Source organism: Pongo abelii, chromosome 9, assembly GCF_028885655.2.
Source record: "Pongo abelii isolate AG06213 chromosome 9, NHGRI_mPonAbe1-v2.0_pri, whole genome shotgun sequence".
In the NCBI taxonomy this organism is placed as follows: Eukaryota; Metazoa; Chordata; class Mammalia; order Primates; family Hominidae; genus Pongo; species Pongo abelii.
The window spans coordinates 137,967,894-138,039,982 of NC_071994.2; the positions used below are offsets into that span (position 1 = coordinate 137,967,894).

Genomic DNA, 72,089 nt, shown 5'->3' on the forward strand with positions numbered 1-72,089 from the left:
TCCCTTCCCTAGGACAACTCACCTCCCATGACCTGGGTGTGGGCACGAAGATCTCCCTTGGGCCTCAGAGAGTGGACGCTGTCGTGTGTGTGTGTGTGTGTGTGTGTGCAGCTATCTCACCCAAGTGTGTGTGCATGTGTGTGTGTGCGGCTACCCCACCCAGGGCCAACTTCCTCCCACAAATAGAGGTTATTTGTAACTCTCTCTCTCTCTTTTTTGAGACGGAGTCTCATTCCTTGGCTGTAATGCAGAGGTGCTATCTCTGCTCACTGCCTCCCAGGTTCAAGTGATTCTCCTGCCTCAGCCTACTGAGGAGCTGGGATTACAGGCACCCGCCATCACATCCGGCTAATTTTTGTATTTTTAGTAGAGACTGGGTTTCACCATGTTGGCCAGGCTTGTCTTGAACTCCTGACCCTCAGGTGATCTGCTCCCCTCGGCTTTCCAAAGTGCTGGGATTACAGGTGTGAGCTACCTGGCCCAGCCAGTTATTTGTAACTCTCTAAAACATGGTAAGCCTTGGTCACATCTATTGCAGTCATTACTGACACCTCTCATCTGCCGTATACTGTTTGGCATTGAGGGCAGGAACACCACAGACCTGTGCCCATCCTCAGGGAATTTTTACTGTAATAGAGGAGAAAGACGAAAAGAAACTTATGATGAAAAATGTGGTGCCTGCCTTGAAGAAAGCAGCAGGGCGCTGTAAGAGAGGATCCCAGCCCACTCCGTGTGTCACCAAGCACCACTGTGATGTGGGCAGGTGCAGGAACGGGGCCCCTCCGAGCATGGATTCTGGCTGTGTGTTTCCAGGGCCTCTCTGGCTGCCTTGTGGGGGACACACTGCAGGCTCCAGGCTGGAAGCAGGGAGCCCACTGAGGTGAGGCTGAGATTCACAGGGCTTGGCCAGGAAATTGTGAGGGGAGGGTGTGCACTTTCTCATCTCCACACCCTTCCCACCTCCCGTCTTGTACCCCAGGCTTTGAGTGGAGGATGGGGACTCCCTTGTGGTCCTCCATTGTGAGATGGAAGGACTAGAAGCAGGAGCTGAGCTCAGGGCCTTGAATTCACAGAGGAGGACAGTGTAGGGTGGAGAAGGGACCTGGCTTCATGGCAGAATATGCCTGGGACATTGGCCAATGGGTTAGCCTCTCTTTATTCCAGATTTCTCTGCAGTGAAGAAAAAAAAAAGGCAGGATCCTAACATCTGCTTTCTTCAACAGGTTTTTTGTAGAGCAAATAATATAAATGCAAAGTGCTTCAGACATTTTAAGAGCAGTACAAATCTAAATGTAAATGTAAATTTAAGTTTTTCTTCTTATTTTAGTCCTAGCTCTCTCCATCTTCCAGCTTTGATAAGATTGGAAACTTTCTTCTTAGATATTTCTGAAGCAAAGGAAAACATTTCCCCCTTAAAATCTGACTTTTTTTTTTAATTTGGGAGAGTAATTTTAGATGTACAGAAAAGTTGCAAAGACAGTGCGGGGATGCCCACATGCCCTTTGCCCGATTTCCCCTGATGCGACTATTTTGTGAACCTTAGTACATTTGTCAAAACCAAGAGATTGACGTTGGTACATTACTATACACTAAACTCTAGACTTTATTTGGGTCTCATCAGTTTTCCCCCTGGTGTCTCTTTCTGGTTTACAGGTTGAATCTAGGACGGCACTGCCTGTACAACCTGCAGGTGGGGCTGGGAGAGGTGGGGCTACAGAGTGCTATAGGGCCAGGCAGAAGCTGATGCCCAGCTCCTGTTTTCAGACTGCAGTGGGGAGGAAACTTAAGGAAAAAAAACCTCAAGTTTTAATTTCAGTAAGATATATTTAGGTTAAATAATTTTAAAATGCGTCTAAATAAGGGCTGACCAAGGCTTTGGGGAGATGATCCAGGCAGCTTGTGAAGAAGTGTCTCCCTTGGAGCACATCCATAGGAGACAGAAAGGAGTTTCTGTAGAGGCTGGAGGACAGATGGCCACCTGCTGCCCACATCTGGACTGTGGATTCCAAAAGCTGTGGAGCAGGTGAAGAGGATACACAGAGTAATTTGGTGGATTGCAAAGCTTCCTTCAAGTGGTTTTATGTAAGGGAGGCTGCGTGCTGCCTGTTTGACATGGTTTGGAGGTCTGTCTCCTCCAAGTCTCATGTTGAAATGTGCTTGTCAATGTTGGAGGTGAGGCGTGGTGGGGGTGATTGGATCATTGGGGTGGATCCGTCATGAATGGCTTAGTGTCATCCCCTTGGTGATGTGAGTTCTTGCCCCAATTCTGGTTGTTTAAGAGAGCATGGCACTGCCCCCTACTCTCTCTGGCTCCCTCTCTTGCAGTGTGATGCACCTGCTCCTGCTTGGCCTTCTGCCATGAGTGGAAGCTTCCTGAGGCCTCACCAGAAGCAGATGCTGCTCTCTTTTCTATACAGCCTGCACAACCATGAGCCAATTAAACCTCTTTTCTTTATAAATTACCCAAGCTCAAGTATACCTTTGTAGTAATGCAAATGGACTAATGCACTGTTCAAAAGAAATCTGGTTGAAACTGGGTTTTGCATAACTAGATCTCTGACCTCTTGTTCTTTTGAGACTGGGGAGGGCCAGCCTGCTCACTTGGAGGCCTCCTCCTGACAAACTAGGTCTCAACACAGTGGAGATTTCCAGCCCAAACCTGTGTTAATCCTCTCCCTCCTGTTGAATGTTTCTTTCATGGGAGCTGAGCTGCAGGATTAGAGCTCATAAGCCATTCCAAAGTGTTTTATGGAAACCACGAGCTCTCTGGCAGATTCCCTGCAGGCTTAGGAATGAAGGATCCTCCTCACAATTGTTGTATGTCTATACCTCAGATCCCTGTCACAAGACCCAAGAGAGTCCCAGTGAATGGATGAAAGGCTTCCCAAGGTGATTTCCTTACTATAAGGCAGACCCTGCACCAGGCTGGATTCTTTCATTTTTTTTGCCACACCATGATGTCGGGAGAGGAGCTGAAGGTCATACCCTCAAACAGGTAGGAGGGTCAAAGTCAAGCCTATTTTGGAAGGCAATGTGCTCACAGAAACATCATCCAACTTTGAAGTCAAGGCTGGAGGCTGGGAGAAGGTGCCAAGAATGACAGATTCTGGCTCCCATGTCAAGGACAGAAGCTGCAGATTCCACTGTGGAGGCCACAGCTTTTTCATAAGAAAAGTGCAATTTACTGATGATCAAATAGTTCATTTAAGAGATTCCAGTGAAGAGCGGAAGATGAATTGAAGGAGATATTAGAGATGACATTCATGAATTGAACAGAGAGGAGTTGCCCAGGTGATCCCTGAGATATCTTATAAACCCCAGGTTCTATGACTATATGACTTTTATCTGAAATGACACGAGCTGAAGTAGGCAATTCACACTTTAGATGTTTCAGGTTCAACTCTGCTTCAGAGAATACTGGGTATGAATAAGAAAAATCTGTATTATTAAACAACTCCAGGTGCCACCCAGTTCATCCCTTTGTTCCCAGGAAACAACAGAAATATAACTAATTGACCCATCTTGTTAGGAACAATTCATGGTCCTCATGGTCCCATGTCCTCATGTCCAGTGGTGTTCATTCTCTGCTCTGCAGTGGAATCGCTTATGAGCTTTTTAAAAATACAGACACTTTTTCCCACCCCTAGAGCTACTGGGTCAGAATCTCTCAGGATGGGGTCAAGGATGTAATTTTGTAAAACTCCTACAGGAGATCCCAGTGCACCAAGACTGGGAACCACGTCTGTCATCTGGATCCTTCGGGCTGCAGGGCCATGCTGTGAGGCCCCAAGGCTGCCGCCATAATTTTCTGCAGATGGCCCTGTGTCTGCCTTCTGCAGTAGCTCCCTTCAAATGCCATAGAGCTAGCAAATAAAGGCCAATGGCCTGTACCCAAAAGCGATTTAGTGGAACAAGAGGTAGTTAGTGGGGCTAAATACGTGTCAGAGACAAAAGAGGCATAGCAGAGTGAGGTAAGGACAGGGAGAGTCCAGGGTCTGGGTCCGCCTTGGGCCTCTGCCTTGTTTGATCGGACATATATCTGGAGAAAATGCAGGCACCAGCTCAAAGCAGGCTTGCATGGAACTGCACTCTGCAAACCTGGATCATTTGATGCTGTTATTTTTTTAAATATACAGACAAGTGTGGCCCCTGTTTCGAGAAGGAAACTCCTTCCTGAGTTCAGAGACCATGGCCCAGGAGGGCCTGTGTTCTGTCTGTGGAGTTCGGAGGTGGCTGGAGGCAAATGTTTTATTTTTTGCTCAAAACCTCATGGAGCAGCATGCCAGTTTTTACTCATGAAAATGGAAATAAAAACAGAGAGAGATGGAAGGGTTAATTAAAGAAGCTGAGAAAACTGCCTGATACATTAATTCTGTTGAGTTGTAGGCCACAATTAAAGGCTTCGTTGAAAAGACCAGAGAAAAACTGCTTATGAAGCTTGCCTGGGTGTCAGATTATTAGAATATCAATTTTAGATATGTTCTCAGAGGCTTCTGACTCTAAGAAGGGGTTGTGTGTGAATTATGCACTTTACTGTAGCAGGGAAACTACATTCTGATTTTAAGAGTTCATCAGATGGGAAATTGTCCTACTCAACCTAGGGTTTTGTATTTCTTTCCAGTTTGTGGTGTCTCACATTCCTCCAAATCTTTCTAGAGAAGAAATGTTATTCCGTGTGTTATTAATAGTCATTGTGGAAAGGCCGTGCTTCACACTGTTATGTTCTATTTCTGCATCCTGAAACTGTTCCTGTTCACCTCCTGGCCTCCATGCAGGCTGCAGGCTTGTCACCTGTGAGGACGTTCAAAGCCCTGGGTGCTTCTTCCCCATCCCCAGCACAGTGGGGGACGGCAGGCTCCAGCATCCTGGTGTAGAGGTGCAGGGGTTTTCAGTGCCCAACTGTGATGCCTTCCCTGCACACCACGATGAGGCCACATCCCAGGGGCTGAGCCTGCACAACGCTCACAGCTGTGGGCCTGTGCAAGGGGGCTGGGACCTTGCAGAGGCTGGCAGAAAGCAAGGAGGACCGGGGCCCACTCAGGAGACAGAGCATTGACTGAGGAGAGAGTTCCGAGGAGGCGGCTTTAGATCCTGCGGATCAAGGTGTCTGGAAAGAGAGATCTGGGAACAGAAGTTTTGATAAAACCTCCCAAGACAGGTCTCCATTCCAGAGAGTAAAAGCTGCACCCTGGGCAGCTTCTTCTGGCCACCCATCTTCAGGTCAGAGGCCAGGGCAGGCTTTGCAGTAGGGAGGTGGGTGCAGGGTGGTCCTCGGCAGGCTGCTGGATCTAGGTCCAGGGCAGCTTTTGAGCTGTCCCTGCAGGGCCTGAGAGGTGGGGAGGAGAGGAAGGGCCAGGCCAGCAGCCCAGGACAAGGAAATGGGGCCAGGCCTTGCCTTAGTAAGTCTGTGCTGCTATAACAAAGTACTACAAACTGGGAGGCCTAAAGTACTACAGACTGGGAGGCCTAAACAGCAGACACATTTCTCACGTTCCAGAAGCTGGGAGTCCAAGGTGACGCTGCCGGCAGAGTCGGTGTCTGGAGAGGGCCTCTCTCTGGTGCACAGACAGCCCTCTTCTCCCTGTAACCTCACATAGGGGAGGGCAATGAGAGAGCTCTGAGGTCTTCTTTAAAAAGCACAAACCTATTCATGGGGGCTCCATCCTCATGACTCCATCACCTCCCAAAGGCTACACCTTTTTAATACTACCACATCCCGGGGAGGATTTCAGCAAATGAATTTTGGGGCGACACACATTCAGGCCATAGCAGGATTCATTGCACAGTTTGGAAACCAAAGCCTAGAGAGACGTGGGTTTTCTCTGGCTATGGATGGGCCTGGAGTCCAGTCAGGTGCCTGAACCTCTCCACGACTCTGCTCCTACACAGCCTGCAGCCCTTGCAGGGCAAGCACCACACCCTTCCTCTTATCTAGCTGGAGACCACCCATGTTCTAAGTGGGTGAATAAGTCCTGGGAACCTTTTATGTCCCTCTTCCATAGAGGCAGAGGCCAGAAAGCCACATGAGTCAGGACGGGGTTCTGCTGCCCACTTCACACTGTCATTGTTGTTACCAGGGGCAGCTTGTAGGTGCGGTAGACACAGGAACACTGAGCTAGGAACCAGGATTCCTAGTCTGAGGGCAGCTTGTAGGTGCGTTAGACATAGGAACACTGAGCTAGGAACCAGGATTCCTAGTCTTAGGGCCAGCTCTGCCACTTACAAAGCTCTTTGGGCCTCAGTGTGCTCATCTGTAAAATGGGTATCCTACCTATGCCACTGCACTGCCCGTTCATCCATTCCGTTCTTCATTCCCCGCATTGGTTAACTCCTCCTGTGTCTTAGACGCCAAAGTTACAGCTTTGAGTGGGAGAGTAAGAGACTCTTGTCTTATGCCACATACATTCTGCTCACACTGCCACACACCCTCACACATGTACTCACTCCTCCTTCCTCCTCCCTGTGCCCAGAGTCTTGGGGGGTAGCTGTGGAGAGAGTGGCAGAGGGATGCACACAGAATATGTGTCTCTGGAGTGTTTACCCAGCCCCCGTGACTGCAGGACACTGCACACGAGAACCTCGAGGACAGGCAAGGACTCAGCCAGAGCGGGGGAGCACAGGGCCTGCTTCTGCAGGTCACCCACACGCCGTCCACCAAGGGCAGGTCACCCACACACCGTCCACAAAGGGCAGGGCCTGCTTCTGCAGGTCACCCACTCACCATCCACCAAGGGCAGGTCACCCACACACCGTCCACCAAGGGCAGGGCCTACTTCTGCAGGTCACCCACTCACCATCCACCAAGGGTAGGTCACCCACATGCCGTCCACCAAGGGCAGGACCTGCTTCTGCAGGTCACCCACACGCCGTCCACCAAGGGCAGGTCACCCACTCTCCGTCCACCAAGGGCAGGTCACCCACTCTGCGTCCACCAAGGGCAGGTCACCCACTCTCCGTCCACCAAGGGCAGGTCACCCACTCTCCGTCCACCGGGGCTGTGGAGGTCGCCAGCAGAGGCTCCATGCAGGGGCCTTGTGTTTACCTCTATGGGGTTGTGGTTTGTTTTCTGGTCACAGACACATTCAGACATGTGCACACCCCACCAGACAGTGGTGGTTTGAAAGGGAGAAAGACTTTTCTTATTTATTGACTGATTTCTACCCCAATGGCATCGGATGAGAAAAGAGCCCTGGCTGGATGGGGAGGATGAGGGCAGCAGGGGCTCTCACTGGAGCAGAGGGGTGGTCTTCCCATCCTTCAGGCCTTCTCCTTGGCGGGCAGGGCTCAGCCCTTGGGGCCACACAGGGAAAGGGTTGGAGTAGGGGAGCAGCTCTAGGCGCCAGGTCTGTGCTCCCAAAGGACAAGGATGCAGTGCTCTGAGAGCTGGCTGAGACTTCCCACAGCTGCCTGAGCTGTGCCAAGTGCCACAGGCTGGGCTCTGAGGTTGGGAGCTAACTGGAGCTGGGCCAGGGCAGCTCAGCTTCCCATGCGTAGGGGCACTATGAGCAGCAATGACAGCCGGGGCTAGGGAAGTCTGGGGATATCAGGGGACAGAGGCTGCCCTGCCGGAAGTGTGGAAAGGGGCTGGGGCACCAGGAAGGTGGTGGCTGGTCATCCCGAGCTACAGAATGCAGTTGAGCGTCCTGAAGAGAGACGGCAGGAAGCCAGGGCTGGAGATGAACCCCTGACACCAGGGTACCTGTGTGTGTTCGGGTCTCCCAGCCGGGAACCGCAGGAGCAGCAGCCAGGTACTGCCTGTACCCTGTTCAGTGCTGCTGGAGTGCACGGCCCTGGTCCGGGTTTGAGGGTCAGATGGTGAGCCCTCCTTCTCTCCATGGGCACTCACAGGATCTCCAGGAAACCTGGAATCAATGTCTCCTCCCCATCATCACAGCCACCTCCACCTTCGCCGCCACCTCCTCCTCCCTAAGCCCAGACAGAGGCCAGAGGTGTAAGGGGGAAAAAACAAACCTTATTGATGCCTTCTATGCAGCAGGCATTATACAAACCAGTTACTGTCTTTAACCTCCACCAAAACCATCCTACCCACTTCACAGAGGAGAAAGCTGTGGTCTGGTGCCTTGCCCATGTCACACAGCTAGTGAAGAGCCTCGCCGGAGCCCAGGTTCATGTCCTCACCTCATCAGCGACCTCTCCTCTTTGCACTGCCATGTGACCGATGACTAATAATGCCAAGAAAGAGGACGGGGAGAGATGCCCAGTTCCAACCACCTTCCAGTCCTCTGTTCTCTATCCCCACACCCAGCTGGACGTGCTTACATAGAAATCCCATCTTGCTCTGGAGAGAAGGATGATAATCTTAACACCTGTTTCTGAGGAGTATCCATTATGTGCCAGACACATTTGAGATGTTGGAATGCATTACCTCATTGTGGCATCACAGCGATTCTTTAACTAGGAGCCATTACCTTCCCTTCACGGCAGAGGAATGCGAGCCTCACTGAGCCGGGTGTCTTATGTTGTATGAGGCATCTGCTAAGTGACCGAGGCGAGAATTTAACCCAGGACTGCTGCATTCTGAAGCCCACTCTTGACCTCTGTGCTATGTTGTTCTCGCCTGCCATTGTATTCCCTGAAGCCCACTCTTGACCTCTGTGCTATGTTGTTCCTGCCATTGTATTCCCTGAAGCCTGCTCTTGACCTCTGTGCTATGTTGTTCCTGCCATTGTATTCCCTGTCCCCGACCAACCAGAGGGCAGAGAAAAGTGCTGCAGTGTTCAGTGACTGCCTGGGTTGCAGGCTGGCCTGGGAGGATGGGCAGTGTTGAGGGCCATTGCTTTAGGGGTTGTTGGGTCAGCACTATTGCTCAGCTCTGCACACACTCGGACAGCTGTCTGCAGAGTAGACAAGAGCCTCCATCCCTGGCAGTGAGGCTAAAACTGCATGTACCCATCTCCATCAAATGCAGGTGGTGAGTAAGGGCAGGAATGGATTGGAGCTGAGCATTCCAAACTAGCCTGCAAGGCTGCTTGGGGACCTCATTAACTGTGTTTCCAGAACATGTTGAATTCTGTGAACAGCAGGTGCTCACAGCTAGCCATGGGGAGACAACACGGCCACCTCCTCCTGTGGGGTAAGGAAAGCTTGTCTTTTATCTTGTGCAGATGGACCCACAGCTTCTGCTAATGCCAAATGAGAAGTGGGCGGGGGTTGATCATCTGCCTTTGGCGCTCATTTCTTGATAACAGGCAGCCACAGCCACACTTTGCAGGGCATCAAGGGTCTTACAGGTTACATTTCAGGCTGAGATAACAGGGAACTGAGGGAGGGGCAGTGCTGGCTTTCCCAAATCCCACTTGGGCCTAGCACTCTGGAGATAGCAGTCCAGATGACTTGGGAAGGAATGCAGCAACTGGGGGCTAAGCATAGTGGCACATGCACTTCAATCCTTCAGTACTCTCCTCTTGTCTGTGGACGCTGTGGCCTGGATGCTCGTGTCTCCCCAAATTCCTGTGTTGAAACGTTGACTTGGAATGTGATGGTGCTGGGGGGTGTCACCTCTGGGAGGTGGTAAGGCTCAGATGGGATGGTGAAGGTGGGGCCCACACAATGGGATTAGTGCCCTCGTAAGAAGAGGAGGAGACCGGGCTCCCTCTCTGCCATGTGAAGACACAGTGAGAAGGGAGCTGTCTACGGGGCCAGAAGAAAGCCCACAGCAGACACTGACTCTGCTGGCTCGTTGATCTCGTGCTTCCTGCCCTTCAGAACTGTGAGAAAGAAATGTCTCAGGCATAAGCCACCCAGTCTATGGTATTTTTTGATAGCAGTCTGAGCTGACTGAAGCAGTTGGCAAGGATGTGAACCCTGAGAAGGGAGGGGCTTGCCCAAGGTCACACAGCAGGCTGGCGCAGGCTGGAGCAGGCTGGCAGGTGCTGGGCTGAGTCTGGGCCTCTTGTCTTGTGCTTCCTTCCCTTCTTTCTCTTTATTTGACTTGTGCTTCTCAGTCAGCATATGCTGGGCTGGGCATTCAACAGGTTTTCAGAAAGGAATATTCAATGGATGGAGTGACAAGGAGTTAAAATGAGATCCCATGACGTTGGAGGTATAGGAACTCACTTTGCAAAGGTGCAGGCTTTGCAGTCTCTTGGTATGGTGGACAGTGCCCAGGGGTGCTCGCCGGGCTCCCTACTGCTTGGGGACTCTGAGGCTGCTGTCCAGCAAGTCCCTCACTTCCACCCCAGCCCTTCCTCGCTGGCACCGCAGGGCTGCCTGGTGTCCCCAGGCCCTCTCCCTGCACTTTTGCTGTCCACGTTGTCTCAGGCAGGGCAGGTGCCCTGGGCCCACGTGCGGGACCAGGAGTGAACAGGGTCAGGGAGAAGCACAGGCCCAGGATGGTAGGGACAGCGTTTCCCTGAGGCTTTCTGACACTCCTCTGCTGTTATTTTTTTCTTTTCACTCCTTTCCTCCTATGAATGCTGGGGGTACTAAAGCATTAGAAGCCCCAGAGAGGCTGCGCTTGCTTCTTAAGCAGGAAGGAAGAAGAGAGTGTGAGGGTGCTTCCCAGGGGTCTGAGAGAGAAGCCACTGGAGGTGGAGGTCTGCTGGAAGCACGTGGGAAGCTGGCCGTGTCGGAGCACCCAGGCCTGGGGGCGCACAGAACGGGGTGGCAGGCAGGTGCACCAGCCAGAGCCCGAGCTCCATGGCTCCAGAGAGGTTCGCACTCACTCCTGGCCCGACCTCCTATGGCTGCGTGGAGGGGTGACCATCTGTCTGGGAAGAGTACGGGCCTCCCAGGAGCCCGCGGAAACACGGTGTGGGCAATGCTGACCCAAGGCCTTGGGCTGGCCGGCCTGCTCCACCCCAATGGCAGCCTTCTTTTCCATAAAACAGGTATTATAATCTCCACCATTCCTTCAACTAGAAGAGCACCCCAGATATCACCGTGTATGCAAATATCACCGATTCGTCATGATCACTGCTATTCCCAATAGCACGAAGGAAGGAGGAATAGGGTGAGAGACTGACATGCTCTAATTTGACCAGGGTAGACATAAACACTGCTCTGTTGTTTTTTCCCCTTGAGTTTTGTTTCTCTTGAAGGAGGAAAAAGAAAAATCTATTGTGCTCGGTGGAGCATTTCCAAAGATGCCGTGGGATGGTCGGATTTGTTTCCATTTACAGGGAGTGAGGATACACTTCAGTGCTTGCTTGTAAAATAACCCACACGTGAGATTTCCTCATAGATGTCTGAACAGGACCTAAGTCATTCCTTCTGTGGCATCACATGGCCTTGGCTCCACCAGCAGACTAAGGAGCTTGGAGTCTGGGGCCAGGGGAAGTCCTGGGCCACTTCACGGTGGTTGTCAGTAAGTCCTTCCGTCAGGGGGACCTGTCGTGCTGCCTGGGGCTGGCCTGGGTAGGGGAGTGGAGGCATGGCTTGGCTGTCCGCAATATGTCCTCATCTTCACCCTGGGACACCTTGAGATCCAGGGCTCGGGGTGGGCAGGGCAGGAGTGCAGCCCATGAGGGCAAGGGAGACAGTCACAGCAGCAGTCACAGCAGTCCCTGATGGTCCGGAGTTTGTGTGACCTGTAGATGCTGGCATTCCATGCTCAGAGCCCATTGTAGTGAGCCTCACATCCCCGCGAGAATGTGCCCTGAGACACAGCCTTATTGGCCAAGACCCTCTCAACACCAGCCCTTTCTGTGGGCCCCTACCCCCCACAATGCTGGTCGTGGGAGAAGGGGATGTGTCAACTCTGACCTGGTGAAGAGCAAGTCAGAGCTGGGTCTATAGAAGTGCTCCAAGTCCCACATAATTTAGACTCTTACGTATCTAACATGTGGTTTGGATTATAGGATGAGTAGGTATATCCTGCTCTTCCATTTTTTTAAATTGGAAATTGCTTCTCTACCCTGATCCTCCTGGGAGGGGAAGACCACAGGAGACAGGAGAGGAGAAGAGGAATTTTGAGCCCAACATTGGTGACTAAGATGCTAACTGTGGGTAGGGTGAGGGATGGTTCTAGAGTAAATTGCAGAACCCAGTTCTAGAGTTTTGGAGCTATTTGTCTCTGCAGGTGAAAGCCACCCCAGGTAACTGTACCTGCCCTTCCATCCCTCTGGTTTGTCCAGCCACACAGTCACCTACCCACTTTGTGGAACAGGGCCCACCCCCTTTCTGGGACTCCCCCTTTTTCCTGTACCTCACTTGTCCCCATCTACCAGCAGATGAGTCCACAGTGGGTAGTTGTCCAGGAAGTAGGACTTCAGATGCTGAAATGGGAAGTTGCTCTGACAGAGTGAAGAAGCAGAGGGGGAGAAATCTACTGCATCCCTCGTGGACATCACCCCTGTGTGTGCACAGGGAGGACGGACAAGGAGCAGCATCCCCCATGGACGTCACCCCTGTGTGTGCACAGGGAGGAGGCAGGAGGAGCAGCATCCCCCATGGACGTCACCCCTGTGTGTGCACAGGGAGGAGGAGGAGGGAGGAGGAGCAGCATCCCCCATGGACGTCACCCCTGTGTGTGCACAGGGAGGAGGGAGGGAGGAGGAGGAGCATCCCCCATGGACGTCACCCCTGTGTGTGCACAGGGAGGAGGAGGAGGAGGAGCATCCCCCATGGACGTCACCCCTGTGTGTGCACAGGGAGGAGGGAGGGAGGAGGAGCAGCATCCCCCATGGACGTCACCCCTGTGTGTGCACAAGGAGGAGGAGGAGGAGGAGCATCCCCCATGGACGTCACCCCTGTGTGTGCACAGGGAGGAGGAGGAGGAGGAGCATCCCCCATGGACGTCACCCCTGTGTGTGCACAGGGAGGAGGAGGAGGAGCAGCATCCCCCATGGACGTCACCCCTGTGTGTGCACAGGGAGGAGGAGGAGGAGGAGCAGCATCCCTCGTGGACGTCACCCCTGTGTGTGCACAGGGAGGAGGAGGAGAAGGAGCAGCATCCCCCATGGACGTCACCCCTGTGTGTGCACAGGGAGGAGGAGGAGGAGGAGCAGCATCCCTCGTGGACGTCACCCCTGTGTGTGCACAGGGAGGAGGAGGAGGAGCAGCATCCCCCATGGACGTCACCCCTGTGTGTGCACAGGGAGGAGGAGGAGGAGGAGCAGCATCCCCCATGGACGTCACCCCTGTGTGTGCACAGGGAGGAGGAGGAGGAGGAGCATCCTCCATGGACGTCACCCCTGTGTGTGCACAGGGAGGAGGAGGAGGAGCAGCATCCCCCATGGACGTCACCCCTGTGTGTGCACAGGGAGGAGGAGGAGGAGGAGGAGCATCCCCCATGGACGTCACCCCTGTGTGTGCACAGGGAGGAGGAGGAGAAGGAGCAGCATCCCCCATGGACGTCACCCCTGTGTGTGCACAGAGAGGAGGAGGAGGGAGGAGGAGCAGCATCCCCCATGGACGTCACCCCTGTGTGTGCACAGGGAGGAGGAGGAGGAGGAGCGTCCCCCATGGACGTCACCCCTGTGTGTGCACAGGGAGGAGGAGGAGGAGGAGGAGCGTCCCCCATGGACGTCACCCCTGTGTGCACAGGGAGGAGGGAGGAGAAGGGGCAGCGGAGTTTGAGATTCATCAGGCTTGGGCTTCTGATGAAGGTGGAAGGAGCCCTCAGGGTACATTCAAGGAGTGTCCTGTGAACACGCTCCTGGGGACAGTGCCCAGATAAGCAGCGTAGCAACCTGCATGACGGTGGACTCCTGGGACCGAGGCGTTGGACTCAGTGGCCACAGGGCTTGGAGTGCAGGTATGAGCCTCCCCGCTTCCCCTCAGTGGTTAACTCAAGTATGGTTTTGGTTTGATACTTCTTCGCAGTGGGAAGTAGGGATTTAGTCCTGGGATGACTATGAACTGAAGACCCGTGCAAATCTTACCTGTAGATTTTTTTCTCTAAGAATGTTTATCCCTGGATGGCTTCACAAGAAGTGAAAAAGTAACCAACTGTCAAAAGAAAGCTACAGAGTGTTGACGCAGGAAAGCGGCCTGGGGAGTTTTCAGCTCTGGGAACTTTCCACACCATGCCCTCCCTGGACTGGCTTAGGGACTGCTCTGAGCTGTGCCTTCCACCACGGGATTCCACTGCACACGCTACCCAGGCACTGTGCCTGACCCAGCACCTCCCTCCAAGGTGCAGGGCAATTTTTCTCCTGTGAGGTGCTCAGGTCTGTCTGCCAGCACTCCCGCAGGAGCTCACAGGTCTTCCTAGGCTGACAACATGGTGAGAGATATATGCAAGGAGCTGAAAGAATTGTGTTACCCTGGAGAGATGAATAGATCCCCTTCACGAAGAGCTTGCTGGAGGTGTACTCCTGGCAGTTCCTTCACTAGCCAATTTTCCTAGAGAATATCCTGGCTTTGAGATATCAGCACACCACAGGGGGGGAATCGCATGGGATGAAGGAGAGGCTGAGGGTGACCTCTGTTTGCCCGGGGCTCCCTGAAAACCAGCTTGGTGGAAAGCCCAGGCACCCGAGTTCTCTGTCTGGCGAAACCTGACCTACGCTCTTGATGGAGGGGAGGGAATGGATGTGTCCTCCTCAGTCTGAGACGAGGGTGGGTGGGCGCAATGGTTTTGGAAGGTCTTCTTTCCCAGGACTGTTGCCTCTCATCCCTCTGGGACTAAAAATTCCTTTAATGGAAAGAAACCTTCATTAAGAGCTAAAGTTCAAAGTGTGAGTCTTTTTAGATCCGAAATTCAGTCAGTGGCCTTTGCAGTGACCTGAGGGGGGAGTACCGAGCCCAGGAAGGAAGCGGAGCAGAGAAAGGAGGGCAGGACACCTGGGATGCACTCCTCTTGAGGCTGAGAAACAGCCTGAGACACATCCATTCGGAAGGGCTCTTTTCTCCTCCCCTGGACCAGCAGTTGGGGAGCCAGTGCGTTGCTTAGGATGAGCATTAGTGCCTTGAGGGGCTCAGCGGGTCAGGGATTTCCCTTGGCCCTTCTAGGCCAGCACACATTCTGGTTCTGTGGGGATGGAGATGTGCTCTATCTTCCTGTCTACCGCAGCACCCACGGCTGCCTGACGATGCAGAGCACTCCAGAAGTGGCCAGGGCACTGAGGAACTAGAGCTTAAACTGTATCTAATTTTAATTATTTTGAATGTAAATAGCAACATGTAGGTAGCAGTTACCCACTGGACAGTGCAGCTCTTGCGTCTTCCCTGAGAAGTGTGAAGATGGAGAATCTGGAGCTCTCAGCCAGAGTCCTCTGTCTTCGTCCATTTGCTTTGCTATAAAGGAAGGCCTGAGGCAGGTCATTTATACCAAAAAGAGGCTTATTTTTGCCTCACAGTTCTGCAGGCTGTACAAGAAGCATGGAACCAGTATCTGCTTCTTGTGAGGCCCTCAGGGAGCTTCCAGTCTTGGCAGAAGGTGAAGGGGAGCAGGCTCCACACAGCTAGAGAGGGAGGGAGAGAGAGTGGAGGGAGCTGCTGGGCTCTTTTCAACAGCCAGCTCTCAGGGGAAACTCTTGGGGGAACTAAGAGCAAGAACTAAGTCCTTACCATGAGGACAGCACCAGGGCATTCATGAAGGACCCTTCCCCAGGCCCCACACATTTCCCCTTAGGACCCGCCTACACATGAGGGGGCATATTGGCCCTTCCTACCTTGATAAATGTTCATGAGAGTTTAAACATCTGTGTTGCCAGCAGCCAGCTGAAGAAACAGAACATGATCAGGACCTGAAAGCTCTGCTCTCACTCACTATGACAGCATCTGCCCAAGGATAAACCCAGCTTGGCTCCCAAAAGGAACAACCAGTTTTGCCAGTGTTTGAACTTAACATAAGTGGATCATACCATATGGACCCTCTTGGATCTGGCTTGCTTTGTTTAACATTATTTTGTGAGGTTTATCTACAGTGTTAGGTGTAGTTGTCGTTTACTTGTTCTCATTGGTGTTTAGTAGCCAATTCTGTGATTATATTATACGTTATTTATTCATTTTTCTGTTGACGGGCATTTGGAAGTTCCTAGTTGGGGAGTATTAAGGATGATGTTTCCGTAACCTTTTATTTCTTGTCTTTGGGGAATATAAGTTGGTTGTATACCTGGAAGGGGAATTGCTCTCAGGACAATAAGTATTTTTGAGAAGGGAGGCACTGGGAGGAAATGCATATTTTCTTGTCCTCTCATAACTGATTTCAGAAGCAGTTGCTCAAGAGAATATGTATACATATAAAGGTAGGTCTATAACATAGAAGTGTACTATAGTGTAATATACTTGCCAATAATAGCACAAAGAAGGTGAGTGGGAGAAAAGTTATATTGGATTCAGAAAACAACTGCAGGTAATAAACTAGTGCTTTTAACAATGTATCATATGGTTTGTAACATTCGTGTATATAGTATTTATAATAGTAATACCAGAGAAAGGGAGAAAAGTTGATAGAGTCACATACAATTAACATTTCTGCAGATTACTGTAATAAAACTAATGCAAATATAACACTGATTCCAATAAAATGTTACTTTAAACTTTAGAGCAACCACTAAAATTTCTCAAAATATAGTAAAAAATTATTTAGAAAATATAAATGCTACATTAGAAAGTAGTTACTTCAAAGAAAGAAGAAAAGGATAAATATAGGTAAAAGGGGTGAGATAGATAGTAAACAAAAAGTGAAATACCAGATACAAATTCACTTTTATCAACGATAATGTTAAATTTTAATTGATTAAATAGTCCAGTCAAAAGGAGAGATTGTAAGACAGAATTTAAAAAATGATCCAACTAGACTTTTTCTGCAGGAGACATTTTAGATGCAAAGGTACAAATAAATTGAAAGTAAAAGGACAAAAAAGATATATTACAAACACAAGTAAGCTGGGATGCCTACACTTATATCAGAAAAATAAACTTTAAAACAAAAATGGTCTTTAGCGTTAAAGAGGAACATTTACAAATAATAAAAGGATTAATACATTCAGGACAATATAACAATTATATGTACCTGATAACGGAGCACTAAAATGTGTGAACATTTTGGTTGATGATAGATGCATAGATAAATAAACAATTCAATAGTGACAACTGAAGACTTCAATAACCTGCTTTCAATAACGGTTAGTTATCATTAGATAGATGTCAACAAGGAAATAAAAAAAAACTTGAACAACACTGTAACTCCACTTAGACCTAAGAGACATACAGAACACACTCCACTCAACAATAAAAACATTTACATTCTTCTCCAGTGAACATGGAGCACTCTCCAGGGCAGACACTATGCTAAACCATAAAAACCTCAATAAATTATAAAGAAAATGTATAATGTAAAGTATACTCTCCAACTAAAATTGAGTGAATCTAGGCATCAATGGAAGAAAATAGTTGTGAATCTCACAAATATCAGCAAACTAAACAACGCATTCCCAAATAATGAATGGGCAAAAGAAGAATTCCAAGGGAAATTAGAGGGCAATTTAAAATTTTGAGATAAAGGAAATGAACACAAAATATACCAAAACTTCTGGGATGTGAAAGCAGTGCTTAGAATGGAAGTTGCAGCTGCCAATGTCATTAAGAAATAAAAAAGATCTCAAGTCAATAATCTTCTACATTAAAAATATTGGGAAAAAAGGAAACTAAACCCAAAGCATCCATAATGAAGAAAATAACAAAGGTCAGAGTAGAAATCAATGAACTAAAAAATAGGAAAATAATAGGAAAAAAACAATGAGACTAAAAGCTGCATCTTTGAAAAGATCAGCAAAATTGATAAATATTTATCCAGATTGACCAAAGAAGAGAGAAGACTCAAATTGCTAGAATCAGAAGTGAAAGAGGAAACTACTATTGACTCTACAGATATAAAAAGAGTGCTATGAATAATTGTACACTAATTAGATAACTTAGGTGAAATGAACAAAGTCCTGGAAAGACACAGATACTGAAGCTGACAGCAGAAGAAATAGACAGTCTAGAGAGACCTACAACAAGTGAAAAGATTGAAGTAGTCATTAAAAAATACTCACAAAGAACACTCCATTCCCAGATGACTTCACCGCTGAATTCTGCCAAGCATTTAAATAAGAAGTATTACCGATTTCTCAGAATCTCTTCCAGAAAAGGGAACAGACTACTTCCCAACTCATTTATGAGGGCAGTATTATCCTGATATAGAAACCACAAAAGATATCACAAAAAAGGAAAGACACAGACCGATTCTCTAATAAACAGAAACATAAAAATACTCAAGAAAATAGTGGCAAATTGAATTTAGTAATACATTAAAAAAAGTACATCATAGCCAAGAGAAATTTATCTGAAGAATGCAAGGTTAATTTAAAACCCCCAAATCAATATAATACATTAAATCAGTGGAATAACAAAAATTAAAATTAAATGATTATCTCAATAGATTTGCAAAAATAATATTTAAAAATTCAACACCCATTCATCATAAAAATAGGAATAGGAGAAAACGTCCTTAATCTGATAAAAGGCATGCACAAATTAAAACAAAACAAAACCCTGCAGCTAACATCATACTTAATAGAGTAAGACAGGATAGATAAAGGTAATACACAGGGTTTCTTTTTGAGATAATAAAATATATTCTTAACTCGATAGTGGTTATCACTGCACATCTTTCTGGGCATACTGAAAAAACACTTTAAATTGTGCTCTTTAAATGGGTGAATCGTATGGCATATGAAAGCTGTTAAAGAAATAAATAACACTTTATCTCTAATAATCCTGGCTTTCTGGGTACTATTTTATCTCTTCCTTTTCGTCTGTGTTTTCATGTTTCTGTCTGCCATCTACCTCCTACTTTTGGTGTCTTTTCCTTGCAGTTGGCATGTGTTTCTCATAAATATCACATGATTGGGTCTTGTCTTTTTAAAAACTAGTCTGACATTGTGTATTAGCTGGAGAGATTATTCCAATTACCATGAATGTAATTACTAGTATACTTGGGTCTTGTCTTTTTAAAAACTAGTCTGACATTGTGTATTAGCTGGAGAGATTATTCCAATTACCATGAATGTAATTACTAGTATACTTGGGTTTAATTCTATCACCTTCATATTTTTTTATTTGTCTCCATAATTTTTATTTCCTTTGTTCCTCCTTTTCTACCTTTTTTTGAACTAAGATTATTATTTCAATTTGGTTCTCTTATTTTAGTTATGTTTTATATCATTTTTAGTGACTACCTTTATATATTCTAATGAAACTTAGTACCTTACTCTTTTATGAACAACTCAAGAATTTTCAAGTTGTTTCTTATTACTACATTTATCATTTCATCTCCTCTGTTTACAATTTTGTCATATTTGTTAATTGTTCATATGTCATGGAGTTGCTTTAAACAGTCACTATTATTTCACATTTACTCACATGTTTACCTTTCATAGAACTTTTTATTTCTTCCTGCAGTCATATGCTGCTTTATTTTCTATAGTGAGGGTAGCTGGTGAGAAATTCTCCCTGCTTCTGTTTGTCTGAGAATATCTTAATTTTACTTTCTTTTTTTAAGACTATCATTTTAGAGGGGCATTTCTATTTTCAGCTCTTTACTCCATAATCCTCTTATCTTTTGGCTTCCATAGTTTCTTTGGAAACTGTCATTCTTTCTTCAGCTGTCATTCTTACGACTTCTGAAAGTAACAGTTCTTCTGCTGGTTGCCTTTGAGATTTCATCTTTTATTTATCTTCTACCCATTTGCCAATTATTTGTGTTGATATGTTTCCTTCAAGTTTCTCCTGCTCATGTTTTGCAGAGCTTTTTGACTGTGCAGGTTTTGCAATGTGCCTGACCATTGACGCTGCGAGGGTCCTGGTGAGGGTCGTGGAGGGTCCGTGTGGGGGGTCATATATGGGTCACGTGAGGGTCATATGAGGGTCACGTGAGGGTCATGTGAGGGTCACGTGAGGGTCCTGTGAGGGTCGTGTGAGGGTCACGTGAGGGTCACGTGAGGGTCGCGTGAGGGTCGCGTGAGGTCACGTGAGGGTCACGTGAGGTCGCGTGAGGGTCGTGTGAAGATTGTGTGAGGGTCACGTGAGGGTTGCGTGAGGGTCGCGTGAGGGTTGCGTGAGGGTCACGTGAGGTCGCGTGAAGATTGTGTGAGGGTCACGTGAGGGTTGCGTGAGGGTCGTGTGAGGGTCGCGTGAGGGTCGTGTGAGGGTCGCGTGAGGGTCGCGTGAGGGTCGCGTGAGGGTCATGTGAGGGTCACGTGAGGGTCGTGTGAGGGTCGTGTGAGGGTATGAGGGTCTTGGAGAGTCGTGTGAGATTGTGCGTGAGGGTCTCTAGAGGGTTCTGTGACTGTCATATAAGGGTCCATGCAGGGCGGGTGTGAGGCTCTTTGTGAGCATCTGGGCCCCTGGGCAGACTCAGCCAGCCCTGCCCTCAGGAGGCCCACATTTCCAGCAGAGAAGAGGACAGTGAGCGAGGACCATCATGCCCTGCGGTCAGTGCGTGTGCCGGGAGCAGAGCTCAGAGGAGGGCACTCTTGACTCATGTGGGGAGGAAGCCAGGACGGTGCGTGGAGGAGGGCACTCTTGACTCTCAGGCCACTCAACTGAGACAGGAGGGACAGCAGCCTCCACAGAGACACAGCTGCAGTCCAGGCTGCGTCTGGGAAGAGTGAGGCTCTGGCTGCAGTGGGGCTGCTGAGTGGCTGGAGATGAAACTGGAATCCTGGATTGGGCTCAGAGTGTGACAAGGCTAAGGCCTTGCGTGGGGTTTCCAGTTTTAGTTCTTAGGAGAGGAGCTCCTGGAGGCGGCCTCGGCTGGAGCCTGGGCAGTTGTAATGCAGCCCTCAGTAGCCATGAGCTTCTGCTGGGTCTCCAAGGGCTCAGCCTAAAGGGAAAAGATGGCAGCTGATGGTCAGGGGCCAGGGTTCCAGTGCTGCAAGGCCCCTGAGATGGTCGGCCATGTGCAGATGAGGGAGGAGTTGTCCCTCCAGCGGCAGCTGGCCACAGGCTGGAGGCCTCTGCCTGGGCAGCTCAGACAGGGCTTAAAGACGGCCTCTGAATCCTCATTGCTCACGGGAGAAGGTGCCCAGGGTGGTGGCCCAGAAGGTGAGAGGCTTCTCTGCAAAGCTGATGAACATGATTTCAGGGTAAGTTTCCTCCCTGATTGAATTTTATTCCAGAGCCATTAGGATAATATTGCTATTCATTCCATGTCAGTGATATCGCAGCCTGATTTGCATTGCTCTGTGTGTGTCTCTGTTCTTGAGCTGAGGGTTGTCTGTGTCTGTAAGAGGTGTTTTGACAGGAATGGGCACAAAGCCGGGGTCAAGCCGCCAACCTCCTGTTCCCTCCTCTCTGTTCATCAGAGCCCTCTCTCTAGGCAGGAGGACCTTCCCAGGGGCTGCTGTATCCTCCTTCATGTCAGGCACCTCCAGGACTGACACTTGCAGCTGCCTCTGTGTGAGGGAGGAGTGTTCATTTTTCTAAGGTGCCATCAGATGACAGATCCCTCGATGCAGAGTGCACAGTGGTGCTCAGAGTGGCAGAACAACCACAGCTTCTCGGGCAAGCAGAGGCCTCCAGAGCGGCCCTGGCTGAGGGCCTGGGAGCCTAGAGAGGCCTTGGAAGGCACCATGGCTGCATGGAAGATCTTGACCTGGGAGTCAGGTACAGACATAACTTGCTTCATGTAAGTACCACATGCTAACCGATGGCCTCACTGGAGCTTATACATAACTTGGTTGAAATATCACGCTGCCACTGTGTGTGACCCTGGGCACGAGACTATGAAGTCTCTGATCCTCAGTTTCTTCGTCTGAAATTCTGAGTGGACAAAGCAACAGGACTGTAGGGAGGATCCAGTGACGCAGATGGAAGTGAGTGAACTTGTAGATATAAAGCACAGATGAGCTCATTAAGAGGCAGTGTAGCATCATGGTTCTAGCACAGCCTTTGAAGCCACACTGGATTCAATCCCAACTTTTCCACTAATTGTTTGTGTGCTCTTTGATGAGTTATTTGTGCCTCCATCACCTGCCCTGGAAAATGTGATGAGTTGCCCAGGTCTCCCTCCAGGGAAGGACTTACTGGCCCCTGGGGAGTGAGGGTGGCATGCAACCTCTAGCCCCAGGGTTGGCCTGACTGCAGGAGTTCCCTTGACTGAGGCCACAGCTTTGCCTGTGAAGTCCAGGAAAGCCTGGAGATTTGGAGGCCTGCCCATCTCAGCTGGTGTGGGACAACTTTGATGGGCAATGCCCATCTCAGAGCTCCCTGTTGGATTGTTCAAGCCATGGCTGGGCCTGCCTTGTGGTCAGAGCTCCTCCTTTGCCCAGTCCCACTCCTGTCACAGGTGCTGATCCCTAATCAGCAGTTTGCACCCAAACTCAGTCGCAGTGTCTGCTTCTAGAGAGCTCAGCAGGTTCCCAGCAGATAAATATAAGGCAAAGCAAATGGGTATTATGATCGTCAGATGAATTCATAGATTCTAAGGATGCTGAACAGTGTCTGGGACATGGTGCTATTATCAGTATTAATCGTTGCTAATGATTTATCATTGTGTCCTGAATAGAGGGATTCTCATGTGCTCCCATCCTCTGCAGGCTTCCATGCTTCAGGCAAACACAGAGGCGGGGTTCTGACTTCTCACTGGAGTCACTGGCCATGGGTCTTTGTGTGCAGCTCCTGTCACCAAGCACCCACCCACTCCATGCTGGGCTCTGTCACATCAGTCCCTTGGCCTCATCTGTAATCTTCACAGTCACTCCATAAGGTAAGTATCGTTATCCCCACTTTACAGAGCCCACTTCCAAATTCCAGTAGGAGGCAGAGCTGGGACCTAAAGCCTTCATCACGGGCCCTCCAGCCTTCTCCTTACACACATGGGAGCTCGTCCCCATGGAGGCGACCACAGGCCGGCACTCAAGATGCCCATCAGCTCAGCTGGCCTTGCTGCTCCACATGTTCCTCAGGCTCTGGGCTGTCTCCATGCTTACTCATAAACAGAAATGCGAGGTCAAAAACCCATCTTTGGGCAAGTGGCTCATGCCTGTAATCGCAGCACTTTGGGAGGCTGACGTGGGTAGATCACTTGAGGCCAGGAGTTCGAGACCAGCCTGGCCAACATGGTGAAACCTCGTCTCTACTAAAAATAGAAAAATTAGCCAGGCGTGCTGGTGCCTGCCTATGGTCCCAGCTACTTGGGTGGCTGAGGCATGAGAATCACTTGAACCCGGGAGGCAGAGATTGCAGTGAGCTGAGGTCACACCACTGCACTCCAACTTGGATGACAGAGTGAGAACCTATCTCAAAAAAGCAAAAACAAAAAAACAGACTACTTCTTTTCTCCTTACATTCCCACCTGCTCTCCTGAGGTGTGCTTGGATTGTTTGTAATGTATCACTACCTCTCAAATGCCCTTGCTTGTTCTTGGGAAGCAGATCCCTCCCTTTCTGGGGTGGGGTTGGTGCAGAACTGAGTGGAGGAGACAGGAGGTGGAGGGCTGTGGCTGACCTCACCTTGGTCTTGCGCCTTCAGGCTCCAGCAAGCACATTGGAAATGTTAGGAGAGTGAGCCTGCTGGGGATGAGGGGTTTGAGTTCCTGGTCCTCCAGACAGTGAGGGTCTTGATCTTGCAGCCTCCGGGGAGCAAAAACCCTGCCTTTCTCCAGGCTCTGTTTGGAAGGGACTAGTGAGCAGATGGGCCTTGCCTGGGAAAACTGACTTCTCTCGGTTCAGGTGAGTGTAGCCATTCATCTACTTTTGGCCTTGATAGATGTGCCTTAACTGGACATGTAACATCAGTGGAATCAACACAGCATGGATTTCTGTGTCTGCGCCTTTCATTCAGCCTAATATTTTTGAGGTTAAACCATGTGTGACACGCATTGGTACTTTGATTCTTTTCATTAACAAATAATATTCCTGGGACCAATTGCACGCTTTTTGTATTTTCTAAAGAAACATTTAGTTTTAGTTTTACTTGATATCTTATGATTGCCCAATCTCCTAAGTGACTTTTCTAGTTTGTATACATTAGGTGCTATGAAGTTCTATGGGTTTTGACGAATGCCCAGTGTCATGTATCCACCATTTCAGTATCAGAATTGTTCCACTGCTCCAGGGTCCCCAGTGCTTCACGTATTCAGCTCTCCCCTCTCTGAACCCCAGCAACCACTGCTGTTTGACGACTTACCTCTGTAGTTTTGACTTTCCCAGAATGTCATACCGTTAGAATCATTCAGGATGTAGCCTTTTCAGACAGATTTCTTTCACTTAGCAATATGTCTTGATAGCTCATTCCTATTTATCCCTGAATGCTGTTCTACTGTATGGATGGGCTCCAGATTTTTAATCCATGCACCCACTGAAGGACCTTGTGGTTGCTTTCCATTTGGGGCAATTATGAAAATATATGCTATAAACATTCATGTGCAAGTTTTTGAGTGAATGTAAGTTTTCAAATCGATAGACTAAATGCCTAAGAATGTGATTGCTGGATCTTATGGTAAGACTATGCTTAGTTATAAAAAACTGTCAACTGTCTTCCGAAGTGGTTGTAACATTTTGCATTCTCACCAGCAACAAATGACAGTTCTGTTGCTCCACATTCTTGCCAGAAATTGGTATTTTCAGCTTCTTGTTAGTTTGCCATTCTGTTTGTAGCATTATTGCATTGTTGCTTAATTTGCAATTACCCAGTCACAAATGATGTTGAACATCCATATATATATACATATATTTTTCCATATGTATGTATTCTTTGGTGAAGTGTTTATTTAGATACTTTGCCCATTTTTAAATTAGATTATTTTCTTATAATTTAGTTTGAAAAGTTTTTTGTATATTTTGGATACAAGTCCTTTGTCAGACATGTGTTCTGCAAATGTCGTCTCCCAGTTTGTGTTTTGTCTTTTCGTTCTTTTAACAGTATCTTTCACAGACTGCAAGTTTTTAAGTTTAATAAAGTCCAACTTATGAATTTTTTTCTTTCATAAATCATACTTTTGGTGTTATTTCTAAGCCCTCACCACCAAATCCAAGGTTATGTAGATTTTCACATCTCTATATTCTAAAAGTTTTATAATTTTGCATTTTACGTTGTGCTCTATGATCCATTTTGAGTTAATTTCTGTGTAAAATGTAAGGTCTGTGACTAGGTTCATTCTTTTAAGAATCTTAGAATACCTATTATGGTAAAAAATGCATAACACGAAATTTAACATCTTAACCATCTCGAAGTGTGTAGTTCAGTAGGTTCACGTACATCCAATTTTTTCAGCACCATTTGTTTAAAAGACTATTCTTTTTTCACTGAATTACCTTTACTCCTTTGTCAAAACCCACTTGACTTTATTTGCGTGGGTCTATTTCTGGGCTCTCTATTCTGTTCCATAGGTCTGTGTTTCCATTCTTTCACCAGTATTATTTTGTTTTGATTATTACAACCACCTTGAATTTCTCTGCATCATTTTAATGAGCTTAGACTTTATTGTCTGGGTATAGGGACCTAATGGGATAAGCAATGTACTAATGGTAAAAATTGAGTTTTGGTTAGATACACTTGAGAAAGTGTGGTAGGCATATTGGATAAGAACAAGACTGGGTATGGAAAGACCACATAATCCAAGTGCCAGACAACTGAGGTGGTGGCATTGCGATTGGAGAGGAGCCAGAAGGCAGGTAGGGCAGGCTTTCTTTCTTCTGGAAGCCCCAGCAGGCAGGCATTTTTGTCCAGATAAGGTGGGCTGGCCAGACCCTCCAGTCTTTCTCTGGCAGAGCTTCAGCCCCTTGTAAAATTTTACTTCATGACACATTTTGATGTCTATGGATGGACAGCCAACTCAACTGAGTAACCACCACCTGCTTCCAACTGCCTCTTCCTTGTCACCTCACACTATAGAGATTGGGAAGCCAAAAATCAACTTTCCCAAACTTCTCTGTAGCCAGGGTGGCTGTATGACCCATTCTACCCAATGAAACAGAAAGAGCTATCTTCAGGGAAACGTTTACTTCTTGATGAAAAGGGACATGTATAGTTGCAACTGCGGCCACCCTGGTCAGGCCTCAATACCCCTATTTTCATCTGCCTGTAGATGTGGGCCAATGTGGTGGGGGGTGACCCTGGGAGAACGGCTTTCCTGCAGGGTCCTGGAAGCGACTGATAGCTAAAAGCTGTTGCCAAAGTCACTCCCAACAGTTGAAACAACAATTTTTCATTGAGGAAGGGTCTGGGTCATGTATCACTGCGTCCACCATGTAAGGTGTGTTTGTCGTCACCTTAAAAATCAAAAAGATAAACTGAGAGAGGTTAAGTGATTGCGCGAGGTCATATAATAATAGAAATAATAATAATAAATAATTACTGTATGCCAGGACCTTTTCTAAGCACATCACATGGATCTTTGTTTAAGTCCCACAACAAACTTATTTGATAGGTATTATTGTAATTCCTGTTTTAACAAATAAATAAACTGAGGCAGAGTAAACATAAGTAATTTGCTGAAGATATCACAGCTAAAAAGGGGTGGGCCTAGGCTTGAAACCAAGCACATACAACTTCGGAGGCCATGCTGTAACCACTGCCTCATACGGGCTGCTGTGGGGTTTGAACCCAGAGCTTCCTGACAGTGAAGCCATGCCCCCTCCATGCTAAGCTGCATCTTCAAGACTGTGACTATGTGAAGGCACTGGGGATAGAGAAAGAATGAGCTAAAACTCTTCTCAAAACGGAAAGCAAAGCAGAGTACTTCTCAGGTCAGGTTTTCTCGGTTCAGCACCCAGAGGTCAGAAGAGTCCTGTGTGAGCCATGAGTCTAAGGCGCTCCCATTTTCCTGAGCGCTTCACCAATGCAGCCAAGGTTCCCGCCTCCCCAGCGTCCAGACATAGGGTGCACGTCTGGGCCGAGTTCTATATATGCCCCCGCTGGAGGACATAGCAATAGGGGCTTCATGTTTGTCATGCGGTGTGGGCCTGGCTCCTCTAACCCAGCACCTGTCTGGCAGCCCCTCATCCTTCTTTGAATAGGATCCTGTCAGCAGCTGTCAGCATTCTGGTGACCTCCCCTGTCTTCTGTGGAAAAGTCTACATTTCTGGGGACTTCAGACACTGTTCGTAAGTGCCCACTGCCCCGCTCATCCCCCACAAATCAGTGTCTTGGCCCAGAAATGATAGTCTCTAGGTTCTCTGCGTCCTGCGGGAAGCTGCTGCTCTCACCACCCAAGCTTCCTGTCTTTCCTGGAGAGTGCAGAAGCCTCTCATCAGTGTCTGAAGTGGCCCTGTTTCTTCCTTCTTTGCTTCATTCAACCAAAATATATGTCAGGCATCTGATAACTGAACTGAGGCAGCCCTGAGCTCTAGGAGCCCACAGACTGCAATGGGCGACAGACACACAAGCAGATCAACACGTGTGGAATTTCCTGGTGGGGCAGAGCTGAGCCTCAGACATGTCTGGACAGTAAAGGTCAGAAATGCCCCCAGATAATTGTGCTTATCCACTGATGAACAAGGACATGGGTTGATTCTTAGGAAAATTAATACTTGATGCATATCACAAGAGAAACTTGGACAAACACAGACATAACTCTCTATGTCTAGGGTTACTGTGATGGAAGCCAAGCTACAGAGAGAATGTCCCATAAGAGAGGAAGGAACTTGGCCAGATTGAGGAACACAGTCTGAGGTTTGGAGAGGAACAATGGCTTCCAGCGAAGGATGTTATTTAGTTACCTGGCATGACCCTGACACCCTGACAGGGTGTGTGCACAGGCAGAAAGATGACTGTGAGGGGACAGGAGGGGGTACGTCCCTAAAGCCTATGACATTTCAGTCCACACGTATCCGCACCTGACAACCCTCCCCTCCAAGTTAGCATCACGTAGGAGGAGGAAGATTCTCTGATTTGTTCTGTAAGATCCTCACTGGTCCCAAGGCTGGTGGCACAGGGAGCCATGGCCACAGTGTATCTCCATCTTCAACCAGCAGTGATGAGCGAGCCACGCACCTCTGTCAGGAATGCCTTTGGCAGCAAAGAACAGAGCACCTGGCCAGTTGGGGACCACGCAGATATAGAACTGTTTTCCTCATACGGTTCCGCGTCTAGGGTGGTTGCCTCCTAGCATTGCTTTCGTAAATTTATGCTGTCAAGGCTGGATTCTTGGGATTCTCTTCGCCTCTCCCTCTTGATTTAAGTTTGTTTCTGTGGCCCCAGTTACAAAATAAATATCAGGGCTGGAGGAAGTAAACGATGTGCTTAGAAAAGGTCCTGGCATACAGTAATTATTTATCATTATTATTATTTCTATTATTATATGACCTCGCGCAATCACTTAACCTCTCTCTGTTTATCTTTTTGATTTTTAAAGTGACGACAAACACACCTTACATGGTGGACGCAGTGATACATGACCCAGATTCTTCCTCAATGAAAAATTGCTGTTTCAACTGTTGGGAGTGATTTTGGCAACAGCTTTTAGCTATCAGTCGCTTCCAGGACCCTGAAGGAAAGCCGTTCTCCCAGGGTCACTCCCCACCTCATTGGCTCATATCCACTGGCAGATGGACATGGGGGTATCAAGGCCTGACCAATTAGTTCAACTGGGAAAACTCTGGAGGACACCATCTCCCCAGGGGCCCTCTTGGTGCCAGTGGAGGCTCCTGTTGGTCCTGCATCACAGCTCAAATACCCCTCTGTCTGCTTTTCCTTTTCTCCCTTCCTACAACAGGGCTTGATCCCAAAGTCAATTTTCAATAATGTCAGCCTGAAATAACCAAAAGGATCAAAATCCAATTTTATTCAAGCATACAGTTAGTTTGAAGACAGCCACTCAGAAACACACACTCCAAAATAATGGGGTCAGTGCCTCCCTAGTGAGGAAATTAAGGTTTTATTAATGTAGGCAGAAACAAAGAAGTTTGGCAGGATCACACCATTTTCCATACATGGCCAGTACACAGTTGCGGGGATGTGATTGGTCACAGTTTGCTACATTCTAAGGAACAGTGCTCTAGCACTTTCTGAGGAGGGGTGATAATCTGAGGGGGTCTGCTCTCTGGTGCCACAAGGCCTTTTCTTATCATTTACAGGAAGAAACAGAAGCTGTAGCTGCACGCTACATGACTCAGGTCTCACAATTCACATTCCCTTCGAGGCTCAAAATACTTTAAAGTTCCAACAGCTTTAATTTAAATTATTTATCTTCACAATAAGCATTCTGCTTTCCGAACTCCATCTTAGGGTAAGCTTCCAAGAGAATGCAATCTCTGCATCTGACTTTGCAGAATTGTTGCCAGAATTAGGAGAACTAAATCTACATTACAATTGTTGGACAATATAGCCCCTCACTCCCCCTTTCTTACAATATCATAGGCTAAGTCTCTAACCCCAATGTACCCTATGCTTCTACCTGAAATACAGCTTCCATGACTAACCTGAATCAAAACATACTTTCTTACACCAATCTGAGCCCACTATGTTGCATTTCAGGGTAGAGTTTGACATTTGGCCCCAGATGATAAAAATTCAGCTGGTGTAATGAAATCTTCTTACTCCCATCCCAAACACAAGCCCACAGGTTAAGGGGAAGATAACATATGTCCAGGTAAGGCCTGGTCCATCCATCAGCGAGAGAGTTTCTGCTTCTTTATCCCAGTCTCCTTATCCCCCAGACTGAGTGGACAAGTTTATCCAGGATTCCAGTTGCTGCTCTCCCAGGAACCACGCGTAATGACATTAGACAAGTGCTAATTTGCATACAGACTGCCAAGACCCGTTGCAAAGCAAAGAAATGCACATTGTTAAACAGTTACTATAACACTGACTGCAACCATGAAAACAATTTCACAGCAGATTAAACACACTTAGTGAAAGAAGCCCAGAGCAAAAGCAATCTCAACAACAAATTAGAGTTTAGTCAGCAGCTAGCAGGGAGCTGAGGAGAGAATGACCAGATGCAGCATCCTGATGACCTTACTGGGTGATTTTCCCTAGGTGAGCGGGAGCACACTCCAGTTTGGCAAGATTTCCTGCCAGAGAGGAGCGATCAAATTACAGTGAGGGAAGGAAGGAGGAAAGCTAAGCCGCAGAAGGAGCTGGAAGATGAGTAGACGGCATCCAATCTGTATGAACCGCAGGGAAACTTGTGTCAGACAAGCAGAGAAAGGCAGACATCAGGGAAGCAGAGAAGGATTGCTTTTATGATCAGTGATAATAAGTCTGAAAATAAAGGATTCCTATTTAGACATGAAAATCTCTGTTCAGATAGTAAGGAAAGAAAAAATCATCAGAATTTCCAATACAAAATAAATTTTCCAGTTTCATCTTGATCCCTCTCTTTCTCCAGCCAGGTTTGTTTTCGTCCATCTCCTGCCTTCAACATGAGAGCTCTCTCTGCTCTTCTAGATGACCAGACCTCTCCTGACTCCCCAGCCCTGAACACTCAGGCCTGCGACTCACTGTCCAGTGCTGAAAACGTCTGTCTCCCTAACACTGACAATTGAGCTCTTTTCATGTGTTGCCTGGGGAAATCTCAACCAATGAATCTTACTCTTAATTTCACACTTGCTTTTCTTTATGGCAAGAAGCCAGGGACATTTGGGCACCTATAAACAATAAAATAAATGACATTGGAAAGAGGCAAGGCCATCAACATCATTTAAAACCTCCCCATTCTGGGCTGACAACTAATCACTGGGCCTGGACTAGACAAGTGAATCTTGAAAAAGAGACAAAGGCACAGATTATGCTGGGACTTCATCACCACAGGCATCAAACAGATAAGCAGGTGTTTGCTTGAGTGATGGCCCCTCTGGCCAGGTGAGGCTCTCGATAATTCCAGATCACATGCCTTTGTATGTCTCACGTTTTACTCACATCTGTCAGAATGCCTGGAGTTTTCAGGATTAAACAATCTCCTATTCAAAGGCAAATACTTTTGGGGAAAGGAAAATTATAATTCTGTTCAACTTAAACCTAAAAGCATAGGGAAGACAGGGGTAAGACAAAACCGTGGCATCTAGCTAAAAGCAAGGTTCCTCTTGATTGAGGTATAATGCAGAAGTATTAAAAATAGCTACAGGGTCATTTACAAGTGGGTATTCTGGCTTGAATTTTGTGTCCCAAAGGGAGAAATATTGAAGTCTTAGCCCCCATACATCAGGATGTGTCCTTATTTGGAAATAGAGTCTTTGCAGATTTAACCAAGTTAAGATGAAGTCATTAGAGTAGGCTCGAATCCAATACGACTGGTGTCCTTATGAAAAGGAGACATTTGGACCCAGATATGCACAGAGGGGAGTTGGTGTGAAGACATAGAGGGAGGAAGCCATCTGACTTTGGAGGATTCAAGTGATGCAACCATGAGCCAAAGAACACCTGCGCCTACCAGAAGCTGCAGAGAGGCACAGAGCAGTTTCTTCCCTGGTGTCTTCCCAGGGAGCATGGTGCTGCCAGCACCTGGATTTCAAACTTTTGATCTCCATAGCTATAAGACAATAAACTCCTGCTGTCTTAAGCCACACAGTTTATGGTACTTTTTTTACAGTGGCCCTAGCAAATTGATACGGAGGGTTCTAAAAAAGTTTATGGTTATGTTCTGAGAACAAATGTCACTTACTTTTTTATTCCGCCTTGAGATTTACAAAGCCAGTTTCTCTGTCATCATTGTAGTCAGCATAGTTGGTAGTACATACTTTATATTGGGATCCTTTCAGGGAATAAAATGGTACTACATTTTGCACTGAGGATGGTAGAAAAGTTTCAGAAGAGAAGGAGGGGGAGGAAGTGGGTGGGGAGGGATTGATGGAGGTGGTGGTGATGAAGGTGGAGCAAGAGGCAGCACTAAAGGGGGGTGAAGATGAGGACCTTTGGTGTTTTCTGTGTGTCAGCCTGCTATTCCCTTCTACGTGCTTTCTGAGTTAATGCTTTCCATAACCATATGTGTTAGGCCATTGCTGATCCCTTTCACCAGCTCAGGGAGGTTAATAGCATGCCCAACTGCAAATTAATAAGGGGCTGTAGAAGTTAGAAGTGCATTCACCTGATTAAGAATAAAGAAACAAAAACCACTTGCCCACAGTAACTTAAAACAAGTAAGGTTTATTTTTCCCCAAAACTTAAAAAAATCTGGAGGAAGGAAGATATTGGTAGTGATCCAGCCCTTAGGTGCTATTGAGACTGATATCCCTGTTATTCTATTGGATTCTTCTTCATGCATGAGGTCTCATGGTCATAATATGGCCTCTGTAGCTCCAGGCATTATGTCTGAAATCAAGGCAGGAAGAAGAGGGAGTGGTAGCACGAGTCTTAGCTGTTTCTTTTGTCAGGAAAGGCAAATCCTTTCCAGAAGTCCTTAAAATAACATATATTTTATTGATCTGAACTGTATTGCATAGCCACACCTAGTGATCAGTTTTTTGGGTAAATAGGTATTGAGCTTTCCAGGTGCTACAGTGGGCAAATGAGAGAAGATAGAATTGGTTATGCATCTTGTGTTAGCCAACAAATAGCATATGACAGAGTGCCAGAGTGAGAAGGCAAACCTGCATCTGTGGCCATGAATGCAGGACTCTCTTTGTTCATAAAATCTTCTTATGGTGAGACTGCCAGCCTGCTTCCTGCAGATATGTCTTCTGTTCTATAGAAGCAGCCCCTTTGAATAAAGCTAGGTCTTTCTTGCAGGGCTGCTCCAGTATTTGGATCTAATTTCTTTGCATGGGGATAATATGGTATAATAGGTACTATACTACTTCAGAAGACAATTGGCCCAGATTGTAATTCCACTATTATCATAAATTCCCAGGTATTTTTTCCTCTATACCTTGGAACAAAATGGAAGCAATTAAACCTAATGTCTTCTATTTCCCTTAGTTTTGTGATGCACTTGAAAACAGTTTGGGAGTTTCCATATGAATTTTTGATTGGATTAGTACTTATAACATCACACATTATCACTACCAATATTTTCCAAGTGCTTTATAGTTTAAAATTACTTTCAAAATATATATTATCTTATTCGAACCTCATAAACAGCACTATCAAGTGGGCAAAGTAAGGCATCATCTAAGAGTACAAGCTGCACATTTAACCATATTTCTCCTGTCCTCCAATTCTTGCCACAGTTCCATTAGGGATCTTCCTATATTCTAAGGCCTTTTTCCATGTGCATTTTAAAATCACAGCATATCTCATACAGTACACCCATACAAAGGTTCCAGGTCTATTCTCCTTTCTCCCTTTCCTCTAGCCATAATTCTTAAGGGAGCAATTGGCTTGATACTGCATCCTTGGCTCCTTATCTAACTCCAACCAATCGACTCAACTCAGAGGACTATGTCTTCAAGCTGACAGGCTAAAACACAGTGAGCCAAGGTGACCCAGTGCTCCGACCTGTGAAGCAGACTGAGCAGGGCGATGAGTTCATGAGCATTTCAGCGACCGGTTCTAGCTGTTTCTTATTAGGTTATTATTTCATCTGGCTTTGGTGATGAACATCAGAAGTTAGGGGTCCCAGGCAGAGTTCTCTTTGGTAAAAATGACCATCCTAAATGTGGATACTAGACTGAAACTCAGTAAAAGTCCTGATACACATTCTCCAGGGAAATAGTTTTTGTTTTGTTTGTGGAAAGAGATGACCTTTTCACTGAGAGGGTGAGCTTCCCACAGTGTCGGGCAGGATGGGAAGGCGGAGGGTACTGAGGGAAGGGGAGACGGCAAACTCCTCATCTGTTCAGGTTCTTTCCAACTCACTGTGCCCAGAGTGATGCTCATTTAGAAGGTGGTGGTGCAAAACCGAGGAACTCTGTGCTTCACGGCATGACCCCTGGAAAACTGCTGCAGTAGACTGCTCCATTTTGGTCACTGCCAACATGGCCCTGAAATTGACCAGTTCTCTTCCTATCTTGGACCTGTCCGGCTGCCCAAGAACCAATCTTAGATACAGTAAATCAGGCCTCTGAGAACCAACTTCCAAGAGCCTTCCTCCCAGGAGCTCTGCCCTGAAACACAAGATCAGCTGGCACTGTGCACTCATTAAGAGGGAACATTCTGATGAGGACCTCAGTGTCTCGTGGGGAGAAGTGGAGAGAGAATAAGCCTGAGGAATTGAGAGGATCTGTTCAGCAGAGCTACATGAAAGCCCTGAAGCCATTTACCCCCTCGGGTATTCAGTGCCAGTAAGCAGGTGAGGAGACAGGAAAGCAACTGGACCTACAGTGCCCATTTTTCCGCTCACTGTCCATGTACCCAGCACACCCAGATCCCCTCTCTGTGGCCAGCTGCAGCAGGGAGGAGAGGTTCCTTGTGGAGGGTGGTTATGCCTGAAATCATCTTTGATGGGAATGGGGAAAGTCATCTGCCTGGAACCTGAACTTCATTTCCCCCAAATCCCTTCCATAGCTTGTCCTTTTGTTTTCTCTTCTGAGTTTTCCAAGAGCCAGGATGACAGCTGCCTGAGTCCACACAAGGCTGTGTAAGACCAAGAAGAGCGGTTCTTTCTTCAGGACGAGTTTGTCCAGGCATTCTCAGAAGTGCTAACTCTAGGGCTTGGGGCTAGAGTATAAGTGGAGACAACATGGGGTGGCTCAGGTATGTGCAACTGCCGTCAGTCATGTCACCTTCCTGGGCACTGAGAGACGGGAAAGGGAGAGCGCGTAATAGTGCTGTGGCATAGGTTATTTTGCATCATGAAATGTTTCAAAAAAGGTCAGTAATAAATTGTTTTGGACAAATGCGTCTTTTATAAAACATTCCAAAAATCAGTTGAAAACTAAAATGGGCAAGAAGACAGTCTCCCTATTCGTAATAAACTCATATCTGCAAGAAATGAAATTCTAAGGAACTAACATGAAACAGATGCTCCCTGATGCCAGAGCAAAGCTTTTGTGAAGACAAATAGTATTCTAGACTCTGGGAGCAGTAAAAACATATAGAATATGCCTCAAATAAAAATGTTGATAATGGGTCTCGGAGAAATGTATAATCCTGGTAGGAGCTGCCTTGCTGTAAAACAAGGAGGTGGTGTTTATAGCATGGGGAAGCTGCCCATCACGCTCACACTGGGGACATGAGACATCTCTGTTATAATCTAATTCATGACACTGCCTGGTATAGAAACCTCGTTTGAAAATACTAATTTGCACCAAGGTCTGAGATATTTCTTTTTATCAGAAATAAATAACTGGATTTAGTGTTCCCCAGCCTATGCCCTAAATTTCTCTGTGTATTTGTAGGTAATTAACAAATTCATTAAGTTTTTGTGACATATATATATTTCACCATATATACATATACACATGTTGCTACATATGTATATATGTACATACCTACACACATACATAGCTTGAGAGCTTCTCAATGTCAGATGTTGCTATAATTTATCTGCTTCAAGTCATGCAATGTATGTCAACTTTCTCTCTTCTCTTCCTTGTTAGTCTCCTCTGCCTGCCCCCGTTTCCGTTTCCTCTTCGTTCTTTCTCGCTTTTCCACTCTCTTCCCGTGTCTCCCATCCTCTCCCTTCCTCTCCATCCTCCTCACTCCCATGCTCCTCCCTCATTTCTACTTCTGGGCCAGAGCTCTGTTTCAGCCTAACGAGGAGAGCTGTGGAGTCTGAAATACTTCAAGGGGAAGAAAAGGTTAGAAGCAGAATTCAAGAGGTTGATTCTGTCAAGACCTTCATCTGGGATTCTCTGGTCTGGCAGATTCATTATTTTGTGAAATGATAACTGGTTGCATCTGAAAGAGCATGAGAGAGTGATTTAGATCACTTCCAGCCCCTGTCAGCAAACAGTATCTCAGACAGCATCAGAAAACGAGACAGCGTAGCTGTGCAGCCAGGAACCCTCTAGCGCGTCCCGTTTCACCCTGGTCAGAAAGGGCTTAGCGGCCAACACTAGACGATGTTTCTGATTTAACAGCAACTGTTCATTTGTTAAGGTCATGATTTATCTTAACTGTTTATTTAGATGAATTTTGATGATTGTATTTATTCATAAAACTACTGCAAAAATATGGTACAGATTATTTCCATCACTGCAGCATGTTTGTTTGTACTGCTTTATAGAACTGTTCCCCTCCCAACAAGAACCAGTATTCTGAATTCTATTACCATAGAATAAGTTTAGTTGTTTTTCAACCTCATATGAGTGGGATCATAGAGAATGCACTCTTTTGTGTCTGGCTTATTTTACTCAGAATGTTTTGACATTCAATCATGTCGTTCTGTGTATTAGTAGTTTATTCTTTTTTATCACTAAGTCATAGCGTATTATGTGACTGTACCACAATTTGATTATTCATTTGTCAGTAGATGAATATTTGGGTGTGTTCAGTGTTCTGCTGTTATGAATAAGGCTACTGTAATCTTTTCCCACAATTCCTTTTGTAAACACATGTTTTAAATTTTCTTTGGTAAAAAGCCAGGAGGAGAATTGTTTGGTCATAGGTATGCTGGAGTTTATAAGAGACTGTCAAGGAGTTTAACAAAGTGAATGTTTCACTTTACACTCCTTCAGCTATTATGAAACTCTAGTTACTTCACATTTTTAACAGTGCATGGTATTGTCACACTTTTTCTAACCAGTTGGAATTGGTATCTCATTGTGGGTTTTAATTTGCATTACCATGATAGACGATGATGCTGAGCATGAGTTTATTTGCTTATTAGTATTCATGTGATTTTTTTTGTTTATTGTTTGTTTACATTTTTTGGCCATTTTTCATTGGGCTCTATTGGGTTCTTCACCTATTTATCATTGAATTGTATACAAAGATTGAGTCTCGGCAGACTTAAATGTCCCTGTCTGACAGCTTGGAAGACAGTAGTGGTTCCCCCAGCACTCAGCTTGAGATCTGAGAGCGGACAGACTACCTCCTCAAGTGGGTCCCCGAACGCCGAGTAGCCTAACTGGGAGGCACCCCCTAATAGGGTCAGACTGACACCTCACATGGCCGGGTAACCCTCTGAGACAAAACCTCAGAGGAACGATCAGGCAGCAACATTTGCTGTTCAGCAATATTCGCTGTTCTGCAGCCTCCACTGCTGATACAGGGTCTGGAGTGGACCTCCAGCAAACTCCAACAGACATGCAGCTGAGGGTCCTGACTGTTAGAAGGAAAACTAACAAGCAGAAAGGACATCCACACCAAAACCCCATCAGTACGTCACCATCATCAAAGACCAAAGGTAGATAAAAACCACAAAGATGGGGAAAAAACAGAGCAGAAAAACCAGAAGCTCTAAAAATCAGAGCACCTCTCCTCCTCCAAAGGAATGCAGCTCCTCACCAGTAACAGAACAAAGCTGGATGGAGAATGACTTTGACGAATTGAGAGAAGAATGCTTCAGACGATCGAACTTCTCCGAGCTAAAGGAAGAAGTTTGAACCCATGGCAAAGAAGTTAAAAATCTTGAAAAAAGATTAGACAAATGGCCAACTAGAATAACTACGCAGAGAAGTCCTTAAAGGACCTGATGGAGCTGAAAACCATGGCACGAGGACTACGTGACGAATGCACAAGCTTCAGTAGCCGATTTGATCAACTGGAAGAAAGGGTATCAGTGATGGAAGATCAAATGAATGAAATGAAGCGAGAAGAGAAGTTTAGAGAAAAAAGAATAAAAAGAAATGAACAAAGTCTCCAAGAAATATGGGACGATGTGAAAAGACCAAATCTACGTCTGATTGGTGTACCTGAAAGTGACGGGGAGAATGGAACCAAGTTGGAAAACACTCTGCAGGATATTATCCGGGAGAACTTCCCCAACCTAGCAAGGCAGGCCAACATTCAAATTCAGGAAATACTTGTAAATGTACTTAAATTAGTTGTAAATGTGTATTGCAAGTGACAGGGCAATCACTAAAAATATTTAAACAGAAGTATAATGGTATGCTAAAAGATGAGAGAAAATGGAATCATAGAATGCTCAATTAAAATGACAGGAGGCAGAAAAGATGGAAAGATAAAAAAGAAACACAAAAGAGAAACAAAAGAAAACAGTTATAATGTGGTAGATATTAATCCAACTATAACAATTATCACTTTAAATGTGAAAAATCCAAAATAACAATTAAAAGACAGATGCTGACAAAGTAGATGAAAAAACAAAGACTCAGCTACATGTTGTCTATAAGAAGCCCAATTTCAATATTAAAGTACAGACAGATTAAAAGTAAAAAGATGGTGAAAGATATTCCATGATAGTAGAAATTTTAGAAAACTCAAGTAATTATATTAATTTTGGACAAAACTGATAATAGAATAAGAAATCTTATCAGGGATAAAGAAGGGCAATAAAGGATAAGGAGACCGGCTCTCCAAGAAAACTTGATTGTCCTTAACGTGTGTGTGTGTGAGTAACAGCAGAGCATTAAAAGAGGTGAGACAGAAACAGATAGAGCTGCAAAGAAATATAGGCATATTCACTATTATGATTAGAGACTTCAACATCCTTCTATCAATAATTGACAAATCCTGGCTGGGCGCGGTGGCTCAAGCCTGTAATCCCTGCACTTTGGGAGGCCAAGACGGGTGGATCACCTGAGGTCGGGAGTTCGAGACCAGTCTGGCCAAAATGGTGAAACCCCATCTCTACTAAAAATACAAAAAAATTAGCTGGGTGTGGCCATGGGCACCCATAGTCTCAGGTACTTGGGAGGCTGAGGCAGGAGAATCGCTTGAACCTAGAAGGTGGAGATGGCAGTGAGCCAAGATTGTGCCACTGCACTCCAGCCTGGGCAGGACAGAGCAAGACTCCACCTCAAAAAAAATAAAAATAAAAATAAAATAAATAATAATAATAATTGACAGATCCAACAGGCAGAAAATCAGTAAGGATGTAACTGAATTGAATATCAGTGTCAACAAACGAGATCTAGTCGATCATTACAGGGTACTTTCTTCATTACAGCAGAATAACATTCTTCATGGAAAACACACCTCAACAAATTTTAAAAACAGATATCACACAGCATATGTTGTGAGAACACCATAAAATTAATGTAGAAATCAATAACAGAAAGGTAACTGGAAAATGCCAAACTAATTGAACATTAAGCATCACAGTTCAAAATAGCACACAAATCAATGTTAAAAAACTTTGAACTGAATGAAAATAAAAATAAAACATCAAAATTTGTGGGATGCAGTAAAAACAGTGCCTAGAGGGAAATTTATAACATTAAATGAATATAATAGAAAAGAAGAAAGGTATAAAATTAATAATCTAAGCATCCCTTTTAGGAATCCAGAGGAAAAAAGAGCAATATAAGCCTAAAGGATGTTAAGAAAATAAATAATAAAAATTAGAGAAGAAATAAAACAGAAAACAAGAATGCACTAGAGAAAATAAATAAAACCAAACAGCGGTTTGCTGAAAATATCAATTGAAATAATAAATAGCTAGTCAGATTAACTAAGAAAAAAAAGAAGACACAAATTGTGAATATCAGAAATGAAAGAGGCTATCACTACTAGTCCCATGAACATTAAAGAAATAATAAAGGAATATTATGAAAAGCTGATGCCCACAAATCTGATAACCTAGATGAAATGGACCAATTCCTTGAAACACACAATCTATCAGAACTCCCAAAGGAAAACTGATCATCGGAATAGGCCTATATCTATTAAAGAAATTGAGTCAATAATTAATATCTTTCCCAAACAGAAAGCATCAGACCCAGATGATTTTCCTAGTGAATTCTGCAATCATATAAGGAGGAAATTGTTCTAGTTCTCTACAATCTTGTCCAGAAATAGAAGCAGAGGGAATACTTTCTAAGTCGTTCTATGAGACCAACATTTTCCAAATATCAAAACCAGACAAACACATTATTAGGAAAGACAACTATAGACCAATATCTCTCATACACGCAAAATCCTTAACAAAATATTGGCAAATTGAATCCAACAATGTATTAAAAATTATACACTAGGATCAAATGGGATTCATTTTAGGCATGCAAGTCTGGTTCAACATTTAAAGATCAATCAATGTAATCCCTGTATCAACAGGCAAAAGAAGAAATGCCATACTATCATATCAATAGAGGCAGAAAAAGTATTTGACAAAATCCAACACACTTATTCATGATGCAAACTCTCAGCAGACTAGGAATGGAGGAAAATGGAATATTTTATAAAAATATCTCTGAATATATAGAATATTTTATAAAAATCTAAGCTAATACTATACTTACTGGTGAGAATACAAGTACTTTACACCTACGATCAGGAACAAGACAAGGATGTCGCCTCTCATGACTTAATTCAACACTGTGCTGTGAGTCTTACCTAAAGCAATAAAACAAAAAAGGAAGTAAAAGGCATACAGATTGGGAAGGAAGAAATGAAACTGCATTTGTTCACAGATGACATGATTGGCTATGTAGAAAATTCCAAAGAATCAACAACTATGCAGAGAGATGTTTCAGGAGGAAACACGGGGAAAGAATTAAGACTCCAGCTTGTGAGTCACGTCATTCACGGTGCTTATTTTTCTTTTGCTCACTCTGAGCTGTTAGTAAAGTACTGTTTAAATATTCCAGCCAGGTTTCAGGGATCTAAGCTAGATTAATAACATTAAATGGAGTGCAGCATCCGCTAAAACAAGAGTAGGATGAGGAGCAACAGTTAGTGATAAATCCTCGGGATATGTGGCTCACAGGAGAGAAGAGGAGGCCTAGGAGTTCCAGCCAGGTCCATGGGGAGATTCTCCCTCCACAGCTGACCCAAGGAGGAGAGCAGGAGACAGAGGTTGGACACGAGGCAGGCTTGGTGCCCTGGGTGGCATGAAGGACTGCAGTGCTGGGGTGCATGCTAACAGCTGTTTTTAGAGCATCTTGGCAGCCTCTTCCCCCATCCATGTATTCTAAAGTACTGCAGGCCAACCTGCTTTGAGCAGCAGTTCCAAGGAAAAGCAAGAATCTCCATCGCCAGCTATCTTTCCTAATCAAGAGACTTTCTGAACTCAGGAGCCAAGCTTCTCAGATCTCCTTTGGAGTTGATGTTGATATTAAGAATTTCAACTCACCACCTAAGGACTAGAATCTCAATAGCAACTTAGATAGGCAAGCAGTAGACAACACATACATTTTTCTTGGAGAGTTGCAGTGTGCATTTTCCCCTCTCAGTTTTGCAAAATATAGCAATGAAACATTTAGGAAGGCATGACAAGGAAAAATTAAAGGCACACAGTGAGCCATAATAATCAAGTCACATATTTTGCATCCCACTAAGTATTCAGTAGCAAAGCAATTTTAATAGACCCAGAAATGCAATCTGATATTTGAATGGAGAGAGAGAAATTAGCAAAGTGAGCTGGAGGAGGAGCCAAGGGCTGAATTAATTAGTCTAGGGCTTTTAAACCATGTTCTGCAACCCTGCAGCTTTACAGAATACATTTCTCTTGTGAAACTGTTTTGATATAAACGCCATAAAAATGGAAATAAGTATATTATAAATTCACAACCACTAGCCTGAACTTTAATACCCTAGTAAATATATTTTGCTACTTCAGACTTCCTCTGTCTGTGATCATTTGCTCTATAAATTTTGTTACAGTACCTGTTGTCATACAGGCAGTATTAAAGTTTAGATTCTTCCTTAAGTCTTAAAATCAGTTTTGTTGAAGGATAATTTATGTAAAATATAATGCACCCATTTATTATTATTCTTATTCTTATTTTTGAAACAGAGCCTTGCTCTGTCACCCAGGCTGGAGTGCAGTGGCACAATCTCGGCTCACTGCAACCTCCACCTCCTAGGTTCAAGTGATTCTCCTGCCTCAGCCTCCTGAGTAGCTGGGATTACAGTGAGTGCCACCACGCCTGGCTAATTTTTGTATTTTTAGTACAGACGGGGTTTCGCCATGTTGGTTAGGCTGATCTCAAACTCCTGACCTCATGATCCGTCAGCCTTGGCATCCCAAAGTGCTGGGATTACAGGCGTGAGCCACTGCATCCGGCCAATGCACCCACTTAAATCATATGGTTTTGATGGGCTTTGCCAATGTGTACATCTGTGTAACCACCCTCACGGTCCATAGAAAAAATATTTTCATTACCCCAGAGTTCCCTGTTCTGCCTCAGTGCCAGGTGCCACCATCCCAACCCCATGAAGACTAACCTCCTTCCTGCCACCCTGGGTTAGAGAAATGGAACGGTGACCATTTGTGAATCATTACCTTCACGCAACATGATGATTCTGCGGTTTGTCCATGTTGGTGCAGTTATCAGTGGCTCATCCCTTTTCATTGCTGAATAATATTACCCCATATGGATGTACCAAAGTACGTTCATCCTTTCATGTACTGTTACATTAAAGATGTTCTGAACATTGGGGCTCAAGTGTCTGTGTGGAGATATTTTATTCTCATAGGTGAAGACCTGAGAATAGAATTATGTAATAATATTATGCATGCATGTTGAAAACACTGTGGGACAGTTCTCCAGAGTAGTGCTCCATTTTGCAGCACCATCAGCAATGGCTGGGTTCCAACTGCCTCACCTCCTCACAGATGCTTGTTAGGTCAGGCTTTGGATCACAGCCACGCTGGGGGTTGTGTGGTGGTACTTCATGATGGCACTGATTTGAGTTTCTCTGGTTACAAATAACGCTGAACATCGTTTTATGTTACTACTATCTGTAAGCCTTTTCTTGTGACGGGCTGTTCAAATAGTTCACCCATAAAAGTTCATTCCGTATTCTACATACAAGTCCTATTCCAGATATACATATTGCACACATTTTCTCACAGTCTGTGAATTGTCTTTTCTTTCTCTTAAGTGTCTTGCTAATACTAATAGTTTTTAAGTTCTGAGGAAGTTTAATTTATGAATTCTTTTATGGTTTCTGCCTCTTATGCCCTAGCTAAGAAATTGTTATTATCCTAAGGTGCGATGCTTTTCTTTTATATTTTCTTTGAAAAGTGTTATAGTTTTAGATTTTACATTTCTAATAATGTATTTTGGATTAACATTCAGGACTGAGCAGCAGCAGTAAGCAGCAAATAACAAGTGGGATACAAGCAAAGACCGCCACGTGCACCCGGCTGTGGCTTCAGTGCCCCTCCCTCAGTGCAGGCTTACAGCTTGGTGGTGGAATCTTGTATAAGTAGGTGAAGGAGCAAAATGCCATACTTTTGCTTCACAGGCAGGTTGGTTTGGTATAGGGTGTGCGACAAAATGGATGGCAGCTGCACAATGCCTTGGAAGGCAGTGGCAAGGGAGAGCTTCACCATGAGGGAGCTTCAGGTGATGGTCCCGTGATTCACGCTGTGTGGAAAGAGAAGAGGCCTGGCTTTAGTGTCTGTATAGGTACACGTACATACATGTGTGATCAGGAGCCATGGAAAATGGCCTACCCTGTTGACCTTGGGCCTGGAAAGAAAAAATATTAGAAGATTGGGGAAAGAATGTATAGGGTAAAAGGGATAGAGGCATATACATGGACATACTGGAGTGGACAAGAAGTGGGCTCTTTCTGCATTGTGTATGAAGGCCCATAGAGGGTGGCTACCATGGAAGAGACACTGTCAGCAACTAGACAAAGTGGTGGCCAGTTGATGTTAGCCAGCCTCTGTCATCAGCCACCCAGTGGCAATGGGCACATGAGTGAAAGGATCTCAGAGGCAGAGATGAGGGCACTGCAAAGGCCTCACTGAATGGCCTCTGCCTACCAGTGCTGGATCCACCGCCACTGTCCAATGTCCTCAGCCTGTGACAGAGATGGATGGCAAACCCGAGTGTGGCACCATTCCTGGAGAAAATCAATCACTAACTGCTGCAAAGTGACTACACTAGGCCCCCGCTACCCTCAAAGGGCATTTCCATCAACCTAGAGAAACCTCCACAAAGCTCTTCCTTGTCATGATCCCCCACCTGGGAATTTACTGGGTGGCTGCATGAATGATACAAGCAACGTCAACAGCAAGAGACCAAAGTCCATCAATACTCGCGCAATGGGGACTCCCAGAGGAGAAGGGGCTTCCCCAGCCAGAGGTTGATGGTGGCAAAAAAATTGGAGGATGGAAGGACTGGAGAAACCAAAGCATTTATGTGTTAATTAAGGAGAGGTGCATTTCCTGTGAGTTATTACCCTGTTGGCTGAATTTGAATCCTAATGGACCCCTACAGGTGTCACTAAAAATGAACTTGTTTTCTAAATTTATCACAGCCTTCCCTAAGGGGCACTTCTCATCCCAGCACACCTAGGATAGCTGGGGTGTCAGTTAAGAAGGGAGGGACCTTGGAAAAGCAAGCAGGAATACCTCACTGGGGCAAAGGGGACTTCTGTCAAGTCGCACGACTCAGATATCACAAACTGGTGGCCCCACGTCATCACAAAGGGCCAGTGGTTTGTTCTTACAGGAATAGACACTATTTCACACATGGGATCAGATTTCCTCTTAGCAGGGGAGCACCACTGTCTGTGGACTCATGAGGTGTTCGGTCTATAGGCCTGAGGTCTCCTTAAGGTGTGTCAGCTCCACGGGTCCACTTTATAGCCCAGGGGCCACTGGTTGTATCTCACACTTGATAGATGGTCAAAATCACCTTTTACAAGTATACCAGAGATGCCAGCTTAGAGCCCATGCCCTGTGATGACTGGATGACACCCTCCAGGTTGCAGCATGTGCATGGAATCAGACCTTCCTATGGCACCCTGTTCCTGGAGGAGAAAACACTGATATGGGAGCACGTGGCTGGAAACAAAGTGGCTCCACTTACCCCGATTCCATCACTCACGGAGGATGTGCTTCCCTTTCCTGCTGGGCTCTGCAGGTTTAGAGGTCCTGGTCTTCAAGACAGCGTGTTTTCTCCTGGGAACACAGCAAGATTTTCAGTAAATTATGAGCTACTGCTGCTCCCTGGGAGGGTGGGTCATTGTGTCCAGGGACCAGCAGACAAGATGTGGAGTCCCTGTGCTGGCAGGGGTGACTGACCCTGATCATCAGCAGGTGGCCGGTCTGATGCTGCACAACATGGGCAGGGAGAGGCACTCTTGGATACCAGGTGACCAATGTGGGGGCCCCTTGGTGATCTCTGGACAATTATGACTATGAATGGATAGGGAAGACAGCCTGGACCTGGGAAGAGGAAGGCTGGACAGGAGCTCAGGTCCCTTGGAGGGGAGGCTCCAGGCCATGCCCTGGCCACTGAGGGCAGTCGCGGTGGCCACTGAGAGTGAGAGGAACCTAGTTTGGATGGTGGAGGGAGGTCAAGAGGAACATCACCTGCAGCCCCAAGGACCACAGCAGTGGAGGGACTGCAGCTGTCCCATAGCCCTTCTAATGTAAGTTTTCCCTCTGGAAGAGAAGCCCCTGAGAATCCTGGAGGAGCTGCTCCCCAAGCACGTGCAAGCCTGAGCAGTGCAGACGTGTGTTATGGCCTGAGTGTCTGTGTCCCCTAAAACTCATATCCGGAAATCCGAACCTCCAAGGTGCTGGTGTTAGGAGGTGGGCTTTTGGGAGTAATTCATGAGGGTGGAGCACCCATGAACAGCATTAGGGCCTTTATAAATAGACACATGAAGCTTGCTTTTTTCTCTCTGCTGTCTGCCATGTGAGGATATGATGAAGGGACAGCAGGCTGCAACCAGGAAGTGGCCTTCACAGACACTGAATCTGCCGGCTTCTTCGCGTCCAGCCTTCAGAACACTGATCAATCAGTGCTCGCTGTTGAAGCCACCCAGTTTAGGGTCATTTGTTGCAGCAGCCCAAGTGGACTAAGGCAGTTGTGGACTATGCTAGAAACAAAGATGGGTTGTGTAGTTGCAGTGTGTGGCCTGCAGCCGCCTCCGGTGGTCAGCTGCTGCAGAGTCTCCTCATCTCACTCAGGGTCACGCTGTGCCTGGGCGGTCCACACCAGTGCCCGGGCCCCGAGACAGCAGAGTAGGAGAACCCTGGGGGGAACGACTCACTCCAGAGCCTCCCCCTGGGTCCTGGCAGCCCCGAGAGGGAGGACAAAGCTGGGGCACCTACAGCAGCCAGAGAAAGCATGCCCAGCAATGCTTCAAGTGCCAGAATCAATCAGCACAGGTGGACACTTCAGCCGGAGGGCCTGCAGTTCCCAAACATCCCGAGTTACGTGACACTAAGAGGAACGGGCACTCAGTGTCCCTGGGTGAAGAGAGGCTGGCCTTCCCATTTCCATTGGCAGTTTCTCCTCTGCGGAAGCTGTTCATGAACCAGGGAAGGAAGCCCAGGCGGGACAGAGGCAGGGACACACGTTCTCCTCAGGCCACAGCTTCTCTCTGCAGAAAGTAATTTCTTCCCATTTGCTAGAGCGTCTTAATTTGCAGATGCCTACGTTTTGTAAAAATAAAACTATTTCTCAATGTGTTGATATTTTTTCCTAATCATCTAAAGAATGTAAACAAGAGTATGGGATTGTTTCCAACAAGACTGGCAGAATTTAGAAAACACTTTCAATACATCTTATTCTTTTATTAGCTTCAAATGAAACAATTGGTCAAGTTCTTGTTTTCTTTTTTTTCCTTTCAAACACTTAAAACATGCAACTAATGAATAATAATAATGACAGCATTAATGAGGATATTGATGTAAAATTATAACAATTATATTTATTGATTATATTATTATAATATATAATAATTAGTATGGCGATACAATAAGGATAATATGATATAAACAAACATTGGCTAAACCAGTTCTGAAAATAGTTCCCCAAGTCCACAGGCTCCTCACTGATCCAGTGAATGAAAAATGCAGGCAATTTGCCAGGGCATTGACTGAAAATATCCAGATAAACTAAAGCAAAAGAGAGTTTTAAGCACTAATTGCTCAGGTGATTGTCCTCAATTTCTACTTTCCTTTGTTGGTGTGGAGTAAAATGCATGATATTCTTGGGTGAGGCATTATATTCTTTTAAGTCTTTCATTTTTCAGCTACTAAACAATACCTCTCCTGCAAAATGCTAACACTAAATACTAAATGGTACTAAACAACACTTGCCATGCCAAGCACCAGCCCTGCCTTCGGAACTGACAGAGCTGGGTAGAGGATGAAAGGCAGTCTCTGGGCGCTTATGAGAAGCCCTCCCTTCACCAAGGCTTCCTATGCCTGACATGCCCCTGTGGCACCTGCCCCACTCTCAGGGTCAGCTGGAGCTACCACCCAGGCCCAGGCTGCTGAGGAAGGATGTGGACTGCCCAGAGAGGCAGGTAGAGGCCGAGGGGGGTACAGAGTCTTTGGTCTTCTGGGCTGTGAGAGGCTCTGCAGCCCAGCGTGGGTAAAGGGCTCCGGGTGGTGTCCTGGAGGAAAAGTGTCTTTCTCTTCCACCATCTCAGTCTCATTGGCTGGGGCCTCTGTAACAAAAGACAGATTCACCAAAGAAAAGCATGCCAATTTATTGAATGTAAGTTTTATACGTGACAAAGGAAACTTCATAAGGAAAGACTGAAAAAGTGGTTCAATCTGAGTGCTTTTGTGGCAGTTCTACGATGAGTAAAATGTCATGGAACAATTTGACAGGAAGAGGAGCACGAGCAGAGTGTGCTCACCCGGGACACCCAGCAAGGCCACCGTGCTCAGATTCCTCCTGGCAGCCCTGTGCCTGCGAGATAAGGGTGCTCTTTTCTTTTGGCACAGGAAGAACATCTCTCACAGAAGCATCCTATGACCTGCTTCAGTGAAAGGTCAGGGAGTCTTTCTTGCACCTGCCATTTCTCAGATTCCTTCTGCTTAAAATCTGTGCTGTGCCAAAGTGCCATATTCTGGAGTAGTTTGTTCAGAAACCCATCACATGTTTCATGGCTGAAAACAGAGGAGAACATGAGGGTGGGGATGGGAGGAGAAAGAGAAACAACCTAAGCTTTACTGGTTCTTTTCCAAATGGCTGTGAGGTCTCATGGCCTTGGGAGTTTTCATGCACCGTGATGGGGTTTCTGGAGACCCAGGGGGCCTGGGTTAGGTGCAGACCCGTATTTCATTAGGGACTTTGGGCGTGATTTTCTTGACTACCTTATAAACTTGATGGAGAAAGACAGGCAGGATGATGGTATAAAAGGTGGATTGAAATGCATGTGAGCATGTGAGCTGCTGTTGCCCTGCTCCCTGATAGACATGGGTCAACATTTTCATGAGACTTTGAGTGACAGCTTAGAAGGCACTTTGTCCAGCATAGTCTTGGCTCTTTGTCCCAGCCCTGACTCAAGTTCCAAGCACCCAAAACCCTACTTGACCACATTTGAATTTGAATTTGTGATTCTTTTGTCTCTGGGACCACAGCCTTGGGCTTAGAATCCTGATGCCACCCTATAACCTGGGTCCCCAGAGACACGCAGGTCCTCCTCACCTCTCTAGAGATTTCTTAGCCCCTGGTTCTCTGTCACCATTTTGGGTTAAGCCACCCTCTGGCCTTGGTACCCACAACTGTCTGTGGAGGGTTTCCCTGTCTTATTCTCAGGCCTTTTTAACTCACCCCCAAATTTGCCCCCTTGGTTGGCGCCCCACCTGCACACTAAGGAAGGACACGAGTGAAACTTTTCAAACTTGCCAGTGACAATCCAGGAAGCAGAGGAGAAGAGGACCTGATGGCATTTAGAACACTCACACATACACGCATACACAGATACAGGTGTATGAAATGAACGGCATTTAGAACACTAATGCATACACACATACACAGATACAGGTGTATGAAATGAACGGCATTTAGAACACTCACACATACACACACACACAGATACAGGTGTATGAAATGAACTTAGAATAGAAAACTTTTCCCTTGGGTAGAAGCGGGCACCTGTGCAATGTGGAAAACTTCATATACAAATGAACTTCAGAAAAGACTTGGGAATTTAAACTGAACACAGGTTAATATCAGATGGTTATCAGCTAGCACTTAAATACCTCTTATTATGTGCCAGGCACTGCTGTAAGCACTTTATGTGTATTGATTACCTAATCCTCACACTAAGCATTTGAGGTAGCTAATATTATTATGAACCTTTTGCAGCTGTGGAAACTGAGGGATAATTAAAGTAAAATCACTTAAGATCCTTACTGACCTGGTAAGTCACAGCAAGAATTTGAACTAGGCAATCTGTCACTGCAGCTTATGCTTAACACCACCATGCTTAAGTGTGTAGGGTTCCCAACTCTAGCAAATAAAAATATAGCATTCTCAGTTAAACTTAATTTCAGATAAGCAATAAATACTATTTTAGTACATATATGTACCATGAAATATTTGAGATGCAATCATATTTTAAAAGTCATTGTCTATCTGAAATTCTTACTTAACTGGGCATCTGTGTTTTACCTGGCTAGTGGAGGAATGACAGTCTTGGCTATATTATGAGTGAAACTCAGAAATGCATAAATTCGGGCTGGCCAATCATTTCTAAGCTCTGAGTAACAATATTAATGACTGAAGTGGCCAACTAACATTGAAGGCAGAGCTTGATAAAGATGATGTTGCACCCTGCATTTCAGGCTCAAGGCCCAAGTGGGGTCCAGTAATGAACTACTCCTTCTAGTCTAAATCTACATCTTCTAACTGTTCTGAAAGACAGATGGAGAAAACTGCAGTCAACCCGACCTCCCACTCAGCTCCAAGCAGAGTGAAGAAAAAAAATCTGGAGGGGGTGACTTACTCTCTTCCCTTGCAGTTGCAAAGCAGGGGTCAGAGGAGCATAATCATATGACTGAATAAATGAATGAGCAAATTAGTACCAGGTTCTGGTAAGACATTTTCAGATCAAATAAAAATATGGTGAATGGGACCCTGCCCCTGAGAGTCCCATCCCAGTGTCAGCGCAAACATCCCTCTGTGAAGAGGAGCCCCCTCTCTCCTTTAAGAGTTGAGAGCAGCCTGCTTGGCAGGCTCTGAGTACATCAAGGGGGCTGCCTCCCAGCGGGGGTGATCCGAGGAAAAAAACCTCACAATGGGAAAGAAGACACACAGCTATTCCCAGTCTCCTAGGGAAGGATGTGGAAGGAAAAAGCCCCTCACACTTTTCTACAACACCTGACCAGGGAGAATAGGCATCCCTGAATTATAAAACAAGGTTTTATATTGCTCAAGTTTCCCTAGAAATAAAATGCAGCAGTTAAGGATGTATCATTTGTTTTGCCAGATCCTTGAAATGATTTGAGTGATCACAGTGATCAAAGGATACACCAGGAAAAACTGAAGCCAAGCTATCAAATAATAGTGAGATTCCTACTGGTAGTAAGTTCAGGGTAACAAATCCAGACACTAATGTACTAACTCCTTGAAGAACTTTATCTATTTATTTATTTATTTTTGAGATGGAGTCTCGCTCTGTTGCCCAGGCTGGAGTGCAGTGGCACAATCTGGGCTCAGTGTAACCACCGCCTCCTGGGTTCAAGCAATTCTCCTGCCGCAGCCTCCCAAGTAGCTGGGACTGCAGGCACCTGTCACCATGCCCAGCTGATTTTTGTATTTTTAGTAGACAAAGTTTCGCCATGTTGGCCAGGCTGGTCTCAAACTCCTGACCTCAAGTGATCCACCCCACTCAGCCTCCCAAAGTCCTGGGATTACAGGCATGGGCCACTATGCCCAGCCAGAAGAACTTTAATGAGAGAAAAAATACTAAGTCAGTGCAGTTATCCTTAATTATTCACTCAGATATTATGTATCTTTCATTAGAAACAAAACAGAAATTGGTATTGGGCATCATTAAAAATGTATAAGTAAACTTCCTCACTGAGCAGTTTTCTTTCAGAATTGTTAAACAATTTACATGTGCCATCTTGCAGAAAGGCATAATGGAAACCTGGCAAACTGGTTGAAAATATTTTTTTTCACAGTTCTCTAGCACTGTTCTCCCTAGAAATAGCAGGTGCTCTGTTGGATCACAGAAGTCTGGAAAAGTCAGCAGCACCAATCATTATTTTTGCTAATAATAAATTATAATTTTTATCAATTATTACATACACATTCTGGGCTGCAGTAGGTGTAGGGATAAAAGGGGAGTACTTTCCTGTTCACCCTCTGAGGGTTTGCTGAAAATGAACTGACAAAAGCCTGATTAATAAGAGAAAAAGACATATAAAATTATTTTAATGTGCAGAGCATGGAGAAATCACAGGGGAATAATTACCCAATAATCTGGTGCATTCCAGATGCTTATGTACCCTTCTTCATAGGAGAAGGGGAGGAGGAGGTGTAAGAGTAAACATTTTTTAGGGAGAATGAATGGACTCCATTTTCAGACAATGGTGAGTAAATAATTGTCTTTGGGAACTGAATGAAAGCAGAGAACAAACAATGGTTTGGGACAACTGAACCATTCCAATTTCATCTGGGCTCTAGGTGTGATGTTCAATTTTTAGACTCTACCTCTGTGATATGAATTTTAATCTTCTCTGGTTAATGAAATTTCAGAGAAGGGATAGAAGGGATTGTGTTCCTCTTTGGGGGTCCAGTTTCTGGGCATATAAGGACATTTTGGGGAACAGGTTTATCTTGTACTTTGGAAGAGACAGAGGACTGAGAGACAAAAGTAGGGAGAAGGTGAGAGGGATCTTGAGCCTGCTTCTTTAGTTTAGCAGGTCAAAGCACCGTATCTTGGGGTATTGGTTTCTGAGCCCCAACATAGGCATCTTGAAAAGGTCTAGATCATACAAAGTTTGCAGAAAATAATAGGTGAAAGCAAATATGGCAAGAAGGGTGCACCAATACTCAATTTACATAAGCACATGCACACACAAAATGTGGCATGGCCAGGAGATACAGAAGGACGGGTGCCAGATAAGAGCCCTTCCTTTGGGTACAGGAGCTGGCCTTTCTCTCTGTTCTGTCCAGCCTGCCTTTCTACCAACTTCCTTAGAACCATTGCTGTGGTTTTACCTCAGCCTTTCTCAAAAGCTTCAAAATAAATAAATGAAAATTGAACAGATCTAAAAGAAAACTAAATAAATCCATAAACATAGTTGGAGATTTTAGCAACTCCCTTTTAATAATTGACAGAACAATCAGACAAAATTAAAAATAGTCCACCTGAACAACATTATCAACCAATGTGACATAACTGATCTTTTCAGAACACTCCACTCCACAGTTAAGGAGTAAATGTGATTTGAAAGGGCACATTGGAAAATCATATATATTTGCCCCTATATTGAGACATGAAATGAGTATTAATACATTTCAAATTAAAATATTACGAAATGTGCTTTGACTATAAATTAACTATTAATAATAACATTATATCCAACAATTTCTAACTTCCATGTGAAACAAAGATCAAATTTTTATTATTATTATTTTTATTTCAGTATCTTTAAGGGTACAAGTGGTTTTTGGTTACATGGATGAATTGTATAATGATAAAGCCTGGGATTTTAGTGTTTCTGTCACCCGAGTAGTGTACCTTATACCCAATAAGTAGTTTTTCATCCCTCATCCCCCTCTCAACCTTCCCCTTCTGAGTCTCCAATGTCTATTATACCCCAGCCTGTATGCCTTTGTGTACCCATAGCTTAGCTCGCACTTATAAAGGAGACCATTTGGTATTTGTTTTTCTATTCCTGAGTTACTTCACATAGCATAATGGCCTCCAGTTCCACCCAAGTTGACATTATTTCATTCTTTTTTTATGCCTGAGTCATATTCATATACATATTCATATATGTCTGTGATGTGTGTGTGTCTCTCTCTCTCATATAGGAACTATCTCTTGAACATTAGTTATTAAATTTTACATATATACATATATATATATAGACACACACACACACATACATCACATTTTTTTAATCCACTCATTGGTTGATGTGCATTTAGGTTGGTTCCATAACTTTGCAATTGTGAATTGTGCTGTGATAAATATCTATGTGCATATGTCTTTTTTGATATAATGACTTTGGTTTGGGTAGATACCCAGAAGTGGGATTGCTGGATTGAATGGTAGATCTACTTTTTGTTCCTTGAGAAATTTCCATGCTATTTTCCATAGAGGTTGTACTAATTTACAATCCCACCAGCAGTGTATAAGCATTCCTCTTTCAACACATCCATGCCAACATTTATTATTTTTTGAATTTCTAATAATGGTCATTCTGGCTGGGGTAAGACAGTATCTCATTGTGGTTTTAATTTAAATTTCCCTGATGATTAGTGATGTTGAATATTTTTTCATATGTTTGTTGGATGGAAACATCATGGAGTATATGTCCACAAACCCAGATGGTACAGTCTACTACACACTGAGGCTATATTCCATCCCAGCCATGCAGCCTAGAATAACACCTGGCATGTAAAAAGCACTCGATAAATATTTTTTAAAATAAAGGAATGATGAAAAGATGATCCAAAGGGCTTACGGGTACAGTTGGAGTCGAGGTGAAGTATTGGTAGAATTTGAACAGGTAGAGGGGAGACGGAAAAGAACAGCATCAACGAAGACACATAGTAAAGTGCTGCATGACCGACCACATATATGACGGTGGTCCCATGAAATTTTAATGGCACTGAAAAGTTCCTATTGCCTAGTGATGTTATAGCTGTCATAACATTGCACTAACATGTCATAACAATGCACTACTCACATGTTTGTGCCCAGGCTGGTGTAGATAAACTCACTGCACTGCTAGTCCCAAACAAGTATCACAATACAATTATGTACAGTACATACTTGATGATAATAATAAACAACTATGTTACTGGTTTGTGTACTTACTATACTCTATTTTTATCATTATTTTAGAGTGTACTTACATTTTTTTTAAAAAGGTAAACTATAAAACAGCCTCAGGTAAGTCCTTCAGGAGGAATTCCAGAAGAAGGCATTGCTATCCTAGGAGGTGACAGCTCCATGCCTGTTATTGCCCCAAAGACCTTCGAGTGGGATGGGGGGGGAGAAGACAGTGGATATTGATGATCCTGACCTGTAGGCCTAGGGTTTTGTGTGTTTGTGGCTCAGTTTTTAGTAAAAATGTATAAAAAGTAAAAAAATAAAAAAATAGAAAAGAGCTTATAGAATAAGATTGTAAAGTATTTTTGTACAGTTGTACAAAAGTTTTACAAAGTATCGTTGTACAATTATGTTTGTGTTTTAAGCTCAGTGTTATCACAAAACAATCAAAAGTTTACAAAATTTAAGTTTATAAAGTAAAAAAGTTACAGTAAGCTGAGGTTAATGCGTTATTAAATAAAGAAAAAGTAAAGAAATTTAGTGCAGCTTAAGTCTACAATGTTTGTAGAGTCTACCATTGTGCACAGCGATGTTGTAGGCTTTCACATTCACTCACCACTCACTCACTGACTCACCCAATTTCCAGTCCTGTAAACCTAATTTTATGATAAGTGCTCTAAACAAGTGTACTGTTTTTAATCTTTTATCCTTCTTTTAAACTGTGTATTTTCTATTTTTAAATATTCTTAGCTACACAAATATCATTGTGTTACAAGTGCCTGTAGTGTTCAGTACAGCAACATGCTTTACAGGTTCATAGCCAAGGAGCAATGCTACACCACATAGTCTTAGTGTGTAGCTGGCTGGACCATTTTCCTAAGTGCACTCTGTGATGTTTGCACCACTATGGAATCGCCTAAAGACACATTTCTCAAAATGTATCTCTGTTGCTAAGCCATGTATGACTGTAGTTAGCAATGCAGGGCTGGATGTGCAGACTGGCATTCCGCTGGGCATAGTTCCTTATTTACTGCCTTCAAGCAGGCTACAAAAAAATGTTTATCAGGCTTGGTCCTGTTAATTGTTAATAGTTAACAATTAACTATTATAGAGATCAACCAAAGTGCAATCAGTGCTTTCACCTGGGTTGTTGTTGGGGCAAGATTAGTGTGATTTAGTAAGTCAGGTGTCCCTGCCATAGGCTCATCACTAAGAAACACAGATAAGACCCTGCCTCTCCATCTGCACCAGGAAATCAGAGCCACAGACCTAAGTGGGACTGTCACCAGGCAGACAAGCTAGGAAACATCCCTGGTGGGATCACCATGCCTCCGCATCTCAACACTTCTTGCACACTCACTTTTGCATTCGAATGCTGCATTTGCAACCAGAGGCGTAAGTTCAAGCCTAAGTTGCATCATTTCTAGGCTCAGATCACCTTAGTTCAATTCTGGCTCTGCCAACTTTTACTAGCAAAAAAAAAAAATTGACATTTTTTTTTGCTTCATTTTCCTGATCTCTAAATGGGGACCATTATAATATCTATGTCAGAGAGTTGGTGGCAGGGTTAAAAGTGGAGATTGATGCATCTATTTAAATAGATAGATAGATGTAGATACCTTTATCTGTATCAGTCCTTTCTTATGATATATATTTATATGTATACGTTTATATATCTATAAAGACATTCATATGTATAATATGTAAAGTCCTTACACAATGCCTGCACATAAAATTTTCAACAAATTGTAAATATTATTCCTATTCCCCAGACATTTGAGATAAGAAGGATAAACCGTAAGCTACTATTTCAGCTATTCTTTCTTCACCTCTGGGAACCTGCAGTATACTGCCTTTGTAAAACGTAGGATCTGAGCCGGGATGTCTGCCAAATGTGGTTCTTTATCTCCAGCCTAAACACAATAGACCACATTCAGTGCACTGGGCTTCAAAATGCAAGCAAGCGAGATGCTCTTCTGCCAGGGCAGCCACTCTGTGATGGCTTCGATAATCAGATTCTGGGTTTCTCAAAACCTTCTCCTTAAGAAAATGCTTCCTTTGGTTGATGCCCTATCAGGGCTCAAGTCACGTTTTGGTCACAAAAGACATAGGATCTTTAAACTATCACAGCAGCTCTCTGCTACTCTAAGAGGGATTTTGAGCAGGCAGTATCTGATCCTTTGATAATTGGAAGTCTGCTTTCAAACAATCAATAAGAAATGTCACAAAGCTCAAATCAGTGCAGCAAATGAATTGGTGATACATAATTTAATAACTAATGTTCAAGAGACAGTTCCCTTTTTACCTTGTAAGGACGTTTAGGCAATTAATCCCAAATGGGAAAATTGTATTTCTAAAATGAGATGGCAACCTGGACACATTTACAATTTATTGTTTGAGAGGGTTTCCGGAAGTTATCACCAAACGAGTATTAAGCTCAATAAACATGAAGTACAAAAGAAGCCGTACAGTGAAGGCAGAGGCTGGGTATGGCTATGGCTGCCTTCAGTGAGATACTCACCACGCATGCACGCACGGACGCATGCACGCACGGACGCATGCACGCACGGACGCACGCACGCACGGACGCAGGCACGCACGCACGGACGCAGGCACGCACGCACGGACGCAGGCACGCACGCACGGACGCAGGCACGCACGCTCGCTCTTCTGCTGTCACGGACAACAGGGCCCTGCCTACTGGCCCATCAGGGGGTTGCGTGCGCAGCCTCTTTTGTGTCCGCCCTGACCCCGGGCTCTTCTGAGTCGGGGAGACTTGGGCATCGTCACGTGCTCTGTCTGCGCCCCGAGTGGCCTCTCCTCCTCCTCCACAGACACCTCTGGGAGGGGTCATCCTTCAGACACGCTGGGCCTAGGCTGCCCGCCCTTCCGCAGCCCCGCCCTGGCCGGCTCCTCGCGGCCCGCTAGGCCGGTTCTTCCCCACGTCAGGACCCCGCCACCCCACTCTGCCCCTCCACTCGAGGCCGCCTTATCCTTTTGCTTTCTGTCTTAAATCCACTGCCCGCTACTGCTCTTCTACCCTTTGGTAGGTGTCAACAGATGTTCACACTTTCCTTTCTTTCTGATGGTGGTCAGGAAACCTAGCGCGCCACCTAAGGTGAAGAAGCCAGGCCTTTGTCTGTTGTGAGTGAGTGACGAGGGCGGAGGAGGCGTGCCAGGCTGGCTGCAATACCATTCCCTGAGTCCGGCACTGCCTGAAGGGAGCCCTGCAGGTCACATCAGACGTTCGTCAGGGGCCTGGAGTCAAAGTTGCCTGCAGGGAGCCAAGAGAAAGTGGCGCCCCCACCCATTCTGCCGGTCCCACCTCTCTTTATGCTGATGAGAGAAGCCAAAGGGAGGGAACAAAGAAAAGAAGAGAAACTGGAAGCTGGGATGATTGACAGACTAGAATGACAGCCTGCTGAAACTGAATGAAACCCCAGAAGTTATCAATTCATCCTTCCCTTTTTGAGTTTTTATTGAAGTATGTTATACTTATAGAAAAGTGCACACAACAGACACACAGTTTGGTAAACTTTCATACACCAAACACAGCCATAGCATCAGCACTCAGATGGAGAAACCAAAAGCGACAGCACCCTGGGAGCTCCCGGAGCGCTTCTGCTGTCGGACTCCTCCCCGGTAACTAATACAGTGTGTCTAACATATATTGGTGTTGCCAGCTTTGTACATTAGCTAAATTGAGTGTCACAGTATGTGTTTATATCTGGTTTCTTTCCTTCAACGTCATGTTTGTGAAATTTATTCACACGGTCGTGTGCAGCTATGTTGTTCCTGCTCACAGCAGTTTTGTGCCCTTGGGTGAAAACACCACATTTTCTATTGGAGGCTGCATAGTTGTCTGAAGTTGCACGTGAGTGTGGGACCCAGCACAGGAAGCCCAACTGGACTCCTGCTCAGTGCTCATGCCACTACCTCACACTACCCACCTCCAACGTTAAGTTCTACGTGCTATGCTGTGCATACCTGTCACTTCCCCTTGAACCAGGATGGAAGCTAGATTCACCCCATGTGCAGAGTGGGGCTAATAAAAGCAAGTTTGGCAATGTACTCCTTCCATAGCACATAAACGTCGTCACAAATCTGGATGTGCATAAAGGTGATAACACCAAGAGTTGGGGTAATGTTTCATCTGCTCTGAATGCAATCTCTATTTCTGGGTGTATTCATTTGGCAGGGAGTTCTGCCACTTAAGAGCTAGAGACGATTCTCCAGGGAGGCAAGGGGATTTTTTTCCTGGAGAGCCATCTTGAGACTGAGAATACACCAACGAACTCTGCTCTTAGCAGTACAGGTCAAGTGTTGGAGGCAGTGGAGGTCAACGTCTTGCTGAGCCAGTGTGAGCCTTCCGTGGGGCCTGGCAAGGCTAGACATTCCCTGTCTGCAGCTCTGCAACCTTTCTTCCCCCATAACGTGCCTCTCACATCCCGTCCCCAAGGAGCCACTTATTCCCATGACAGGTTTATGGTCTAGTTGAACCAGCTGCCCCTTTGGCCATGTGCACAGTTAGAGAGGCAGGGGCCTCTCATGATTCTCTGTCCCTCTGCCCTGGCGTCAGCCACAAATTCCAGCAGGCTCGTTAAAGTGTCCACCTGTCTGAGCACCTCATCAGAAGGATTCGATGGCTGCAGAACCTCACTGCTGCCTCCACCTGGAGGGGGGCTGACCCTGCAATGGCGCGTTTGGCCTCAGCCCCTTTCGTTTTTACCCTCAGGAAGCTTGGGGGCTGCGCAGGCCAGGGCTCTGCCTGGGCTCTGAATGCTGGGGAGAAGGAGGAGAGAGAGGAAGTGGGAGAGGATGTAGTAGTTTCCCCTGTCTACTTTCTCTACCTTCTTTTCTCCTCTGCTCTCCCTTTCCAAGCTCAACTTCCTTGACAGTATTAAGGAAATACCTTTTTTAGTTACCAAAATAAGTTGCTCTGTGGAGAATTCCTGCTGATTCATGGTGATTTTCCTGCACCCGGAAGACACTTTGCTTTGCTTTGGGACCACGGATATTCCTCGGGGCAGCCACCGAGGATGAATAAGGTGGGATTCTTACCATGTCCTCCAGCTCTTCTGAAACTTATCAACAGGGTAGTGTATTTGTTTTACCTCGTTGACAGGTTTGTTTTAAGAATAAAGTAAAATAATATTTCTGAGAGTGATTGAAAGTCCATATTTAGGAGAATGATTTTGTTTATTCTGAGTACAAGAGACATCAAGAAACAAAAAGATTTCCTTCCTACCTAGAGAAATTGTTACATGGTCACTCTCCTATTGGTTTGCTTTGACTGTGTGGGAGTCAGATCAGCAGAATGGAGAGGGCAGCTGGAGTCAGAATCATGGGCAGGGAAGCCAGCTGGCAGCTCCCATCGTGCCAGGGGACATTCTGGCTTGCTTTATGTCCTCAACAGCTTCCATCCCTTCCTGTTCACAGGTGAACGCTTAAGAAAGCTCATGGAGGGCCCAGTGGGGAATAATTATTAATTAATAAGTACTAATAATTGTGAGCAGCAACAATTACAAAATGCTTAGGCCAGATCTGGCATTATTCTAAGTGCTTTTTGCTCATTATCTCATTTGATACTCCAAACTCTTTGAGATAGGTACATTATTTATTTTATAAGCAAGGAAGTTTATAGGAAATAACACATTGGCTCTAGCCGTGGCTGCGGGGGCGAACTTTCTGAAACATTAATTAGCTCATCTCTATCCCTTGCTCCAAACTTAGAACAGGTCCCATTGGCTTCTATAGAAACTTCTGAGAATCAGGATTTGACCATGAGCAATTTGATCCTAGAACCTCTGCTACTAAATTTCATAATATTGTGTTTTATAGAAGTTAAAGAGTGCAGTGAATTGTGGAACATTCATGGTGATTTGATTGCCCTAAATCATATCAACTGGGGAAAAGTTGATCTCTAAGGAAAGTACTCCCAGCTCATTTTTTGACCTGATACTAAATTTCATAATATTGTGTTTTATAAAAGTTAAAGAGTGCAGTGAATTGTGGAACATTCATGGTGATTTGATTGCCCTAAATCAAATCAACTGGGGAAAAGTTGATCTCTAAGGAAAGTACTCCCAGCTCATTTTTTGACCTGATGTCTTCCAGGTTTGAACGGGGAGGCACTGGCCTCGGGTCTCCTTGCTGCTGACATCAGTCATGCCCTCATGGGAGACGTCCTGGTCCTGTCTGCCTCAGAGGCTTCCATCTGCGTATTACCTGAGGTCGTCCCCTTACTCCTCTGCTGCAGTCTCTCTCAACATTTTAACTGTCTGCTCCAGAAAGTTACTCTGTCACTTAGTAAAATAAATACAAACAAAATAAGCAATAATCTACCCCCTTCCTTTCTCCTCTGGTCCCCTCTGTCTGCCTGTCACCCGCTCCTCAATGAGAACGTGGATCCCTCATGGCATTTCTCTGGAGGGATGGCCCAGGCTTCCCCAGCCCATGCACTCTCAGTCAGAGCAGTTGCCTGCGGTCCCATGGCCGTCTCCAAAAATGTGCTCTCCTCCAAAGACTAGTTTTACTGATTGTCTTTGTTGCAAACTGTTTTTCTCCACACTATACAACTGGCATTACCTTTGTCAAAGTATATATTTGTTTTTATTTGCCAAATCCATTTGAATATACTCAGCTTTACTATGGAGTTTGAAGCCTGTGACTGTGTCCAATTTATGAAATGTTGTCTCTCTTCCCCGTCCTGTGTGATGTTGCTTTCTCCGTAATTTCCAGTGCTTTTTCCCGATGCATTCCCCCAGGTCTCTTTTGTTCCATTCTGCATTCTCCATGAGTGTTCTCCTCCAAAACCTCAGGTGCAGTCACCACCAATGCCCCAGTATCTCCTGAATCATAATCTACAGGCTCAAAGCTTTTTGTAAACTCCAGTAGCCTGCTGCACATCTCCAGATGGACGCTCTGCAGAAAACCTAAATGCAAGTTATCTGAGATGGGATTATTGTTTTTCTCGGTTTCCAACTGTAAGCACATGCCCCGTCTCCAGCATGTGCCCCGTCTCTAGCATATGCCACCACGCTGGCCCTGCGTCTCACCTCCCATCTCCCATCTTCTCTTCTTTCTCTAGTCCCTCTCTTTTCCCCCAGAAAGTAACCTGGGATTAATTCTGGAAGCTCCCTTCTCGTGACTGCACACCAACTCCTACCGGCTGGGCTTTATCAGTGCCTCTGCCCTGTCGCTGTCTGAGTCAAACCCTCTGAGAGTCCTGCTCGTGTGACTGTCACGGCTTCAGCTCCTGCTGTGTCTGCTGAGGTGACCTTTTTCAAACATTCTTCAGCTCTTCTCTACCTTCTGCTCAAAACCTTAGAACAGGTTTCTGTTGTCTATAATATAAAATCCTGAGCATGGAAAGCAGAGTCCCATTGATCTTTCCTGTACCATCCCCTGCCAACCTCCCCCAGATGCCACAGGCTCCAGTGAAGGATCATGGTCCATTTGAGACCTCCAAGGAGAAGATGCTCACTGGCACCGCTCTGCCACTGTGTGTGCTGTTCCCTCTTTACAAACTGTTCCTCTCCCAGCCTGCACCTTTTATCCCCCATCATCCTTCAAGGCTCAGATCATGTTGCTCTCTAGGAAACATTTCCTCACTCCTTTACCTTCCCCTACTGGGGTTAAATCCCCACAACCAACACTGGTGACTCTGCTCTGTAATTTTTCACTTCCTTCTCTGTGAAGGAAGGATGTGCCTAGGCTGTCACACAGTGCTTAGAATTATAGAGAGAACTAAAATGTGCTTGTGAAAGAAATGATAAAAAGAAACATACCTGGGCTGTGGTCCTCATTTTCCACATTGGATACCTGCCACTGTCCAGAGACGGTGCTCAAAGCTGTGAAGGAAACAGACACGATTAGGACAACAGCAATTCTTCTGAAGGCACTACTTTCCAGTAATGGAACACAGGTAGGAACAGGTATGTTATGAGGCAGGATGAAATTAGTTTGTAGACATGTAGCACACATGTAAGCCTTGTGTTCTGAGGTTCCCCGGCTGTGTAACAAACTACCCCAAAATGTAGTGGCTTAAAACAACCAATTTATTATAACTCATAATTTTGTGGGTTAGGAATTCATGCAGGGTTCAGCTGGGTGATTCTTCTATTCCTTGTAGTGCTAACTGAGGTCATTTGTCAGTTCTTAGGGGCCAGAGAGGCCAGTCTGGAGGGTCTGAGGTGGCTTCACTTATGTCTGGCACTGCAATAACAATGGTTAGATACCATTACCTAAAATGTAGGATATCACTATCCTAATCCAGAAATCATTACCTAAATCAGGTTCAGGAGCAGATGAGGCTCCTGGATGTATTTCCTCATATGGTGTTCCTCTCACTCTGAAGACTTATGTCCTAAGGAGACACATTTTCTGCCCCCTTCATACCCAGCAGACAGTGGTGGGGCAGATAGTAAGTCTGCAGTTGTTCTCTGTAAATCTACAATAGACACTCCAGTTGAAAAAGTGGGAGAAGGCAGGGATGACAGCAGTTCTGAAATCCAGTCAGGCCCATTCTGCCCATTCCTTAGAGAGGGTTCAGTTCTGCTGCCTGGGAATGAGCGTGGCTCCTGGCTCTGCTTCCTGCCTCTGACCATCCTTCCCTTTGTGAGAAATGACCTGTGTCTGCAGCTGGGCAGTTTTCTTAGCTTTTGTTCTGTCCAGAAAAGGCTGTGTACCTGGAGGATTCTTCATCTCAAACAGTCTCTCTTTGTTTATTTTAGTTCAAGTGGATGGTGCATCTACCAGTAAAATTCTCTTGAAAACTTTGTGGGATTCTATGTTATTTTATATAAATATCTTGCTTTCTATTAGCAAAGGCACACAAATTTCCTCAAGAACTTTTCTGGCTTGGACTGAGAGAGAACTTTCTATAGGCAGACACCCTTGATACTCTTAGAAGCATTTTTCTCTGGTTAAGAACAACTACGAGAGCTCCCTAAATATTTAAAAAATCTCAGAAAAGGGGCTTATAGGCACACCTTTGAGATGACTCTTACCTAGAGACTCTTGCTTATTTCATGAGCCTTTTGGCTCTAGAGAGGCTGGGAATGAAAGACACTTCTATTGTGGAGTCTGTCAAATCCTTGATCCTTCATGTTTCCCCCTAGATTTTGCTTGAAATTGTTTTACTGATTTGCTTCTATCCAGAACTTACTAGGATCTGCAATGAGAAACCAGTAGGCACTATTGACATTCTGCCTGAAAATTTCTTAAGCCAAATCTACCTGTATTAGCTTTATACTCTTTATTCCACAGTACTGCAGGCACAAATATTTCCAAATCTTACAAAATTTCATCCTGCCTCCAGTAAAATTTCCTCCCTGTCCTTTCATCTTTTACTAAGAGTCTCTTTGAGGACTTCATAGCTCCTGCTTGCCACATATCCGGAACCAAACACTGCATGTTGTAGAATTTTGTTACATCAGCACCCTACCTCAGGCACCCAATTTTAACTTCTGTCCTGGTAATCTATTGCCGTATTTCATATGTACACACACACATATATATAATATATATATTTATATATTTATTATATATATATTATTTATATATGTATTTATTCACTAGAGAGTGATTTTTACAATTAAAATAACAGCGGCTAATTGTATGTCCGAGTTTACGAGTCAAGAATTGAGGCAGAGTTCAGCTGGGTGGTTCCTCTGCTCCCCGTGGTGTAGACTAAGGCCACTTTGTGTTCTTGGATGGCAGATGGGCGTCCTTTCATTCACACATGTTAGAACTTTTGCAAGGATGGCTGGAAGGCTGTAATCAGCGGGGATCATTGGCTGTGGACCATACACATGGCCTCCCTAGCCTTGCCATCCCTGAGTTGTCTAGCTTTTTCTGTCTATATTTGCCTAGAGTAAGTGTTCTAAGAGACTCAGGTGGAAGCTGCAGGCTGTCTTAGGTCCTGCCTCGGATGTCCCAAAATACCGCTTTAACCACATTTACTGGCCAAGCAAACCACCAAAGTGAGTACAGATTCAAGGAGAGCAAAATTATGTTTTACCTCTCAAAGTGAGCCATAGAACGTGATGTGCAGCATCTTTAATCTACTACACCTTAGTAGACAACATTGCAGGGATGGTCTAGTGGCTTTAGTGTTTTTACATTCCAAGCACCAGAATCTTGAAAGCAATATACAGAGTCATCTTACATATATGCATTTATCATGTATTTCATTCTCTCTTTCTTCTTCTTGGTGAGGGAAGATTTCTTTAAAATCAGAAGTTTAGAAAGATCAGCATTGGCAGAAACATGGAAATTATACCATTTCATAAAAACAATTTAGAATTCCCTTGTATGAATACATCACTATTTATTTATTCTTTCTATGGCTGATCGACATTTGGGTTGTTTCCAGTTTGGGGTTATTGTGGGTGGTGTTGCTTTGAACATCTTATGCATATGTCAAGATTCATGCATGCATACAGTTTTACTGTGTACATCTAGCAGTAGAATCATTGAGTTACAGCATAAGCTTATGCCCACTTTTACTAGAGAGTGACAGCTTTCCAAAGATTTGTACCAATTTATATCTTAACAAAACTGTGTGAGAATTTTAATATTTTTCTCCTAGATTCTCACCAATACTAAACATTGTTAATCTTTTAAATTCTAGTCATTATCATACTAATTTGTATTTCTCTGATGATCATTGAAGTTCAGTTTTTAAAATTTATTGGCCATTTAAAGACCCTTTTTAAAGAAAGTTTCTCCTTAGTTATTTTGCCCATTTTAGTATCAGGGTAATGCTGGCCTGGTACTAAATTTTTCCCTTATCTTCAACTTTTTTGGAAGAATTTGAGAATGACTGGTGTTCATTCTTCTTTAAATATTTGGTAGAATTTACCAGTGAAGCCATCTGGTCCTGGACTTTTCTTTGTTGGAAGGTTTTTAGTTACTGAGTCAATCTCTTTACTAGTTATAGGTCCATCCAGATGTTTTTTTGCCTTCATGATTAAATCTTGGTAAATTACATGTTTCTAGAAGTTTGTCCACTTCACCTAGGTTATTTTCAGGCAAATAGTTGTTCACAGCACTCTTAGAATCCTTTTTATTTCTGTAAACTCAATAGCAGTGCTCCCTCTGTGATTTCTGAATTTTGTTATGTGAAACTTCTGTCTTTTTGTCTTAGTCAAATTAAGGATTTGTCAATTTTGTTGACAATTTGAAGAACAAATTATTGATTTCATTTATTTTCTCTATTGTTTTCCTTCCCTTGATGTTATTTATCTTTGATTTAGTTTTTATTACTTTCCTTCTTCTGCTGGATTTGTTTAGTTCATTTTTCTTTTTCTAGTTCCTTAAGATGTAAAGATAGGTTGTTGATTTGAAATCTTTCTTCTTTTTTTAATGTAAACATTCACAGCAATAAATTTCTCTCTTATCACTGCTTTCACTGCATTCCATGATTTTGGCATGTTGCATTTTTGTTTTCATTTGTCCCATAATATTTTATAATATCTCCTGTGATTTTGTCTTTGACCCATTGTTTTTGTTAAGTGTGTGCTGTTTTATTTCCAGTTACCAGTTGTGAATCTTCCAATTTCCATCTGCTGTCAATTTCTAGTTTTATTTCACTGTGGTTGGAAAAGGTATTTTGTATAATTTCAGTCTTTTAAAATTTATTGACTTGTTCTGTCTGTGCTAGACGATGTTTCATGTGCTCTTGAGAACAATGTGTATTTTGCTGTCTGTGGAGTGTTCAGTATGTGTCTGTGGGGTCTGGTGGGTCTACAGTGTTGTTCAGCCATCTGTTTCCAGATGCATGCCAGTCTGTTTGTTCTATCTGTGATATATATATATATATATCATATATATGATATATATGATATATATATGATCTATATGATATATATGATCTATATGATCTATATGATATATATAATCTATATGATATATATGATCTATATGATATATATGATATATATGATCTATATGATCTATATGATATATATATGATCTATATGAGATATATATGATATAGATCATATATATGATCTATATGATATAGATCATATATATGATCTATATGATATAGATCATATATATCTCATATAGATCATATAGATCATATATATCTCATATAGATCATATATATATCATATATATCATATAGATCATACATATCATACATATCATATATATCATACATATCACATACATCATATATATCATGCATATCATGCATATCATATATATCATACATATATCATATATCATACATATATCATATATATCATACATATATCATATATATCATACATATGTCATATATATCACATATATCATACATATGTCATATATATCATATATATCATATATGTCATATATATCATATATATCATATATGTCATATATCATATATATCATATATGTCAGATATATCATATATGTCATATTTATAATATATATCATATATGTCATATTTATCATATATATCATATACGTCATATATCATATATATGACGTATATGATATATATCTGATATATATGATATATATATCATATATTATATGCATTGGAGCCTCCTATTCCTATTGCAGAGCTGTCTATTCCTCCTTTCAAGGATGCCAGTGTGTGCTTTACATGACTAGAAACTCTGATGTTTGGTACATGAATATTTGTAAGTGTTTATCTTCTTGGTGAATTGATCCTTTGGGCATATGATACCTCTTGTCCTTCGTCTTATGTATCCGTTTTTGACTTGAAGTTTATTTTGCCTGACATTAGTTTTGATACCCCTGCTGTCTTTTGGTTATTGTTCGTATAAACTATCCTTTTTTATACGTTCACTTTCAACTTATGTGTCTTTAAATAAAAGTGTCTCATGATTTCCAGAGCTCCCATAAAGTTCTTTTAGCCCATCTCCAGTGGTTTATTTAGTGTTTCTGTGAAAGATCAAGGACCTGGAACTTCCTAGTCCACCATCTTGCTGACACCTGTCTCCATTTATTTACTGTTAATAGTCCTCAGGGGTGCTGTCCTTTGGATCATGTTTTGCCTTTTCTTATTTTTTTCCTTTTTACCCCATCGCTCATGTTGCTGAGGGTACGTCTGGTTCATCAGCTCTGACGATGGGGTAGTTTTCCTAAATGTGCATCCACCACATTTGATTTATATATTTCCGTGGTTGTGCTGAATTCCTGACAGCAGACAACGTTGCAACCATACCCTGATTTCAGCCAGACTTCAGAAAGAGCAACAGTAGGGTTGTATAAACCTACCATAGTAGGGTTACTATACACTAGAAGTAATTCTGGAATGAAGTTAATGTGTCTGTCCTTCCTGGAGCTCTGTAGGACATGGGCAGACACTCTGAGGTGATTGGGTAACCTTTGATGAAAGTTAACAGTGTTACTCCTCCTCCTTATCTTGACCACAGCATACTATGATTCCAGCCTAGTGTCCTAGATTCCTTGCTATGGAAATCACAATGCTGTAGCTTTGTTTCAAAGCAAATGCCTGCTGGTATGTCCATGCCATTTGTGTCCTGGTGATGCCCATTTCTTGCCAGGCATTAGGTAGATCTGAAGGGCTGCTTCTGCTACACCTCAACCCACCTCACATTGCCTCTCCACCCTCCTGCGAGCCCAGGCACAGCTCTCCTCACATCGTGGTTTCCCCGTCTATCCAGCTCAGCACAGAGGGCAAGAGGCATGGAGCCAGCACATCTGGATGGAAAACAGGCAACCTGCCTGATGCCTTTAGATTCTGGGAAGGGAAGATAACCAAAACAGAGTCCAGGTGCTCCAGAAGGGTTCAGGCGAGGCTGGCTCGCTCATGCAAGGTGCTTCCATCAGGATTAAATGAGCAGATATAAACCTTGCACTAAGGTAACAAGAAACTCAACATTTTTTTTTTTAATCACCTGAACTTTTGCGATTAGTTCCATTCTACTGGGCTGGCTGAAATTCCAACCTCATTCATTTTCATGCCTCTTCTCAATGAGGTAAAGTTCCCACGGGGTATGTCTTGCCAAAGCCCTGGGAGGCCTTCCAGCCACTGGTCATCTGTTAGTACTGGTCTCTGCAGAAAGAGTCCACGTCTCAGTCCTTGCAGCCGTTCAGTGCTGGTCATCTGTTGGTACTGGTCTCTGCAGAAATAGCCCATGTCTCAGTCCTTGCAGCCGTTCAGTGCTGGGGGCTTTGGGTGTCTTTATTTATTTTTATTTTATTTTATTTTATTTATTTATTTATTATTATACTTTAAGTTCTAGGGTACATGTGCACAATGGGCAGGTTTGTTACATATGTATACATGTGCCATGTTGGTGTGCTGCACCCATTAACTCATCATTTACATTAGGTATATCTCCTAATGCTATCCCTTCCCCCTCCCCCAACCACAAGACAGGCCCCAGTGTGTGATGTTCCCTTTCCTGTGTCCAAGTGTTCTCATTGTTCAATTCCCACCAGTGAGTGAAAACATGCGGTGTTTGGTTTTTTGTCCTTGCGATAGTTTGCTGAGAATGATGGTTTCCAGCTTCATCCATGTCCCTACAAAGGACATGAACTCATCCTTTTTTATGGCTGCATAGTATTCCATGCTGTACATATGCCACATTTTCTTAATCCAGTCTATCATTGATGGACATTTGGGTTGGTTGCAAGTCTTTGCTATCATGAATAGTGCAGCAATGAACATACGTGTGCATGTGTCTTCATAGCAAGCATGATTTATAATCCTTTGGGTATATACCCAGTAATGGGATGGCTGGGTCAAATGGTATTTCTAGTTCTAGATCCTTGAGGAATCGCCACACTGTCTTCCACAATGGTTGAACTAGTTTACAGTCCCACCAACAGTGTAAAAGTGTTCCTATTTCTCCACATCTTTTCCAGCACCTGTTGTTTCTTGACTTTTTAATGATTGCCATTCTAACTGGTGTGAGATGGTATCTCATTGTGGTTTGATTTGCATTTCTCTGATTGCCAGTGATGATGAGTATTTTCTCATGTGTCTTTTGGCTGCATAAATGTCTTCTTTTGAGAAGTGTCTCTTCATATCCTTCACCCATTCTTTGATGGGATTGTTTTTTTCTTATAAATTTGTTTGAGTTCTTTGTAGATTCTGGATATTCGCCCTTTGTCAGATGAGTAGATTGCAAAAATTTTCTCCCATTCTGTAGGTTGCCTGTTCACTCTGATGGTAGTTTCTTTTGCTGTGCAGAAGCTCTGTAGTTTAATTAGATCCCATTTGTCAATTTTAGCTTTTGTTGCCATTGCTTTTTGTGTTTTAGACATGAAGTCCTTGCCCATGCCTATGTCCTGAATGGTATTGCCTAGGTTTTCTTCTGGGGTTTTTATGGTTTTAGGTCTAACATTTAAGTCTTTAAACGATCTTGGATTAATTTTTGCATAAGGTATAAGGAAGGGATCCAGTTTCAGCTTTCTACATATGGCTAGCCAGTTTTCCCAGCACCATTTATGAAATAGGGAATCCTTTTCCCATTTCTTGTTTTTGTCAAATTTGTCAAAGATCAGATCGTTGTAGATGTGTGGTATTATTTCTGAGGGTTCTGTTCTGTTCCATTGGTCTATATCTCTGTTTTAGTACCAGTACCATGCTGTTTTGGTTACTGTAGCCTTGTAGTATAGTTTGAAGTCAAGTAGCATGATGCCTCCAGCTTTGTTCTTTTGGCTTAGGATTGACTTGGCAATGCAGGCTCTTTTTTGGTTCCATATGAACTTTAAAGTAGTTTTTTCCAGTTCTGTGAAGAAAGTCATTGGTAGCTTGATGGGGATGGCATTGAATCTATAAATTACCTTGGACAGTATGGCCATTTTCATGATATTGATTCTTCTTATCCATGAGCATGGAATGTTCTTCCATTTGTTTGTATCCTCTTTTATTTCGTTGAGCAGTGGTTTGTAGTTCTCCTTGAAGAGGTCCTTCACATCCCTTGTAAGTTGGATTCCTAGGTATTTTATTCTCTTGGAAGCACTTGTGAATGGGAGTTCACTCATGATTTGGCTCTCTGTTTGTCTGTTATTGGTGTATAAGAATGCTTGTGATTTTTGCAATTGATTTTGTATCCTGGGACTTTGCTGAAGTTGCTTATCAGCTTAAGGAGATTTTGGGCTGAGACGATGGGGTTTTCTAAATATACAATCATGTCATCAGCAAACATGGACAATTTGACTTCCTCTTTTCCTACTTGAATACCCTTTATTTCTTTCTCCTGCCTGATTGCCCTGGGCAGAACTTCCAACACTATGTTGAATAGGAGTGGTGAGAGAGGGCATCCCTGTCTTGTGCCAGTTTTCAAAGGGAATGCTTCCAGTTTTTGCCCATTCGGTATGATATTGGCTGTGGGTTTGTCATAGATAGCTCTTATTATTTTGAGATACATCCCATCAATACCTAATTTATTGAGAGTTTTTAGCATGAAGGGCTGTTGAATTTTGTCAAAGGCCTTTTCTGTATCTATTGAGATAATCATGTGGTTTTTGTCTTTGGTTCTGTTTATATGCTGGATTATGTTTATTGATTTGCATATGTTGAACCAGCCTTTCATCCCAGGGATGAAGCCCACTTGATCATGGTGGATAAGCTTTTTGATGTGCTGCTGGATTCAGTTTGCCAGTATTTTATTGAGGATTTTTGCATCGATGTTCATCAGGGATATTGGTCTAAAATTCTCCTTTTTTTGTTGTGTCTCTGCCAGGCTTTGGTATCAGGATGATGCTGGCCTCATAAAATGAGTTAGGGAGGATTCCCTCTTTTTCTATTGATTGGAATAGTTTCAGAAAGAATGGTACCAGCTCCTCCTTGTACCTTTGGTAGAATTCGGCTGTAAATCTGTGTGGTCCTGGACTTTTTTGGTTGGTAGGCTATTAGTTATTGCCCCAATTTCAGAGCCTGTTATTGGTCTATTCAGAGATTCAACTTCTTCCTGGTTTAGTCTTGGGAGGGTGTATGTGTCGAGGAATTTATCCATTTCTTCTAGATTTTCTAGTTTATTTGCATAGAGGTGTTTATAGTATTCTCTGATGGTAGTTTGTATTTCTGTGGGATCGGTGGTGATATCCCCTTTATCATTTTTTATTGCGTCTATTTGATTCTTCTCTATTACTCTTGGTAGCGGTCTATCAATTCTGTTGATCTTTTCAAAAAACCAGTTCCTGGATTCATTGATTTTTTGAAGGGTTTTTTGTGTCTCTGTCTCCTTCAGTTCTGCTCTGATCTTAGTTATTCTTGCCTTCTGCTAGCTTTTGAATGTGTTTGCTCTTGCTTCTCTAGTTCTTTTAATTGTGATGTTAGGGTGTCAATTTTAGATCTTTCCTGCTTTCTCTTGTGGGCATTTAGTGCTATAAATTTCCCTCTACACACTGCTTTAAATGTGTCCCAGAGATTCTGGTATGTTGTGTCTTTGTTCTCATTGGTTTCAAAGAACATCTTTATTTCTGCCTTCATTTCATTATGTACCCACTAGTCATTCAGGAGCAGGTTGTTCAGTTTCCATGTAGTTGAGCAGTTTTGAGTGAATTTCTTAATCCTGAGTTCTAGTTTGATTGCACTGTGGACTGAGAGAGTTTGTTATAATTTCTGTTCTTTTACATTTACTGAAGAGTGCTTTACTTCCAACTATGTGGTCAATTTTGGAATAAGTGTGATGTGGTGCTGAGAAGAATGTATATTCTGTTGATTTGGGGTGGAGAGTTCTGTAGATGTCTATTGGGTCTGCTTGGTGTGGAGCTGAGTTCAATTCCTGGATATCCTTGTTAACTTTCTGTCTCGTTGATCTGTCTAATGTTGACAGTGGGGCGTTGAAGTCTCCCATTATTATTGTGGGTGTCTTTATAGAGCTGATGCTGTAGGGAGCATGCCTCTGCTCTGCACCCATCTTCCTTAGACATCTCCCTGGGTTGAGACCGGCTGTTCCAGCTGCATGCCTCCATGTCTCTCCTTCCAATCTGTCTTCTCAGCCACCACCTGTTCTCCACATCTCCCCCTCTTTCTCCCTGACCTAGGTACTTAGCAGCATTTTTTAAATTGGTAGCATCTTTTACAATGGACAGGAATAGTAATTAATGACAGCCTTCTTTTGCTTTTTATCTTGAGAAAAAAAAACAGCCATTGAATAACTAGAAAAGGGCCTGACTCTGCCTGAATAGGTGGGTGGGATGGGGAGGAAAAAAAATTAGAACACAGCACAAATTACTATTTTAAGATATGACTGTGTCTCATTGATAAATCACAAAGTGAGCCAAGGTGTGGAGAGGAAACGCTCTGCCTTTTAGAGAGAACCGAGTTCCATTCACAGCCCTGCTTCCCACTAGCTGAGAGACTGCATAAGTTCCCTCACACTGGGAGCCTGCATTTCCCTGTGTAGCATAAAGGTGTGTTAGGTGGTTACGGGGATTTGATGAGACAGTGTGTGGCACGGTAATGCACACTGACTGCTTCCTCCAACTTCACTACGTACACTGTCCTGGCGTAAGTCAAATGTGAGCAGGTCATCAAATCCTTGGTGTTGATTTACAAGTGTTCAGCAAGGCTAGGAAGAAAGTCAGCCTCCGCAGCTGCACAGGGGATGGGTTTTCTGGTGGGAGGC

At 44.4% G+C, this 72,089-nt stretch overlaps 1 long non-coding RNA gene across 1 annotated transcript; it reads left to right on the forward strand.

Annotated features, from left to right (window-relative positions):
• The first annotated feature begins 20,083 nt into the window (after positions 1-20,083).
• LOC129049002 (uncharacterized) lies at positions 20,084-30,516 on the forward strand. The gene is made up of 4 exons (XR_008511705.2): positions 20,084-21,561; positions 22,494-22,663; positions 23,528-23,627; positions 30,230-30,516. It is a non-coding gene; the product is annotated as an uncharacterized LOC129049002 (long non-coding RNA).
• The last annotated feature ends 41,573 nt before the right edge of the window (positions 30,517-72,089 follow it).